The sequence below is a fragment of the Ranitomeya imitator genome, chromosome 1, assembly GCF_032444005.1.
Source record: "Ranitomeya imitator isolate aRanImi1 chromosome 1, aRanImi1.pri, whole genome shotgun sequence".
Lineage (NCBI taxonomy): Eukaryota > Metazoa > Chordata > Amphibia > Anura > Dendrobatidae > Ranitomeya > Ranitomeya imitator.
In genome coordinates this window covers 785,268,124-785,340,212 of record NC_091282.1, presented here as the reverse complement: position 1 = coordinate 785,340,212, position 72,089 = coordinate 785,268,124, and the positions used below count along the sequence as shown (strand labels likewise).

Genomic DNA, 72,089 nt, shown 5'->3' with positions numbered 1-72,089 from the left:
GAGCACTGAGGCATGATGCCGCCCCAAGCAATCAATTACTTTTTCAATTAATCTTCATTCTAAACAAATCAGAATCAATTAATTATTGAATCCCAATGCCATTACCAGCAAATGAACATGATCTGATTGTGTCATTGATCTGCATTTTGAACCATGTGATAGGTTATTACAATAATTATTTTATCTAAAATGTTTTTTTGATCATTGCTTTTCTATTTGTAGAAAATGTTCAATTAACCAACAATTTCCATTGAAATGATTGAAATTGACAGTTAAGAAGTGGTTTCTGGATGAGAGCAGTCATGTTTTCATATTTCAGTTGGTTAACTATGGGCAGTATATAGATGACATCACTTTTTTATTACACTCGGCAAAATCTGACTCAGTGAAATGTTTCTTTGTCTTGCAGAAATATGAGGGTCTTTCTGTTTTTGGGAGTGACTCTACTTTTGACATTGGCTTTGGCCGATCATGAGGGTGATTATCATGACAAGGATGACCACAATGATAACAAGGACGACCATCACAAGAAGGGAGACCACCATGGCAAAGAGCATCACCATCAGCATAACGAGTCCATGCCTTGCCATAAGATAGCTCAATACAATTCCAAATTCTCCTTTGACCTGTATAGGCAGGTGGCTCTGGAACATCCTTCTGAGAACATTGTCTTCTCCCCAGTCAGTGTTTCTACTGCACTTGCTTTCTTGTCTCTTGGTGCTAAGGCTCGGACCCACTCACAGATTATTGAAGGAATCGGTTTCAACACTTCTGAGATCCTAGAGCAGGAAATCCATGAAGGTTTCCACCATCTTTTAGTTCTCCTGAATGATGTGAACAGGGAGCTGCAGCTCAGTGGAGGGAATGCGCTCTTCATCTCCCAGGAACACAAGATTCTCCAGACATTCTTAGATGAGGCCAAGAAGCTCTACCACTCCGAGGCATTCTCTACTGACTTCAAGAACAACGAAGAAGCCAAAAATCAAATTAACAGTTACGTGGAGAAAAACACTCATGGCAAGATTGCTGAGCTGCTGGACAGTGTAGACAAGGACACCATCTTTGTCCTTATCAACTACATTTATTTTAAAGGTAATCACTAACATTTTAACACACAGTAATTTGAAGATTGTTTATCTTCACCCTCAGTAGGGCCTTAAAGACTTGCCTTAGAAATTTTCTAAAACATATAAGGGGCAGGCTACTAAAATATGACTTTTGTTAGCAGTAATGACTGACCAGAATATTTATCTTGGGTGTAGGATGTGGATTTGCAAAAAGAAAAGCCAGCTCACCTGCCATAGTTCGCGTGTGGAGCTCCTGTGTCGTCCTGACCAGATGTAGAAACTGCAGGACCCAGAAGAGGAAAGTCCAGCTCCAGGTAAAACCAATGTGTTTATTTGAAAGAATGCCAGAGACGCGTACAAAACGAATTGCATCGCCTTTTTCCTCCCTCCTTCACCTTTCTATATTTTCACGACAAGGATGTATTTTAAAAAAAATCTATTTTTCAAATAAACGCATTGGTTTTACCTGGAACTGGTCTTTCCTCCTGGTTTCTGTATGACATGGATGGCTGCACTAGCAGATGAGTATAGCTTTACAACACTCCACAGTTAGGCCATTATTGGGTGTCAATAGTATTGGCAACATAATGTCACAGTGCAGTCATTATCTCTCGAGACATAATACAATGCCATAATTTCTTTTTACTATTTATTGTATCTTTATAGCAAAATGGGAAAATCCATTTGAAAAGGAGCATACAGAGGAGGGAGATTTTCACATCAATGAGAATAAAACTGTGAAGGTGCCGTTCATGAGACGAACAGGATTTTACAAGGCGGCCATCACCGATGAGGCTACCGTGGTCTCCATACCCTACAAAGGAGATGCCGGTGCTTTACTCATTCTGCCAGAGATGGGGAAGTTGTCCGAAATGGAACAGAATTTAAACACAATTTCAATTTATAAGTTTAAGAATTCATTGCGCAGGAGGTGAGGAAGTATCGACTTATATAAAATTCCAAAAAAAAAAACATCAATGCAATAAATTGTGGGTGCCATGCCCATGTATACTACGTATTAATTTCATCTATCCATTTAACAGATCGATCATATTTATTCATTTTTCTTTTTTTGTATAACAGCTTCAGAGCTCTGTTTTCTTATCCATAACTGAGAGGAGGTTGTACTCATAGTCATCTATTATGGAGGCTATGGAGGACGGTCTTTAATCACCTGGTCACCCACTATAATAGTGTACAACGCCTCTTTTCTGCTCTCTCCTTCCTTCTGCTCTTTGTGCTTCCATCATTCTGGTATATATATACAGTGGGGCAAAAAAGTATTTAGTCAGTCAGCAATAGTGCAAGTTCCACCACTTAAAAAGATGAGAGGCGTCTGTAATTTACATCATAGGTAGACCTCAACTATGGGAGACAAACTGAGAAAAAAAAATCCAGAAAATCACATTGTCTGTTTTTTTAACATTTTATTTGCATATTATGGTGGAAAATAAGTATTTGGTCAGAAACAAAATTTCATCTCAATACTTTGTAATATATCCTTTGTTGGCAATGACAGAGGTCAAACGTTTTCTGTAAGTCTTCACAAGGTTGCCACACACTGTTGTTGGTATGTTGGCCCATTCCTCCATGCAGATCTCCTCTAGAGCAGTGATGTTTTTGGCTTTTCGCTTGGCAACACGGACTTTCAACTCCCTCCAAAGGTTTTCTATAGGGTTGAGATCTGGAGACTGGCTAGGCCACTCCAGGACCTTGAAATGCTTCTTACGAAGCCACTCCTTCGTTGCCCTGGCGGTGTGCTTTGGATCATTGTCATGTTGAAAGACCCAGCCACGTTTCATCTTCAATGCCCTTGCTGATGGAAGGAGGTTTGCACTCAAAATCTCATGATACATGGCCCCATTCATTCTTTCATGCACCCGGATCAGTCGTCCAGGTCCCTTTGCAGAGAAACAGCCCCAAAACATGATGTTTCCACCATCATGCTTTACAGTAGGTATGGTGTTTGATGGATGCAACTCAGTATTCTTTTTCCTCCAAACACGACAAGTTGTGTTTCTACCAAACAGTTCCAGTTTGGTTTCATCAGACCATAGGACATTCTCCCAAAACTCCTCTGGATCATCCAAATGCTCTCTAGCAAACTTCAGACGGGCCCGGACATGTACTGGCTTAAGCAGTGGGACACGTCTGGCACTGCAGGATCTGAGTCCATGGTGGCGTAGTGTGTTAATTATGGTAGGCCTTGTTACATTGGTCCCAGCTCTCTGCAGTTCATTCACTAGGTCCCCCCGCGTGGTTCTGGGATTTTTGCTCACCGTTCTTGTGATCATTCTGACCCCACGGGGTGGGATTTTGCGTGGAGCCCCAGATCGAGGGAGATTATCAGTGGTCTTGTATGTCTTCCATTTTCTAATTATTGCTCCCAGTGTTGATTTCTTCACTCCAAGCTGGTTGGCTATTTCAGATTCAGTCTTCCCAGCCTGGTGCAGGGCTACAATTTTGTTTCTGGTGTCCTTTGACAGCTCTTTGGTCTTCACCATAGTGGAGTTTGGAGTCAGACTGTTTGAGGGTGTGCACAGGTGTCTTTTTATACTGATAACAAGTTTAAACAGGTGCCATTACTACAGGTAATGAGTGGAGGAAAGAGAAGACTCTTAAAGAAGAAGTTACAGGTCTGTGAGAGCCAGAAATCTTGATTGTTTGTTTCTGACCAAATACTTATTTTCCACCATAATATGCAAATAAAATGTTAAAAAAACAGACAATGTGATTTTCTGGATTTTTTTTTCTCAGTTTGTCTCCCATAGTTGAGGTCTACCTATGATGTAAATTACAGACGCCTCTCATCTTTTTAAGTGGTGGAACTTGCACTATTGCTGACTGACTAAATACTTTTTTGCCCCACTGTATACCTCAATCTCAATCCTATGTCTACTTTTGCATTATGGAGTAATATGGGGACACTGCTATAATGAGGTAATGATGCTGCATTCACCTTAGGAAATAGCAAAAAAATTTCTTCAAAGTGGAACTCATCCCTGGAGAACTAAACTATACCGTACATATGACAATTTTATATATACTTCATTATCAACAGTATAAATATAACTCAATGTGTGTTCCATGCCCCTCCCCATACAAGATCCCCATTGTGGAGACATCTATGTATTGGTAGGCACGGTACTGTATAAGGTGCATGCCTCTGACTGCAGAGCCCTTAAGAGATAGCTAGATGGAAAAAACTGTGCAGTGCCCAATTCCCCCCTCCCACTACTCCCCCAGGTGATGTCATGATTGGGACGCCCAGCGGACCAACCAAGGAGAAGAGGGGAATCTAGCCACACCCTCAGGGGTTAAATTCTAGTGCCGGGACCAGTGCCTCCCTCTTTCTCCCCGGCTGACCCTTGGAAGCTGTTGTCCCACCCTCCCTCCCTTATAAACTTGTGAACGTACTGTGCTATTATTGTTAAAATGTTTTAATTTAAAAAAAAAATGTTGACGTTCTTTTTATATACATCACAGCGGTAGGTAGAGGGGGGCAAAGGTTCGTAACTTCTCATTGGCTTGCTGGCCCAGTGGTCGTCGGCTGGGGCCTTCAGCAATGAGTCCGTCCCGAAGTGTAATTGCCCTTCTCTACTTTTCAAATAATAAACTCTGACCGACCTGTTCAACCCATTCAGGCTTGTCAGTATCTTTTATTATGGAGTGGTGGGACGGGGGAAGGCACTGTTTACGACACACGGGTCTCTGCAGTCAGAGTTAAAGGTTTGGCAGGTGGAGCGACATGTATCAGAGAGGACTGGGGGTGCTTGTATTATTACAGAAGGGTCCATGCTCTATGAAGCATCTGCACATTATCACATGATGTCCACAGGTCATATATCGTCTGTACTTATGTTCTTGATTTTACTTTATTTTAGGTTTGTGAACCTTCACTTCCCCAAATTCTCCATCACTGGTACTGTCAACCTTAAAGAAATATTAAGCAAAATGGGTGTAGTAGATGTCTTCTTAGACAATGCTGATCTGTCTGGTATCACCGGAGGAGCCAACGTAAAGATTTCTAAGGTAAAATCTATCTATCTATCTAGAAAGTAAAAATGAAAAAAAAACAGGCAGCACTCCAAATACTGCAAAAGTAAAGGAAACGTTGACACGCTACATGGGCAAATAAAAGTCCACTTTTTCTTTTGCAATATTTGTAGTTCTGCATGCTTTTTTTTTTACTTTCTATTTACCTATTAAATGGACAATTGTTTGTGAGTCCTTGCTCCAGGCTTTTATTGTGTGCCTTTGTGCTGTTCTTTTTTTTATCTTTTCTTTTGAACTATAATAAGTTTCTTCTTCTCAACCTCTGCAGGCTGTCCATAAAGCTGTGCTCAATGTCAATGAGTATGGGACAGAGGCGACCGGTATCACAGCGCTTGAGGCAGTTCCCATGATGCTTCCAACTCAAGTCAAATATGACCGTCCCTTTATTTTTACATTGTATGATCTTAAAGCCAAGAGTGTTCTTTTTATTGGAAGAGTCTTAAACCCCCAGCAATAATTCTTTGAAAAAACCTTCCCTTCAATAAAAAGTTACATTTTCTCTATGTTGTCACATATTTTATAAAATTGTTATATTTATCTGACCACCTCTGGCCCGTCCACCCCAGGAGATCACCGGAAAGGCAAACACTGCATCACTGCTGATCCCAAGGAAGGGAACAGCTGACACTTGACTGTGGCTCCTCTATCTCCTGTTCTCTAATTAAGGTATAAATGTAGAAAATGGAAAGTAAAGGAGAACATGAGACTGACACCGTGAACCTCCAAGCAATAGAAGGGTAAAGCACAGGGTAAAAGACCTCCTGGACCCCAGAGTTTTGGTCAACAGTCCGCTGTAAAGTGATCCCACGGTCCTCTAGGTCAATGAGACTCACTTCCCAAGGGATTCTGTTTTCTCAAGGGTGGAACCGACCAGTCCACTCCTCCATCATCTCATCCTTTGTGTTACATATCCATCTAGGTGACCTCTTGTGCTCTCCATCTTAGGACTCCGAGTATTAGCCAAACAATGTATAAAGTGGAGCTAAGTTATATGATAATGTATATAGGGGACAGTATTATAGTAGTTATATTCTTGTACATAGGGGCAGTATTTTATTATTTAACAAAAAAACAGGGCTAATTGTGGCACTTCCTAAATTCAGTATAATCCTACAAATAATGGGAAATGTATACCAAGTATTGAAAAGAAAAAATACATCTTTATTAAATAATCATATAAATTAATAATCACAATAAATATACATGGCAAATGCTGTAAACATTGATGCTCAGATAGGCTAGTAACAAATATGTCTCTCCACGTGACAGGTTTTTTCTTTCATATATAGTGCTGCATAAGTACTTAATGTATAATTATACATAAAAAGGTGACTGCATTAGTTGGTATTACTAAAAAGTAGGGTTGAGCGAAACGGATCGGCCAATTTCAAAAGTCACCGACTTTTGGCAAAGTCGGGTTTCGTAAAACCCGACCCGATCCCACTGTGGGATCGGGTCGGCGGTCGGCGATCTTCGCTCCAAAGTCGGGTTTCGTTTTATATATATATATATATATATATATATATATATATATATATATATATATATGTCATTGAGACACATATATATATATATATTTATATTTACTTCAGCGCGATATAGCAGAAAAGCCGGTAATTCAATTGCCGGCTTTTCATTTCTCCTTCCTAAACCCGACATGATATGAGACATGGTTTACATACAGTAAACCATGTCATATCCCCATTTTTTTTTACATATTCCACACTACTAATGTTAGTAGTGTGTATGTGCAAAATTTGGGCGCTGTAGCTATTAAATTTAAGGGTTCAATCGCGGAAAAAATTGGCATGGGCTCCCGCACAATTTTCTCCGCCAGAGTGGTAAAGCCAGTGACTGAGGGCAGATATTAATAGCCTGGAGAGGGTCCATGATTATTGCCCCCCCCCCCCCCGGCTAAAAGCATCTGCCCCCAGCCACCCCAGAAAAGGCACATCTGGAAGATGCGCCTATTCTGGCACTTGGCCACTCTCTTCCCATTCCCGTGTAGCGGTGGGATACGGGGTAATGAAGGGTTAATGTCACCTTGCTATTGTAAGGAGACATTAAGCCAGATTAATAATGGAGAGGCATCAATTATGACACCTATTCTTTATTAATCCAATTGTATGAAATGGTTAAAAAACACACACACATTATTGCAAAGTCTTTAATGAAATAAAGACACAGGTTGTTGTAATATTTTATTAGACTCTTAATCCATCTGAAGACCCTCGCTCTGTAACAAAGGAAAAATAAAAAAACAACAATATCCCATACCTTCCGATGATCTGTCACGTCCCACGCTGTAAATCCATCTGAAGGGGTTAAATAATTTTACACCCAGGAGCTCTGCTAATGCAGCTGTACTCGTGGCTGTAAAACCCCAGCGAATGAATGGAAAGTAGGTCAATGACCTGTAGTTACCTTCATTTGCCTTGATGCGCCCCTTGCTGGATGTCCCTGGAGCGTGGGAAAAGTTCCCAGGCTCGAGGTCATATGAGGACATCCAGCAAGGGGCGCATCATCGCGAATGAAGGTAACTATAGGTCACTGACCTACATTACCTTCATTCGCTGGGGTTTACAGCCACAAGCACAGCTGCATTAGCAGAGCTTGTGGCTGTAAAATATTTTAACCCCTTCAGATGGATTTACAACGTGGGACGTTACAGATCTACGGAAGGTATGGATATTGTTGGTTTATTATTTTTTATTTGTTACAGAGCGAGGGTCTTCAGTGAGTGGATTGAGCGTACAATAAAATATTAAAACAACCTTTGTTTTTATTTCATTAAAATACTTTTTAATAATGTGTGTGTGTGTTTTTAACCATTTAATGCAAATGGATTAATAATGGATAGGTGTCAGAATTGACGCCTCTCCATTATTAATCTGGCTTAATGTCACCTTACAATAGCAAGGTGACATTAACCCTTCATTACCCCATATCCCACTGCTACATGGAAATGGGAATTGAGTGGCCAAGTGCCAGAATAGGCGCATCTTCCAGATGTGCCTTTTCTGAGGTGGCTGGGGGCAGATGTTTTTAGCCAGGGGGGCCAAAAACCGTGGACCCTCTCTAGGCTATTAATATCTGCTCTCAGTCACTGGCTTTACCACTCTGGCGGAGAAAATTGCGCGGGAGCCCACGCCTCATATGACCTCGAGCGTGGGAAAATATTCAGAAAAGTTCCCAGGCTCAAGTTCATATGAGGACATCCAGCAGAGGGCGCATCACCGCGAATGAAGGTAACTACAGGTCATTGACCTACTTTCCATTCATTCGCTGGGGTTTTACAGGCAGAGTAATTAAAATCAACAGATAAGATAAATACAAGTGCGTTGATACATGGCCTGTAATGCAGTCCAATGCCCCAACTCGCGTTTCACTTTTGCTTCTTCCTGGGGGATGTGTCTGTGAGGGGTATAGATGCTGGGTCTATTTATAGTCCATGTCTTAGCAGTGGTGGCAGCAGTATGATGACGCTCACATCGATGTATGGGGGAGTGACGTCAGCACGGGCGGGCCTTTCAATGTCACTTGTCCACGCCCTCCCATCCAATGCGTCAGGATAGTAGGAAGGAGTCAGCGATGCTGTGGACACGTTGCCACGGAGACACACTGTTTGACATCAAAAGGAAGTGCTCACTGCAGAAGCGGGCGGGTATGTTAAGGACCGGGTTATTGTGTAATGTGCAGAGTATTAAACATCATATGATGTTAGATGATGTTAAAGTTCTGCCTTCTAATACGTACTATAGGTACCACAAAATCCTGATTCATGGTGTGACCCTAACTAAATGTCTAGTCACTGCGTACACCTCCATAAACATCTACATGAATACATGAGAAACAGAAGGAGTTTGTTTAAAAAAGTACAAAACAGTCTTTATTAAATAACAATACAAACAATAAACATATCCCAAGACATAAAAACATATAGACAATATAGACAAATGTGAACAATAGAGACACCAAAAATATGGCTAGTGCTGCAGGAAAATATACCATAATATCCCTGCCGTATGGGTAACTAGTGGTGAGGAAATACTTACCAAGCTGCGTGTAAGCATTGCCATTGGAAAAAATAAAGTTGGATCCAAAATGGCCGACTTCAAAATGGCCGCCTTGGTCACCACCCATTTTGAAGTTTTCCCCCTCCCATATACTAATGTGCCACAAACAGGAAGTTGATATCACCAATCATTCCCATTTTATTTAGGTGTATCCATATACATGGCCCACCCTGTATATATGTGTATATAATAATAATAATTTTAGTTATATAGCACCAACATATTCTGCAGTGCTTTACAATTATAGAGGGGATTTGTACAGGCAATAGACATTACAGCATAACAATAATCACAGTTCAAAACAGATACCAGGAAGAATGAGGGCCCTGCTCGCAAGCTTACAAACTATGAGGAAAAGGGGAGACACGAGAGGTGGTTGGTAACAATTGCTTTCGTTGTCTGGAACAGCCATAGTGTAAAGGTATGTGCAGCATGTTCATTAATTTTGCGTTTTTTTTCACGTTTTTCCCGCTATTCTATGCATTGGGAAAAAACGCGTCAAAAACACGCAAAAAACTCGTCAAAAACATGAAAAAACGTGAAAAAAATGCATGCGGATTTCTGGCAGAAATGTCCGTTTTTTGCCAGGAAATTTCTGCTAGGAAATCCTGACGTGTGCACATACCCTAAGGATTGGGTGTTCATGTAAAGCTGCATGAATCAGTTAACAGCCTAAATATGTAATAATACAGACACAGAGGGATAATTAACTGTATAAAGTATGTGAGAACATGATGCGAGGAACCTGATTATGGGTTAAGTTTTTTTGAATAGGCAATACAGGGATAGTTAGGTTAATGCGTTGAGGCGGTAGGCCAGTCTGAACAAGTGAGTTTTTAGGGCGCGCTTAAAACTGTGGGGATTGAAAGTCCTCGCCTGTTGCGGGGGCAAGGAGTTATTGCTTATAAGTTAAAGTTACCGTAGTCAGTCTAGAGGGTTTACTCCCTCTAATTTTTCTTTTTTTTTTTCTTTTCTCTCTTTTATGTAAGATTTATGCAAGGTTTGTGAACGAGTGTTTTTTGTGTTACTCTTCTCGAATTGTATATTATAAGAAAAAGTACTTTGCTCATTGTCGTAGTTTTTAACTACTGTTTTTCTTGTAAAATTCTCTTAATCATATTAACCTGGGTAGTGCATTCCAAAGAATTGGTGAAGCATGTGAAAAGTCTTGGAGACGGGAGTGGGAGGTTCTGATTATTGAGGATGCTAACCTGAGGTCATTAGCAGAAAGGAGAGCATGGGTAGGGTAGTAGACTGAGACCAGGGAGGAGATGTAGGGTGGTGCTGAGCCATGTAGTGCTTTGTGGATGAGGGTAATAGTTTTGTACTGGATTCTGGAGTGGATGGGTAACCAGTGTAATGACTGGCACAGGGTACAGGCATCGGTATAACGATTGGTGAGGAATATGATCCTGGCTGCAGCATTCAGGACAGATTTTAAAGGGAAGAGTTTAGTAAGAGGAAGGCTGATTAGTAGAGAGTTGCTAGAAATGTTTTCGAGATGCAGGTAAGCAGACTGAGCCAGTGATCGGATGTGGGGGTGAATGAAAGCTCAGAATCAAGTATGACCCCAAGGCAGCAGGCATATTGCTTGGGAGTAATGGCGCAAACACACGCAGAGATGGCAATGTCAGGCAAAGGTAGGCTAGTAGAGGAAGAGAGCATGAGGAGTTCAGTTTTTGACAGATTCAGTTTCAGATAGAGGGAGGAGACAGCGGTAAGACAATCGCTGGTGTTTTCTAAAAAGGCAGGTGTGATATCAGGAGAAGTGTATCACTGGGTGTTATCAGCATAGAGATGGTACTGGAAACCAAATCTATTTGTGTGTCCAATAGGGGCAGTATACAAAGAGAAGAGGAGGGGGCCTAGGACTGATCCTTGAGGAACCCCAATAGTAAGATGAGAGGAGGAGGAACCAGCAAAAGATACAGTGAAGGATCGGTCAGAGAGATAGGAGGAGAATCAGTAGAGAATGGTGTCCTTGAGGCCAATTGGGTGTAGCATAGTGAAGAGGAGCTGATGATCCGCAGTATCGAATGCTGAGGAGAGATCGAGGAGAATTAGCATGGAGTAGTGACCATTAGATTTAGCTGTTAGTAGATCATTAGTGACATTAGTGAGGGCAGTTTCAGTAGAGTGTAAAGAGTGGAAACCAGATTAAAGAGGGTCAAGAAGAGAGTTATCTGAGAGATAGCGGATAAGACGGGAGTGGACCAGGCGTTCGAGGAGTTTAGAGATGAAGGGAAGATTAGAGACAGGTCTATAGTTAGCGGCACAGTTTTGGTCGAGGGATGGTTTTTTAAGTAATGGATGTATGATGGCATGCTTAAATGAGGAGGGAAAGATACCAGAAGAGAGAGAGGTTGAATTTTTTTGTTAGGTGAGAAGTGACAGCCGGGGAAAGGGACTGGAGGAGATGTGACGGAATGGGGTCACTGATGCAAGTGGTTGAGCGAGAAGATGCAAGGAGCCTGATTACTTCTTCTTCTGTAACTGGTTCAAAGTCAGAGAGTGAACTAGATGCAGTGGGGGTGGGAGGACAGTGCATGGTATGAAGGGATTGGCAGATAATTTCCTGTTGGATGTGGTCAATTTTTTCTAGTAATTGGCCAGATCCTCAGTGCGGAGATCCGTGGTTGGGGCCTGAACTCTTGGGTTTAGTACGGAATGAAAAGTGTCAAAGAGACGTTTAGGGTTATTGGACAGTGAGGTGATGAGGGTGTTAAAATAGGTTTGTTTGGAGAGGTGAAGGGCAGAGTTGTATGTTTAAGCATGAACTTATAATGGATGAAATCTTCGGGTAGATTAGATTTTCTTCACAGACGTTCGGCGCACCTGGAGCACCGCTGCAGGAAACGTGTTTGTAGTGTGTGCCACGGTTGTCGCCATCTGTGCCGAGTTGTGCTATGTATAGGAGGTGAAATTTCATCCAGGGCACTTTGCAGGGTTTCATTGTAATGCTTCAGAGCAGAATCAGGACATGAGATGGAGGAAATTGGGGCCAATGAGGCCAAGTTCTTCATAAGTTTCTGGGTGTTAATGGCCTGTATGTTTCTATAAGTGTAGAAAGTGGGGGTGACCTGAGTGGGATGGCAGTTCTTGATAGAGAATGAAAGAAGGTTGTGGTCAGAGAGTGGGAGAGGGGAGTTTGTGAAATTGTACTCTGAGCAAAGCAGGGAGAAGACTAAGTCAAGGGAGTTTCCATCTTTATGCGTTGGAGAGTTAGTATGCTGCGAGATGAAAAATGAAAACATGTTGAAGATGAAACAAATGTACAAATATATAATGTATTGGCCAGACTAACATCTCAACCAAGAGAATAGTAGTAATCAAGAATAAAGTATGTGTGGTGTCTTACTATCATTGAGTGACAATCAGTAGCGTAGCTACCAGGGGGGCAGAGGGTGCGGCCGCCCCGGGCCCACCGCTCACAGGGGCCCACGCGGAGCTACACTACAATTAGCTCCGTGGTAGAGCAGATCTGGGCAGGGGCTGGAGACAGGCAGTGAAGCTTTGCCCCCTCCCCCCTGTGCTGACACTAAACCTGTATCCAGCAGACACGCCCACTTTGCACGCTCAGTGAACGTGTCTGTGGCAGAGAAGTCAGGACCATGGCGCTGGGGCTTCCCTCCAGAGAGGAGCAGGACAGGGGACACAGTGCTGTAAGTAACAGCTCACACTTCTGTCCCTAGTGGCCTGAGGTGTCTGCACTGTGCAGGGAGGAGGTGACAGGACGCTGCTCCTCTCCAGATAAGACCCTTCCACATGCTGTGTCTGCACTCTCTGAGACACTGTAGATTTATGGTCACTTTGAGTGCAAATCGCCCAAGCATCACCCCATCTGTAAAAAACTTCAGAGCAGCTGATATAAATCTAATGGTTCCTCAGATAGACAAGACTGGTCAGTAATGTGCACTGATCGATGTGACCCCGGCTGCAGGACCCCACAGATGAGGATATAGGTCTCTTTCATATCTATTACTATTTGTGTGCATATGAAAGAGACCTATATCCTGCTCTGAAGTTTTTTACAGATCGGGTGAGAAAGGCTCATTCAGAGCCGAAACGTTGCATGGAGATGTGGGCTTAACCCTGCTGTTCTGTTGGTCAAAAATGACCGACTTTGAACTTCAATATTCTTTAAAATATTCAAGATGCGGCTCTGAAACCCGTGGCCGACCGACCCATCCTCATTTAAGTCAATCAACCACAAGTTTCAGAACCGCATCTTGAACACCCCAAAAAATACCAAAGTTCAAAATAGGTCTCCCCAGACCGAACAGAACAGCAGGGTTAAATAAACACCTGCACATTATCTCAAAGAATATGGAGTGCTGCCTTCTTTTGTGAAATATATGGACTGAAAACAACCGGTGGACAGGTTGTCTGGGCTTTGCACCCGAAGATAAGTAGAGGATTTGTGCTGTTCCATTTTTTTCTATTATATATATATATATATATATATATATATATATATACACACACATACGCAAGCACACACACGTCTCCTTTTTATATACAGGAAAGAAATATATATCCTCATCTGTAGTGTCCTGCAGCCGGGGTCACGTCTATCAATGCACATTACTGACCAGTCTTGTCAGTATATATACCTTTCATTTAGGCTACTTTCACACTAGCGTCGTTCGACGCACATCACAATGCGTCGTTTTGAAGAAAAAACGCATCCTGCAAAGTTGCCTGCAGGATGCGTTTTTTCTCCATAGACTTTCATTAGCGACGGATTGCCACACGCTGCATCCGTCAGCGGGTCAGTATTGGGTTTATCAGGGGCAGTAATAGGGACACATATGGCAGCAGCGGTTCATTATTGGGGTGTCAGGGGCAGTAATAGGGACACCGACGGCAGCAGCGGCTCAGTATTGGGGTATCGGGTGCAGTAATAGGGACACATACAGCAGCAGCGGCTCAGTATTGGGGTATCAGGGGCAGTAATAGGGACACATACGGCAGCAGCGGCTCAGTATTGAGGTATCAGGTGCAGTAATAGGGACACATACGGCAGCAGCGGCTCAGTATTGGGGTATCGGGCAGTAATAGGGACACATACGGCAGCAGCGGCTCAGTATTGAGGTATCAGGTGCAGTAATAGGGACACATACGGCAGCAGCGGCTCAGTATTGTGGTATCAGGTGCAGTAATAGGGACACATACGACAGCAGCGGCTCAGTATTGGGGTATCAGGTGCAGTAATAGGGACACATACGGCAGCAGCGGCTCAGTATTGGGGTATCGGGCAGTAATAGGGACACATACGTCAGCAGCGGCTCAGTATTGAGGTATCAGGTGCAGTAATAGGGACACATACGGCAGCAGCGGCTCAGTATTGTGGTATCAGGTGCAGTAATAGGGACACATACGACAGCAGCGGCTCAGTATTGGGGTATCAGGGGCAGTAATAGGGACACATACGGCAGCAGCGGCTCAGTATTGGGGAATCAGGTGCAGCAATAGGGACACATACGGCAGCAGCGGCTCAGTATTGGGGTATCAGGGGCAGTAATAGGGACACATACGGCAGCAGCGGCTCAGTATTAAGGTATCAGGTGCAGTAATATGGACACATACGGCAGCAGCGGCTCAGTATTGGGGTATCGGGCAGTAATAGGGACACATACGGCAGCAGCGGCTCAGTATTGAGGTATCAGGTGCAGTAATAGGGACACATATGGCAGCAGCGGCTCAGTATTGTGGTATCAGGTGCAGTAATAGGGACACATACGGCAGCAGCTGCTCAGTATTGGGGTATCAGGTGCAGTAATAGGGACACATACGGCAGCAGCGGCTCAGTATTGGGGTATTGGGCAGTAATAGGGACACATACGGCAGCAGCGGCTCAGTATTGAGGTATCAGGTGCAGTAATAGGGACACATACGGCAGCAGCGGCTCAGTATTGTGGTATCAGGTGCAGTAATAGGGACACATACGGCAGCAGCGGCTCAGTATTGTGGTATCAGGTGCAGTAATAGGGACACATACGACAGCAGCGGCTCAGTATTGGGGTATCAGGGGCAGTAATAGGGACACATACGGCAGCAGCGGCTCAGTATTGGGGAATCAGGTGCAGCAATAGGGACACATACGGCAGCAGCGGCTCAGTATTGGGGTATCAGGGGCAGTAATAGGGACACATACAGCAACAGCGGCTCAGTATTGGTGAATCAGGTGCAATAATAGGGACACATACGGCAGCAGCGGCTCAGTATTGGGGAATCAGGTGCAGTAATAGGGACACATATGGCAGCAGCGGCTCAGTATTGGGGTATCAGGGGCAGTAATAGGGACACATACGGCAGCAGAGGCTCAGTATTGGGGTATCAGGTGCAGTAATAGGGACACATACGGCAGCAGCGGCTCAGTATTGTGGTATCAGGTGCAGTAATAGGGACACATACGGCAGCAGCGGCTCAGTATTGTGGTATCAGGTGCAGTAATAGGGACACATACGGCAGCAGCGGCTCAGTATTGGGGTATCAGGGGCAGTAATAGGGACACATATGGCAGCAGCGGCTCAGTATTGGGGTATCAGCAGGATGAGGAGTTTGTGCAGGTTGGGAATAGATGGTGATGGGGCTGGAATATGAGAAGTGAAATGTGTCTTTGTTGTATTCTCTGCAGCCGAGTCCTTGCTGGAAGAAGTTGTCATGTTACTATGTTACTATGTCATGTCAGTCTGGGCCAGATGGAAAAGACGGGAAAAGTGATGACTCCATCAGAAAGAACGTCAGTGGTAAGTCACCATCTGTAACTGGGCAGTGATCTATGTTCTGTTGGACTGGTATCTACCACTATATGGTCACAATATGGCGGTAATATCAGTGTTGGTCTTTGTGGAGATTTTTTTTAGTTACAGGATCATTGGCTGAGGTTCTTATACACACAATTACAGTGCCACACCGTAGTTGTAATCAGGGGTTAGGGGCCCCCTCAGATGTCTCGCACCCCCTGAGCTGAACCCTTAGCTACGCCTCTGGCGACTATACAAATTTATATCATTATAGACATTGTATTTGTGTTTTTAGTAGTGAAGTATAGTGATTTCCTTAATCCAATAGTATGGTGAGGTGACAATCACAATACAAATTAAGAGTGCAAAAAAGAGTGAAAAGTGACAGTTGTGAATGATAGTTTATTATCTACTAAGAGTATGTTACATATAAATATCGTGCATTAAAAAATAATATATATACAAAAAAAATTTTTTTAATATTAAAAAATTGCACATTGGAAAATGTGATTATTACTGAAGAAGATGTCATTCAAATTCTTCCATTTCTTTTCCTTTTTTTTACATAGGTAATCTGTCATTAAATAGTTGGCAATCAAACAACATACAAAGACCGCACATGAGCACTAGCCAGCGCACCTCTCCCGTATCCAAGTCCAAGCTGCCTTCCGAACCATCCAAGAACGGTAAGAATCAATTCCAAAAGGGAATGTTACAAGATATAGGTTAAAAACAAGACATAAAAACCTAAAAATATTGATTTTAAAGGAAAGGGGTAAAACTTAAAATTTCATTCAACCTGTTAGGCTGGACAGAGCCTATCTTCAGAATCCATCTAGCCTCTAATGGCCATGTCCCACGACAATCCGAATGGTTTGGAGAGCAATCACATTAGTAATGCAACCTCTCTCCCTCCACACCAGCCAGCTCACATCAAGCAAAGTGTGAGAAGCGCTGCTTTTGAACAGCGGTGACGTCATTAAGTTTACCGCCAGTCACAAGCAGAGCTTCTCACTCTCTGCTCAGTGTGTTCTGGCCGACTTGCTGGTACCTACCTGCTCACTTAAATTGTTGGCCTACAGCCCTAGTGAAACATATTTAGTAGGATAGGTACCTATCTGTTAGCCAGCATAAGTACATGTGGGGATTCCCTTGCAATCAGGCAACCCCCACATGTACTTATGCTAGCTAACAGATGTAAATCATTCAGCTGCTGCAATAAAAACTAAATCTCCGAGGACTAAAAAATACTCGAAGGACCCCCCGAGTATGCTCGAGAAATCTCGAGTAACGAGTATATTCGCTCGTCATCACTAATGGGGACCCATCTATTTTTGATAACTAGCAAAGATGAAGCTCACAGATGAGTGTTTTGCCTGCACTGGAAGTCATAAATAGACAAACCTGCACTTTTTTTTTCTACACAGTGTGCGCTGGTCAATAACAGCCATGCCAATACTTGCCTTTCAACTGAATAGTAACATGGACTTCCTGAAGAAGTCAGTGTTTGTAGTGTGAATATAAAAATGGATATTTTAAATCCATAATGAAATATACAGAATGCATTCAGACCATTACAGAGCAGCATTGCTGATCATACATTTACAGTGACAATCTTGAGAACTGTTTACATTTTGTCTGAAAGCTTTAACCTCACAAACATTTCTATGTTTCTCTATGTATTTTGTAAAACATGAAGGCTTATTTAACCTGTGTCTGTGGTGCTTTTATCTAATCCTTGTGGGCTTTTATATTCTAAGGGTTTATGGCCCATCATTTGATATTTGTCTGGTATCTCTGTTTCATCTTATCTTGACAGCTGGCCACTGAAGGGGCAAGGTGAAACCAGAGTTACTACATAGTGTACATCACTATATACAATTTATACGGAAAATATACATTTTTCACTCTTTGTTTCATTGCTGCCATTTGGTAAATTCAAAAAAGTTCATTTTTTTCTCATTAATGTACACTCTGCACCCACCTTGACTGAAAAAACAGAAATGTAGTAATTTTTGCAAATTTATTGAAAAAGAAAAACTGAAATATCACATGGTCATAAGTATTCAGGCCCTTTGCTTAGTATTGAGTAGAAGCACCCTTTTGAGCTAGTACAGCCATGAGTCTTCTTGGGTATGATGCAACAAGTTGTTCACACCTGGATTTGGGGATCCTCTGCCATTTTTCCTTGCAGATCCTCTCCAGTTCTATCAGATTGGATGGTGAACGTTGGTGGACAGCCTTTTTCAAGTCTCTCCAGAGATGCTCAATTGGGTTTAAGTCAGGACTCTGGCTGGTCCAGTCAAAAATGGTCACAGAATTGTTCTGAAGCCTCTCCTTTGTTATTTTAGCTGTGTGCTTAGGGTCTTTGTCTTGTTAGAAGGCAAACCTTTTGGCAAGTCTGATGTCCAGAGCACTCTGGAAGAGTTTGTTATCCAGGATATCTCTGTACTTGGCAGCATTCATGTTTCTTTCAATGACAACCAGTTGCCTTGTCCCTGCAGCTGAAAAACACCCCCATAGCATGATGGTGCCACGGCCAGGTCTAGGAAGACTTCTAGTGGTCCCAAACTTCTTTCATTTAAAGATTATGGAGGTCACTGTGCTCTTAGGAACCTTGAGTACTGCAGAAATTCTGTTGTAATCTTGGACAGATCTGTGCCTTGCCACAATTCTGTCTCTGAGCTGCTTGGCCAGTTCCTTTGACCTCATGATTCTCATTTGGTCTGACATGCACTGTGAGCTGTGTTATGATAAGGTAATTCAGTACCACAATGGACATAGATGTCAGAGCACATACAGTGACCTGACAATATCCCAAAAACAAAGAACGAGCTCTGAGACGTGGGAACTCTGCTGACCGCAATCCCTAATCCTCTCCAACCACACTAGAGGCAGCCGTGGATTGCGCCTAACGCTCCCTATGCAACTCGGCACAGCCTGAGAAACTAGCTAGCCTGAAGATAGAAAATAAGCCTACCTTGCCTCAGAGAAATACCCCAAAGGAAAAGGCAGCCCCCACATATAATGACTGTGAGTTAAGATGAAAAGACAAACGTAGAGATGAAATAGATTTAGCAAAGTGAGGCCCGACTTTCTGAACAGAGCAAGGATAGGAAAGGTAACTTTGCGGTCAACACAAAACCCTACAAAAACCACGCAAAGGGGGCAAAAAGACCCTCCGTACCGAACTAACGGCATGGAGGTACACCCTCTGCGTCCCAGAGCTTCCAGCAAGCAGGAAAAACAAATATACAAGCTGGACAGAAAAAAACAGCAAACAAAATAGCAAAGCAAAACTTAGCTATGCAGAGCAGCAGGCCACAGGAACGATCCAGGAGGAAACAGGTCCAATACTAGAACATTGACTGGAGGCCAGGATCAAAGCACTAGGTGGAGTTAAATAGAGCAGCACCTAACGACTTCACCACATCACATGAGGAAGGAAACTCAGAAGCCGCAGTACCACTTTCCTCCACCAACGGAAGCTCACAGAGAGAATCAGCCGAAGTACCACTTGTGACCACAGGAGGGAGCTCTGCCACAGAATTCACAACAGTACCCCCCCTTGAGGAGGGGTCACCGAACCCTCACCAGAGCCCTCAGGACGACCAGGATGAGCCACATGAAAGGCACGAACAAGATCAGGGGCATGGACATCAGAGGCAAAGACCCAGGAATTATCTTCCTGAGCATAACCCTTCCACTTAACCAGATACTGGAGTTTCCGTCTTGAAACACGAGAATCCAAAATCTTCTCCACAATATACTCCAACTCCCCCTCCACCAAAACCGGGGCAGGAGGATCAACAGATGGAGCCATAGGTGCCACGTATCTCCGCAACAATGACCTATGGAATACGTTATGTATGGAAAAAGAATCTGGAAGGGTCAGACGAAAAGACACAGGATTAAGAACCTCAGAAATCCTATACGGACCAATGAAACGAGGTTTAAACTTAGGAGAGGAAACCTTCATAGGAAGATAACCAAACCAAATCCCCAACACGAAGTCGGGGACCCACACAGCGTCTGCGATTAGCGAAACGTTGAGCCTTCTCCTGGGACAAGGTCAAATTGTCCACTACATGAGTCCAAATCTGCTGCAACCTGTCCACCACAGTATCCACACCAGGACAGTCCGAATACTCAACCTGCCCTGAAGAGAAACGAGGATGGAACCCAGAGTTGCAGAAAAACGGCGAAACCAATGTAGCCGAGCTGGCCCGATTATTAAGGGCGAACTCAGCCAAAGGCAAAAAGGACACCCAGTCATCCTGATCAGCAGAAACAAAGCATCTCAGATATGTTTCCAAGGTCTGATTGGTTCGTTCGGTCTGGCCATTAGTCTGAGGATGGAAAGCCGAGGAAAAAGACAAGTCAATGCCCATCCTACCACAAAAGGCTCGCCAAAACCTCGAAACAAACTGGGAACCTCTGTCAGAAACGATATTCTCTGGAATGCCATGTAAACGAACCACATGCTGGAAGAACAATGGCACCAAATCAGAGGAGGAAGGTAATTTAGACAAGGGTACCAAATGGACCATCTTAGAGAAGCGATCACAGACCACCCAAATGACTGACATCTTTTGAGAGACGGGAAGATCTGAAATAAAATCCATAGAGATATGTGTCCAAGGCCTCTTCGGGACCGGCAAGGGCAAAAGCAACCCACTGGCACGAGAACAGCAGGGCTTAGCCCGAGCACAAATCCCACAGGACTGCACAAAAGAACGCACATCCCGCGACAGAGATGGCCACCAAAAGGATCTAGCCACTAACTCTCTGGTACCAAAGATTCCAGGATGACCAGCCAACACCGAACAATGAACCTCAGAGATAACTTTATTCGTCCACCTATCAGGGACAAACAGTTTCTCCGCTGGGCAACGATCAGGTTTATTAGCCTGAAATTTTTGCAGCACCCGCCGCAAATCAGGGGAGATGGCAGACACAATTACTCCCTCTTTGAGGATACCCGCCGGCTCAGATAAACCCGGAGAGTCGGGCACAAAACTCCTAGACAGAGCATCCGCCTTCACATTTTTAGAGCCCGGAAGGTACGAAATCACAAAGTCAAAACGGGCAAAAAACAGCGACCAACGAGCCTGTCTAGGATTTAACCGCTTGGCAGACTCGAGATAAGTCAAGTTCTTATGATCAGTCAAGACCACCACGCGATGCTTAGCTCCTTCAAGCCAATGACGCCACTCCTCGAATGCCCACTTCATGGCCAGCAATTCTCGATTGCTCACATCATAATTTCGCTCAGCAGGCGAAAACTTCCTGGAAAAGAAGGCGCATGGCTTCATCACCGAGCAATCAGAACTTCTCTGCGACAAAACAGCCCCTGCTCCAATCTCAGAAGCATCAACCTCGACCTGGAATGGAAGCGAAACATCTGGTTGACACAACACAGGGGCAGAAGAAAAACGACGCTTCAACTCTTGAAAAGCTTCCACAGCAGCAGAAGACCAATTGACCACATCAGCACCCTTCTTGGTCAAATCGGTCAATGGTTTAGCAATACTAGAAAAATTGCAGATGAAGCGACGATAAAAATTAGCAAAGCCCAGGAACTTTTGCAGACTTTTCAGAGATGTCGGCTGAGTCCAATCATGGATGGCTTGGACCTTAACAGGGTCCATCTCGATAGTAGAAGGGGAAAAGATGAACCCCAAAAATGAAACCTTCTGAACACCAAAGAGACACTTTGATCCCTTCACAAACAAAGAATTAGCACGCAGGACCTGAAACACCGTTCTGACCTGCTTCACATGAGACTCCCAATCATCCGAGAAGATCAAAATGTCATCCAAGTACACAATCAGGAATTTATCCAGGTACTCTCGGAAGATGTCATGCATAAAGGACTGAAACACTGATGGAGCATTGGCAAGTCCGAATGGCATTACTAGATACTAAAAATGGCCCTCGGGCGTATTAAATGCAGTTTTCCATTCATCGCCTCGCTTAATACGCACAAGATTATACGCACCACGAAGATCTATCTTGGTGAACCAACTAGCCCCCTTAATCCGAGCAAACAAATCAGATAACAACGGCAAGGGGTACTGAAATTTAACCGTGATCTTATTTAGAAGGCGGTAATCTATACAAGGTCTCAGCGAACCATCCTTCTTGGCTACAAAAAAGAACCCTGCTCCCAATGGCGACGATGACGGGCGAATATGCCCCTTCTCCAAGGACTCCTTCACATAACTCCGCATAGCGGCGTGCTCAGGCACAGACAAATTAAACAGTCGACCTTTTGGGAATTTACTACCAGGAATCAAATCGATAGCACAATCACAATCCCTATGCGGAGGTAGGGTATCGGACTTGGGCTCATCAAATACATCCCGGGAATCAGACAAGAACTCTGGAACCTCAGAAGGGGTGGATGACAAAATAGTCAGAAATGGGACATCACCATGTACCCCCTGACAACCCCAGCTGGACACAGACATGGATTTCCAATCTAATACTGGATTATGGACTTGTAGCCATGGCAACCCCAACACGACCACATCATGCAGATTATGCAACACCAGAAAGCGAATAACCTCCTGATGTGCAGGAGCCATGCACATGGTCAGCTGGGTCCAGTACTGAGGCTTATTCTTGGCCAAAGGCGTAGCATCAATTCCTCTCAATGGAATAGGACACTGCAAGGGCTCCAAGAAAAACCCACAACGCCTAGCATACTCCAAGTCCATCAAATTCAGGGCAGCGCCTGAATCCACAAATGCCATGACAGAATACGATGACAAAGAGCAGATCAAGGTAACGGACAGAAGAAATTTTGACTGTACCGTACCAATGGTGGCAGACCTAGCGAACCGCTTAGTGCGCTTAGGACAATCAGAGATAGCATGAGTGGAATCACCACAGTAGAAACACAGCCCATTCAGACGTCTGTGTTCTTGCCATTCAACTCTGGTCAAAGTCCTATTGCACTGCATAGGCTCAGGTTTAAGCTCAGGTAATACCGCCAAATGGTGCACAGATTTACGCTCACGCAAGCGTCGACCGATCTGAATGGCCAAAGACATAGACTCATTCAGACCAGCAGGCATAGGAAATCCCACCATGACATCCTTAAGGGCTTCAGAGAGACCCTTTCTGAAAATAGCTGCGAGCGCACCTTCATTCCATTGAGTGAGTACGGACCACTTTCTAAATTTCTGACAATATACCTCTATCTCATCCTGACCCTGACACAGAGTCAGCAAATTTTTCTCTGCCTGATCCACTGAATTAGGTTCATCGTACAGCAATCCGAGAGCCAGGAAAAACGCATCGATATTACTTAATGCAGGATCTCCTGACGCAAGAGAAAATGCCCAGTCCTGAGGGTCGCCACGTAAAAAAGAAATAATGATCCTAACTTGTTGAACTGGGTCACCAGAGGAGCGAGGTTTCAAAGCTAGAAATAGTTTACAATTATTTTTGAAACTCAGAAATTTAGTTCTATCTCCAAAAAACAGATCAGGAATAGGAATTCTCGGTTCTAACATAGAATTCTGAACCACAAAGTCTTGAATATTTTGTACTCTTGCCGTGAGCTGATCCACACATGAAGACAGACCTTTAATGTCCATCGCTACACCTGTGTCCTGAACCACCCAAATGTCTAGGGGAAAAAAAAGGCAAAACACAGTGCAGAGAAAAAAAAATGGTCTCAGAACTTCTTTTTTCCCTCTATTGAGAACCATTAGTACTTTGGGCCTCCAGTACTGTTATGATAAGGTAATTCAGTACCACAATGGACATAGATGTCAGAGCACATACAGTGACCTGACAATAACGCAAAAACAAAGAACGAGCTCTGAGACGTGGGAACTCTGCTGACCGCAATCCCTAATCCTCTCCAACCACACTAGAGGCAGCCGTGGATTGCGCCTAATGCTCCCTATGCAACTCGACACAGCCTGAGAAACTAGCTAGCCTGAAGATAGAAAATAAGCCTACCTTGCCTCAGAGAAATACCCCAAAGGAAAAGGCAGCCCCCACATATAATGACTGTGAGTTAAGATGAAAAGACAAATGTAGAGATGAAATAGATTTAGCAAAGTGAGGCCCGACTTTCTGAACAGAGCGAGGATAGGAAAGGTAACTTTGCGGTCAACACAAAACCCTACAAAAACCACGCAAAGGGGGCAAAAAGACCCTCCGTACCGAACTAACGGCATGGAGGTACACCCTCTGCGTCCCAGAGCTTCCAGCAAGCAGGAAAAACAAATATACAAACTGGACAGAAAAAAACAGCAAACAAAATAGCAAAGCAAAACTTAGCTATGCAGAGCAGCAGGCCACAGGAACGATCCAGGAGGAAACAGGTCCAATACTAGAACATTGACTGGAGGCCAGGATCAAAGCACTAGGTGGAGTTAAATAGAGCAGCACCTAACGACTTCACCACATCACCTGAGGAAGGAAACTCAGAAGCCGCAGTACCACTTTCCTCCACCAACGGAAGCTCACAGAGAGAATCAGCCGAAGTACCACTTGTGACCACAGGAGGGAGCTCTGCCACAGAATTCACAACAGAGCTGTGACCTGGCTATTTATTGCTTGCGTTGAGAAACACGTGATGGTGTCTCTGCGGCTTTTCTGCATGCATTTGCATATTTCCCATAAGGGATGGGGGCAGTGTTCTGGATCACTGCGTTGAGAAACACGTGATGGTCTCTCCGCGGTGTTGGATGTTTTGATCTCCCTGAGGTCATTCATCCTTATGTTTATAGTCCTTTTACCAGGCACTGCTCCTAATAGCCAGTTTCCTACTCCACACTGATGAGGGGCAAATACCCCGAAACAGCTGTCTGTGGATGGATACCATGTTTTGGCATAGGTGGTTTTCCTTTTGGATGCTGTCCTTCCCGTGGTTGTTCCTTCCTGGTGAAAGACCTGGCTATTTATTGCTTGCATTGAGATACACGTGATGGTGTCTCCGCGGCTTTTCTACATGCATTTGCATATTTCCCATAAGGGATGGAGGCAGTGTTCTGGATCACTGCGTTGAGAAACACGTGATGGTGTCTCCGCGGTGTTGGATGTTTTGATCTCCCCGAGGTCATTCATCCTTATGTTTATAATACTGTGAGCTGTGAGGTCTTATATAGACAGGTGTGTGACTTTCCAAATCAAGTCCTATCAGTTTAATTAAACACAGCTGGACTCCAATTAAGGAGTAAAACCATCTCAAGGAGTGTCACAAGAAAATGGGCAGCATGTGACTTAAATATGAGTGTCTATACAAAGGGTCTGAATACTTATGACCATGTGATATTTCAGTTTTTCTTTTTTATTAAATTTGCAAAAATTTCTACATTTCAGTCAAGATGGGGTGCAGAGTATGCATTAATGTGAAAAAAAAATAACTTTTTTGAATTTACGAAATAGTTGCAATGAAACAAAGAGTGAAAAATTTAAAGGGGTATGAAAACTTTCCATACCCAATGTAGTCACATTTTTTGCTTTTGGAGCCCAGTATGTGAAATCTCTGCTTCCAGTGCAACTGGAATTTTTTCTAAAGTCCTCTCCTCCCTCGAAGATGGTGCCAATCACAGCTAGGTAGCATCTGAGACAGTTAGATTTGTAATTAGCAGAAGAGTGAAAATTTTAAAGGGGTCTGAATACTTTCCGTACCCACTGTAAGGCCAGAGAAACATGACTAAGATAGAAGCAGAAATTTGGGTACCTATACTTATATGTGTACAGTGTTGTGATACCTGCATAATTGGGGACGCCTGGGCAGGGTTGTGAATTTCCCAGGAGTTCTCTGTCTTGGTGTTGCTTCTCTTATATTCCAGACGGATGATGTTTAAAAGCTCCTTGGTGATGATGTGAGTATACAGTTAGGGCCAGAAATATTTGGACAGTGACACAATTTTCGCGAGTTGGGCTCTGCATGCCACCACATTGGATTTGAAATGAAACCTCTACAACAGAATTCAAGTGCAGATTGTAACGTTTAATTTGAAGGGTTGAACAAAAATATCTGATAGAAAATGTAGGAATTGTACACATTTCTTTACAAACACTCCACATTTTAGGAGGTCAAAAGTAATTGGACAAATAAACATAACCCAAACAAAATATTTTTATTTTCAATATTTTGTTGCAAATCCTTTGGAGGCAATCACTGCCTTAAGTCTGGAACCCATGGACATCACCAAACGCTGGGTTTCCTCCTTCTTAATGCTTTGCCAGGCCTTTACAGCCGCAGCCTTCAGGTCTTGCTTGTTTGTGGGTCTTTCCGTCTTAAGTCTGGATTTGAGCAAGTGAAATGCATGCTCAATTGGGTTTAGATCTGGAGATTGACTTGGCCATTGCAGAATGTTCCACTTTTTGGCACTCATGAACTCCTGGGTAGCTTTGGATGTATGCTTGGGGTCATTGTCCATCTGTACTATGAAGCGCCATCCAATCAACTTTGCAGCATTTGGCTGAATCTGGGCTGAAAGTATATCCCGGTACACTTCAGAATTCATCCGGCTACTCTTGTCTGCTCTTATGTCATCAATAAACACAAGTGACCCAGTGCCATTGAAAGCCATGCATGCCCATGCCATCACGTTGCCTCCACCATGTTTTACAGAGGATGTGGTGTGCCTTGGATCATGTGCCGTTCCCTTTCTTCTCCAAACTTTTTTCTTCCCATCATTCTGGTACAGGTTGATCTTTGTCTCATCTGTCCATAGAATACTTTTCCAGAACTGAGCTGGCTTCTTGAGGTGTTTTTCTGCAAATTTAACTCTGGCCTGTCTATTTTTGGTATTGATGAATGGTTTGCATCTAGATGTGAACCCTTTGTATTTACTGTCATGGAGTCTTCTCTTTACTGTTGACTTAGAGACAGATACACCTACTTCACTGAGAGTGTTCTGGACTTCAGTTGATGTTGTGAACGGGTTCTTCTTCACCAAATTAAGTATGCGGCGATCATCCACCACTGTTGTCATCCGTGGACGCCCAGGCCTTTTTGAGTTCCCAAGCTCACCAGTCAATTCCTTTTTTCTCAGAATGTACCCAACTGTTGATTTTGCTACTCCAAGCATGTCTGCTATCTCTCTGATGGATTTTTTCTTTTTTTTCAGCCTGAGGATGTTCTGCTTCACCTCAATTGAGAGTTCCTTTGACCGCATGTTGTCTGCTCACAGCAACAGCTTCCAAATGCAAAACCACACACCTGGAATCCACCCCTGACCTTTTAACTACTTCATTGATTACAGGTTAACGAGGGAGACGCCTTCAGAGTTAATTGCAGCCCTTAGAGTCCATTGTCCAATTACTTTTGGTCCCTTGAAAAAAAGGACGCTATGCATTACAGAGCTATGATTCCTAAACCCTTTCTCCGATTTGGATGTGGAAACTATCATATTGCAGCTGGGAGTGTGCACTTTCAGCCCATATTATATATATAATTGTATTTCTGAACATGTTTTTGTAAACAGCTAAAATAACAAAACTTGTGTCACTGTCCAAATATTTCTGGCCCTAACTGTATGTAGGTAATCATTATACAGTGGGGCAAAAAAGTATTTAGTCAGTCAGCAATAGTGCAAGTTCCACCACTTAAAAAGATGAGAGGCGTCTGTAATTTACATCATAGGTAGACCTCAACTATGGGAGACAAACTGAGAAAAAAAAATCCAGAAAATCACATTGTCTGTTTTTTTTATCATTTTATTTGCATATTATGGTGGAAAATAAGTATTTGGTCAGAAACAAGCAATCAGGATTTCTGGCTCTCACAGACCTGTAACTTCTTCTTTAAGAGTCTCCTCTTTCCTCCACTCATTACGTGTAGTAATGGCACCTGTTTAAACTTGTTATCAGTATAAAAAGACACCTGTGCACACCCTCAAACAGTCTTACTCCAAACTCCACTATGGTGAAGACCAAAGAGCTGTCAAAGGACACCAGAAACAAAATTGTAGCAGCACTTCCAACAAAGTAGACACTCCAGCTCCAGCAAGATGGATAAAAAGTTGCAAATTTTATTAATCCAAAGAGGCAATAAAAGCAGAAAAATTCCTTACAAAAAGTGGACCAGACAGGTGATTGTAAGAATACGGCTACGCGTTTCGCCCTATAGCGGTCTTACTCATGCCCATGCAGCTCCAGGAATGAGCGCGCTATATCTCCCATACAGGCTTAAGACACGCCCCCCATATCACATGACAGGTTCGTAAGGTCCTAGAGCTACAAATGTCTGAACATATTAAAAATAGACTATAACATACACAACATACTAAAACACTAACAATAGTGATACATAATTTCACTTTTCTTGTTCATGCCTGCAGGATAACGAGTATTTAGATTGTAGATCCAAAAAGCCTCTCTAGTGAGCAGGCGTCTCCTTGAATCTCCTCCGCGATGTGACATATACACTTTCTCAATACCCTGCACCCTTAGAGCGGTGATATCCCCATTATGTTGTAAATTAAAATGTCCCCATTATGTTGTAAATTTAATTGTTCTTGTGTAAGAATGTGGGAGGATAGATTCACCACATTACTTTTTTCTGCTGCTACTTCTGTCTCCTCTTGTATCGGGTCATAATTTCTGGCAGACTTTTTGTGCTTCCTTCCTCCCCGTCTTTTACGTTTTTTGACGACTTTCTGAGTTTCTTTTTATTTCCTGAGATATTGCTTGTCATTGAGATGTCTGACGTACTCGCATTTGTATCCGAGGAATCAAAGTCTGTAGATGAAAAATTCACTTGTGGTCTGTTGGTTGGATTTTTTCTAGCTCGGCTGTTTTTCAGAATGGATTTCCGTGATTTATAAGATTTTTCCCATTTCCCCCATTCATATACGTAAAACGCATACAAAACCCATTAGTGGGAACACATTGCTGCACGCGGAGAGTAGCCATCCAGCCCACACAATTAGATCCATACCTGTGGGAGAATTTATTAGGTCCAAACGCAATTGCAGTGGGGAGGAGGATAAACAGAAGGAATTTAATAAATTAAACAACAAATTTAAAAACCGTAAATACCCTAGTTGTACTTTAAGAAGAGCCGCAAACGTAGTCAATAGAAAACGGAGGGAGGATTTATTAGTTCCAAATAGTGATAATCTATTAAGAAAGAAGAAGTATGACAAAAAACCTTATGTGTGTTTGCAATTTTCCTCCCAATTCAATCAAATCAAAGGTATTATCAACAGGAGATTATCTATCCTATATGAGGATGAAATATTGTCGGATATTTTGAAGGATGGAATAAATGTGGTAGCAAGAAGGGCACGTACTATTGGTGATTCAATTGCCCCAAATTCTTCCTCTGTTTCCAATAAACCCAGATCCAGTACATGGCTGGAATGTAAGGGTTTTTTTAGATGTGGGACCTCTGCATGTAGCACCTGTGCACATATACAAGTAGGTAACATTTTCCAGAATTCGGATAATACCAAAGAGTATAAAATAAATAGTTTTATAAATTGCCATACGAAAAATGTGGTATATAAGGTAGATTGCATATTATGCCAGATCTCTTATATAGGGTGTACGTCACGTAAATTAAAAACTCGAATAACTGAACACATTAGAGACGCTATTAACCCCAATATAAGAAATACAAATAAAAATATCTCTATGGTATCGAGACATTTTAATTTACAACATAATGGGGATATCACCGCTCTAAGGGTGCAGGGTATTGAGAAAGTGTATATGTCACATCGCGGAGGAGATTCAAGGAGACGCCTGCTCACTAGAGAGGCTTTTTGGATCTACAATCTAAATACTCGTTATCCTGCAGGCATGAACAAGAAAAGTGAAATTATGTATCACTATTGTTAGTGTTTTAGTATGTTGTGTATGTTATAGTCTATTTTTAATATGTTCAGACATTTGTAGCTCTAGGACCTTACGAACCTGTCATGTGATATGGGGGGCGTGTCTTAAGCCTGTATGGGAGATATAGCGCGCTCATTCCTGGAGCTGCATGGGCATGAGTAAGACCGCTATAGGTCGAAACGCGTAACCGTATTCTTACAATCACCTGTCTGGTCCACTTTTTGTAAGGAATTTTTCTGCTTTTATTGCCACTTTGGATTAATAAAATTTGCAACTTTTTATCCATCTTGCTGGAGCTGGAGTGTCTACTTTGTTGGAAGTGCTGCTGCTGGACGTCTGGATCAGGACGGGCTCCTGTGCTCCGCTGTCGATGGTCTGGTTGGTGAGCTGGCTGCGACTTTTTTAGTCATTTTTTTTTCTTGTTTTTGTATAAACAAAATTGTAGCCCTGCACCAGGCTGGGAAGACTGAATCTGCAATAGCCAACCAGCTTGGAGTGAAGAAATGAACAGTGGGAGCAATAATTAGAAAATGGAAGACATACAAGACTACTGATAATCTCCCTCGATCTGGGGCTCCACGCAAAATCCCACCCCGTGGGGTCAGAATGATCACAAGAACGGTGAGCAAAAATCCCAGAACCACGCGGGGGGACCTAGTGAATGAACTGCAGAGAGCTGGGACCAATGTAACAAGGCCTACCATAAGTAACACACTACGCCACCATGGACTCAGATCCTGCAGTGCCAGACGTGTCCCACTGCTTAAGCCAGTACATGTCCGGGCCCGTCTGAAGTTTGCTAGAGAGCATTTGGATGATCCAGAGGAGTTTTGGGAGAATGTCCTATGGTCTGATGAAACCAAACTGGAACTGTTTGGTAGAAACACAACTTGTCGTGTTTGGAGGAAAAAGAATACTGAGTTGCATCCATCAAACACCATACCTACTGTAAAGCATGGTGGTGGAAACATCATGCTTTGGGGCTGTTTCTCTGCAAAGGGGCCAGGACGACTGATCCGGGTACATGAAAGAATGAATGGGGCCATGTATCGTGAGATTTTGAGTGCAAACCTCCTTCCATCAGCAAGGGCATTGAAGATGAAACGTGGCTGGGTCTTTCAACATGGCAATGATCCAAAGCACACCGCCAGGGCAACGAAGGAGTGGCTTCGTAAGAAGCATTTCAAGGTCCTGGAGTGGCCTAGCCAGTCTCCAGATCTCAACCCTATAGAAAACCTTTGGAGGGAGTTGAAAGTCCGTGTTGCCAAGCGAAAAGCCAAAAACATCACTGCTCTAGAGGAGATCTGCATGGAGGAATGGGCCAACATACCAACAACAGTGTGTGGCAACCTTGTGAAGACTTACAGAAAACGTTTGACCTCTGTCATTGCCAACAAAGATATATTACAAAGTATTGAGATGAAATTTTGTTTCTGACCAAATACTTATTTTCCACCATAATATGCAAATAAAATGTAAAAAAAACAGACAATGTGATTTTCTGGAATTTTTTTTCTCAGTTTGTCTCCCATAGTTGAGGTCTACCTATGATGTAAATTACAGACGCCTCTCATTTTTTTAAGTGGTGGAACTTGCACTATTGCTGACTGACTAAATACTTTTTTGCCCCACTGTTCGTACTTAATCTTTATATGTACTTAATCATTATATGTATTTAATCTTTATATGTACTTAACCTTTGTATGTTAAAATATACAAAAGTGTACGCAATCATACTATTCCTTTAATTTTGTACTTAGAAATAAAATTGCATCATATCGCAAGTAGTAGCCTTCTTTAAAACCTTATCCGAACCTTACTGTTAAAAACTTGACAATACACAAGGACACTAGTTGTCTGGTACAGACCCCAAACTTTACCATTCAACTTTGCCCATCCCTACAATGGAGCAGTCAGCAGAGTGACTACTCCTGTATACGTAGAAGTTGGGAGAGATACTTGCCGACCAAACCAACATTCTTCTGTTTGCTATCTAATGTGTATTGATCAAAGAATATAGCAAATAAGGGCAGCACAGAGTTTGTTGAACGCGGAGACATCTCGAAAACAAATTATTTTAATTGACTTTGGCAAAGATGATCTCGCAGCGCGCAGGATACACGGTTAATGATTGAGAACAAAACTTTCACAATAGGATGAAGCTGTTGTCCTATATAAAGTCATCTGTCACACTTATGCCACCTCGAAAGTCTTTTAGGATCCACAAACCGTGAGTACAAAGATGGTTTATATAATGGATGTTTTTCCCATTTGCAACATTGTCGACTTTGAAGAATCTTCTCATGTTTTTCTTCTCTTTTTTTGCCTCTATAATAAGAATCATTGAATCCAGTGGTTTTCTGATGTCCCAGATCTGCCTACTCTACCTTGGTGTCAGGTGCAGATATAGCAGAGCTTGATATACCTTTAAAGGGACCCTGTCACCCCGAAAATCGCGGGTGAGGTAAGCCCACCGTCATCAGGGGCTTATCTACAGCATTCTGTAATGCTGTAGCTAAGCCGCTGATGTTACCTGAAAGAGGAGAAAAATAGGTTAGATTATACTCACCCAGGGGCGGTCCTGCTCCGATGGGTGTCTCAGGTTTGGAACAGTGCCTCCCATCATCATTCCATGACGTCCTCTTCTGGTCTTCACGCCGCGGCTCCGGCGCAGGCATACTTTGTCTGCCCTGTTGAGGGCAGAGCAAAGTACTGCAGTGCGCAGGTGCCGGAAAGGTTAGAGAGCACTACAGTACTTTGCTCTGCCCTCAACAGGGCAGACAAAGTACGCCTGCACCGGAGCCGTAGCGTGAAGACAAGAAGAGGACGTCATGGATTGAAGATAGGAGGCGCCGGAGCGGACCTGAGACACCCATTTGACTGGACCGCAGCGGGACCGCCCCTGGGTGAGTATAATCTAACCTCTTTTTCTCCTCTTTCAGGTTACATTGGGGGCTTATCTACAGCATTACAGAATGCTGTGGATAAGCCCCTGATGACGGTGAGCTTACCTCACCATCGATTTTGGGGGTGACAGGTTCCCTTTAATCTGCATTTGGAACTAGGTGATATGTATTTCCTGATGTTCACAATATTTAAAGGGTATTTCTTCTTTGAAAGAAGCATTTTGTTAGAAGGATGAAACAATGGGGGACATAAGGTATTATATTGGGGTCTATGGAAACTTTTAGGCTGTCCTAAAAACGCACTGATGGCCAAAGTAATTAAAGCACCCAAATCCACATGTCTCATCTTGCAATTAAAGGGGATATCTGTGACTTTAAAACAATGTCCATAGTCACTAAGAGGCATGTAGTTATTAACAGAGGCAACAACTTGCAATGTTGTACCCGATGCCAGTCTTTCTTTGCTCCTGCCAGAGATTCAGCTGGCTCCCCGTCAACAGAGCAGCGGTTTCTCTTTCTGTTGACATGACAGGACTACTGTTGTCATGCTGATTGACATCTGGCTTCCCATAATTAGGCAGCAGGAAGCAAGCTGTCAATTAGCATGATACCAGTAGTCCCATCATGTCAACAGGAAAAGAAACTGCAGCTATGTTGACTTGGCGCCAGATGAAGTCTGTGACGGTGGAGAACGGTCCAGGGCACAACAGGCAAGTGAATAGCAACTAGAAATCAGTGAACCTAAACAGTAAAGTTCGGGGTCCATACCGAACACCTACTGATTGGACACAGACACTGAACACGGACTTCACCAGGAAGTCCATGTTACTATTCGTGTTCGGTCTCCCAAACATCAGGTGACTTTATTATTTACAATTTAAGTATTTTATTTTATACAAAAACAAAACACACTTTTACTTTTATATTTAAAAATAACAAACACAGTTATGCTCACCTAATGCCCATTCCATTGAAGCCATGATCTCTTGTAAAAAAAAAAAACAAAATAGAAAGAAGCATATCCCTCACCTGTTCATCGTTCTTTCCCATGCCATAATCCATGTCTGGGGGATAAACAGTTTTCAAACTTGGTGGTTCCAAGATGCGACCATCCAGGCTGAGAACCACTGATGAATGAGCTGCTGAGAGCGCATCATCGCGGTTGCTGCACATCACTGAGGTTCCCAGCCAGGCAAATGAACTGTGGTGACCTCGGTGAGTTCACCGCTAGCATACTGCTGCAGCCGTGAGTTTACCACAGTTTTTCTCACCAGGAACTGAGGTCAACTCACTGCTGCACTGTGAGATTTTTTTCTCACTGTACTATAGGTAATCTCACCGAGGTCACCAGAGTACAGGGGCCCGGCTGGGAATGCACAGTCCATTTTGAAAACTTTTTATTCCCAAACATGGATTATGGCATGGGAAAAAAACGATGGACAGGTGAGGAATATGGTTGCTTTTATTTTTGTTTTCTTACAGGAGACATTGGATTCAGTGGAATTAGGCGTTAAATGAGTATAACTGTATTAATTTTAAATAAAAAAGGAAAAGTGTTCTTTTATTTCAAAACGGACTTTATACTTGCTGTCTGTTTCTTTAGAATACAACTATAGGATTAGTAATGGATAAGTGTCTTATAGACGCCTCTCCATTACTCATCCATGGACTTTATGTCACTTGACAATACAAAGATGACATCAACTACAGAAATATGAACCCCACTTGCTGCTGCAACAGAGCAAGTGGGATTAGCCGGGCAAAGTGACAGAATTGGCGCATCTAATAGGGCTGCTATTTTTAGGCTGAGGGGGGTCCAATATCCATGGCCCCTTACCAGCCTGAGAATACCAGCCACTAGCTGCCTGCTTTAGCTTGGCAAATTGTCAAAAATGAAGGGGATCCATCGCTGTTTTTTAAAAATCATTTATTTAAATAATTAAAAAAAAACATCATGGAGACCCCTTTATTCTTGATGGCCAACCTTGATAATGCTGACAGTTGAGGGTTGCAGCCCCCAGCTGTCAGTTTTACCTGGCTGATTATCAAAAATACAGGGGAACACATGCTGTGTTTTTTTTTATTTATCTGTTTTTAGCACAGGCGCCAGCTGATGAATACTCCCATCAATCGCCCCCTGCTTTCGCTGTTTTTAGCGGCAGTAGGCACTGGCAGTAGACCCATCAGCCGATGCCATTGACTGGGAGTAAACTTTTAACCTCCGATCATTTGACTGCGTGGGAACTGCGGCTCCTTGACCAGCGCTAATGATTTTACTGTTGATCAGAGGCATTGTTTGCTATGCTGTCATGCACATGACAGAGTGGCAATCACTGGATGTTCGGGCCCTACATTTAAATAACCAGCATTTGGGTACTGTTTTGATATCTGAACCAAATTTTTTTTAACTGTTTGGCCAAACCCATACATCCAGGGGTTTGTCCATTTCTAGCAGGAACTACTTGCCTGTTAGTGCTTAAGCACATTTTTTGTTTTTCTCAAGTCCTGGATATATCCTTTACTTTTTTGTACAAGGAAATGTTTGTTGGTTATATATGGAGATGGCTTCTCTAAGTAAGCACCTGTTCACACCTGTTTTCTGTTTCAGTGTGCTGGTCAGTCTTTTTGATATTTGTATACATTGGCTCTCTGACTGAGCACTCCACCCCTCAGCCTCAGGCGTTTTTAATTACAGCAGGATCCTACCTTCACATAGAAATGCAGACTTTAGTCTAAGAGAGGATTCACATTAAATGAGTTACCAGCAAGGAGAATCGCTTTATCATGGCTGTCAGGTACACATGAATTGGCCAATTTATTTGCTCATTTAAATCTTTTTTTTATTTCTTCATTTGTTTTTCTTTTGTTCGTTATCCTGGGTGTGATTTGGGGTTTACAGCTTTAAAAAACAAAATCACTAAACTTTTAAGCAATCATGTTGCAGCCCCATCCCCCTCCAGTAATATTATGCACATCAGAATTTTTTTTTAGCAAATTTGTTATATTTTAGTAGAACGTGCAACTTTTGAGCTTAAAAGTTGGAAAAAAGTTTACAGTCAAATATGTAGCACTTTTTTTTTTTATTCTTCAAAAGATTCATAAACCGCATACCCCATTTTGAAAAATTTGACTAAAAAAGGTCAAGAAATACCAGTAGACAAGCGGAAAAAAAGTTTAAATAAAAAAGTGCAAATGATGAATCAGGCTCAAAGTGTTCCAACAGCCAAACAAAAATACCTAAATGATACAATAAAAGACCCCATTGCTAATTGATTAATGCAAGGTGATAATGGACGGTATATAGATAACATTTTTTATATTCAGTATAATCTGACTCATAGTGAAATGTTCTTTTTTCAGAAACATGAGGTTCTTGCTGGTTTTGGGAGTGGCTCTCCTTTTTACACTGGCTTTTGCTGATCATCATGAGGGCGATCATAAACATAGCAATGACCACCATGATCACAAAGATGGCCATATCAAGAACGGGGAAAATCAAAGCAAGGAGCACCATCAACACTATAACAAATCCATGCTTAGCCACAAGGTAGCTCAATACAATTCAAAATTTTACTTTGACCTGTATCGGCAGGTGGCTCTAGATCATCCTTCTGAGAACATTGTCTGCTCCCCAGTCAGTGTTTCTATTGCATTTGCTGTCCTGTCTCTTGGCGCTAAGGCTCAGACCCACTCACAGATCATTGATGGACTCAATTTCAATATTTCGGAGACCTCAGAACAAGAAATCCATGAAGGTTTCCACCATCTTCTGTATCTCCTTAATAATGCACACAGTGAGCTGCAGCTCAGTGGTGGGAACGCGCTCTTCATCTCCAAGGAACACAAGATTCTCCAGACATTCTTAGATGAGGCCAAGAAATTCTACTACTCTGAGGCGTTCTCTACTGACTTCAAAAATGAAGGAGAAGCAAAAAATCAGATCAACAGTTACGTGGAGAAGAACACCCATGGCAAGATCGCCGAGCTGCTGGACAGTGTAGACCAGGACACCATTATAGTCCTCATCAACTACATTTATTTCAGAGGTAATTATAATTTAACACATCGGCCACCACACATGGTCATATTAATGCTGCTTTCACCCTCCATCCACACTCAGTAGGACCCTTGTTGGAGACTTCCTCTAAGAGGGAAATGTTGAAACAAGAACCTTTTCCGCACTAGTAAACCATCCTGCACTATCACCGGGTCCTTACACTAACATTTCGGTAAAGTTTTATTATAAGTTCCACCGGTATTCACAGTGGAAAATGAAATGCTAGGTGAAATCCCAAGAAACAATGAAAACCCTATATTAAGAGTCACCAATCTAACCCAAGAAGAGGTGCGAAACCGGCTAAATAAGATTAAAATAGATAAATCTCCAGGTCCGGATGGCATACACCCACGAGTACTAAGAGAACTAAGTAATGTAATACATAAACCATTATTTCTTATTTTTAGTGACTCTATAGCGACAGGGTCTGTTCCGCAGGACTGGCGCATAGCAAATGTGGTGCCAATATTCAAAAAGGGCTCTAAAAGTGAACCTGGAAATTATAGGCCAGTAAGTCTAACCTCTATTGTTGGTAAAATATTTGAAGGGTTTCTGAGGGATGTTATTCTGGATTATCTCAATGAGAATAACTGTTTAACTCCATATCAGCATGGGTTTATGAGAAATCGCTCCTGTCAAACCAATCTAATCAGTTTTTATGAAGAGGTAAGCTATAGACTGGACCACGGTGAGTCATTGGACGTGGTATATCTCGATTTTTCCAAAGCGTTTGATACCGTGCCGCACAAGAGGTTGGTACACAAAATGAGAATGCTTGGTCTGGGGGAAAATGTGTGTAAATGGGTTAGTAACTGGCTTAGTGATAGAAAGCAGAGGGTGGTTATAAATGGTATAGTCTCTAACTGGGTCGCTGTGACCAGTGGGGTACCGCAGGGGTCAGTATTGGGACCTGTTCTCTTCAACATATTCATTAATGATCTGGTAGAAGGTTTACACAGTAAAATATCGATATTTGCAGATGATACAAAACTATGTAAAGCAGTTAATACAAGAGAAGATAGTATTCTGCTACAGATGGATCTGGATAAGTTGGAAACTTGGGCTGAAAGGTGGCAGATGAGGTTTAACAATGATAAATGTAAGGTTATACACATGGGAAGAGGGAATCAATATCACCATTACACACTGAACGGGAAACCACTGGGTAAATCTGACAGGGAGAAGGACTTGGGGATCCTAGTTAATGATAAACTTACCTGGAGCAGCCAGTGCCAGGCAGCAGCTGCCAAGGCAAACAGGATCATGGGGTGCATTAAAAGAGGTCTGGATACACATGATGAGAGCATTATACTGCCTCTGTACAAATCCCTAGTTAGACCGCACATGGAGTACTGTGTCCAGTTTTGGGCACCGGTGCTCAGGAAGGATATAATGGAACTAGAGAGAGTACAAAGGAGGGCAACAAAATTAATAAAGGGGATGGGAGAACTACAATACCCAGATAGATTAGCGAAATTAGGATTATTTAGTCTAGAAAAAAGACGACTGAGGGGCGATCTAATAACCATGTATAAGTATATAAGGGGACAATACAAATATCTAGCTGAGGATCTGTTTATACCAAGGAAGGTGACGGGCACAAGGGGGCATTCTTTGCGTCTGGAGGAGAGAAGGTTTTTCCACCAACATAGAAGAGGATTCTTTACTGTTAGGGCAGTGAGAATCTGGAATTGCTTGCCTGAGGAGGTGGTGATGGCGAACTCAGTCGAGGGGTTCAAGAGAGGCCTGGATGTCTTCCTGGAGCAGAACAATATTGTATCATACAATTATTAGGTTCTGTAGAAGGACGTAGATCTGGGGATTTATTATGATGGAATATAGGCTGAACTGGATGGACAAATGTCTTTTTTCGGCCTTACTAACTATGTTACTATGTTACTATGTAAGTCAGTCAGACATTTCTTTGATTTTAGGTAATACCTGCCACATAATATCACAACCACCATCATCCCATTCAGTAATATAATCAGTTATCTTTTTATATCTTCATAGGGAAATGGAAACAACCATTTGAGGAAGACTGGACAGAAGAGGGAGATTTTCATGTCAGTGAAAATACAACTGTGAAGGTGCCGTTTATGACCAGAATAGGAGCTTACGATGTGGCTTTTACTGATGAGGCCACAGTGGTCTCCATACCTTATGAAGGAGATGTCAATGCCTTATTCATCTTGCCGAAGACGGGAAAGTTACCTGAAACAGAACAGAAGTTTAATAAAGAAACAATTCTAAAGTGGAAGAAATCGATGAATAGGCGGTAGGGAAAAGAGTATCCACCTGTCTTTCATCTCATATGTATCTACAGTGTTTACCTATTTCTCTGTCACATACTGAGTTTTGCCCATTTTAAGATAGCATTAGTATGTAATAATGCTGTTTTTCTTGCCCTAACTAAAAAGGGAGTTGTTGCCGTACTCAGCCATTAGGGAAGTTATGACGGACAGTCTATAGTCATCCGGTCACCCACTATAAATGTGTACACTGCCTCTTCCTTACTCTCCCTTTTTTCTCTATTCTTTGAGCTTCTGTCTCTCTTGTATATTCATCTCTTATAATAAAAACCTTATGCATACTTTTTTCAATCTTAGAGTAATTTGGGGTAACTGCTATAGTGAGGTAGTGATCCCCATATGTCAGAATCAAGAAATGAAATCCCTCTCATGGCATTTCCATTTCTTCAAGGCAAGACGCAGCCTGAAACGACAGGATGATACATTATATATACAGTATGACAATTTACAGATTGTCCGCCCTTCTCATATAAGAACCCTATTATGGATACATTATACAGTATATACCTGTAGGGAGGTGGGTTGTTTTATTACAGATCTGTCCTGGTTTGGATGTTTATGAAGCATCTGCACATTATCTTATCTATGATTCTGTTCCTTTTTATTGTTCACAGTGTGGTGGACTTATTCCTCCCGAGATTCAAGATCTCTGGCACTATCAACCTCAAGGAAACATTAAGAAAGATGGGAGTAATAGATGTCTTCTCCAACAATGCTGATCTGTCTGGTATCACCGGAGACGCCAATGTAAAGATTTCTAAGGTGAGATTGATCGAACTAACTATTATTTACTATCTATCTATCTATCTATCTATCTATCTATCTATCTATCTATCTATCTATCTATCTATCTATCATCTATCTAAACTATAGATATATATTATCTATCTATCTATCTATCTATCTATCTATCTATCTATCTATCTATCTATCTATCTACTGTATCTATCTATCTGTCTACCTATTATCTATCTATTATCTATCATGTATTACACTGGGGAACACAATTTTTTAAGAGTTAGGTCAGACAACTGTTCTTAACTAATTTTTGGATGCTGAATCCAGAAATGATCTCAGTTTTTCTCTATCACGTCAAGTTTTTGAACTATAAGATTTTTGTCTTCTCAAAACTATGTAAACTACTGTACCTAAAAAGTGTTTTTTTTAAATAGTACAAATATGAACAAAAAATAAAATATATAAGAAATAGGCATGACAAAGTTGTGACTACTCTTACAAGTTGCCACATAGCTCTATATGAGTCGAATTGTAATCAGATAACAAGTCTTATTACAGATATCAGTGCAATTGTGCTTCTCTGGCAGGTAAGTTGTGTAGGAAAAACTTGACGTGCTAGAAAAAACCTGACTACATTTTTGGAATCAGCATGCCAATTTTAGTATAAATCAGCTCAAAAACCTAACTCAACAGAAATTTTTTTTCAAATTGTTCCCCTGTGTTATCTATCTATCTATCTATCTATCTATCTATCTATCTATCTATCTATCTATCTATCTATCTATCTATCTATCTATCTATCATCTATCTATTATCTATATATCTGTTATAGTCCGAGAGAGGCATATATAGTAGAACAGGGACCCATCAGAGGAAGGTCACCTTGCCGTGGTTGATGGGCATACATGAATTGGCCAATATATGCGCTAAAGAACCTTCATTTTCATTAATTTCCATAAGTTTAAAAAAAATATATTTTTTTGTAGGAAAATCTAGATTGAATGTTTTTAATGTTTTTCTGTGTTTTCAAATGGCCTAAACTTATGCATAGTGCTGCTGTGCTTTCTTCTTTTTTCTATGTATTATCTATTATCTATCATCTATTGCCTATTATCTATCTACTATCTATCTATCTATCTACAGTGAGGAAAAAAAAGTATTTAGTCAGCCACCAATTGTGCAAGCTCTCCCACTTAAAAGATGAGGCCTGTAATTGACATCATAGGTAGACCACAACTATGAGAGTCAAAATGAGAAAACAAATCCAGAAAATCACCTTGTCTGATTTGGCAATATTTAGTTTGCAAATTATGGTGGCAAATAAGTATTTGGTTACCTAAAAACATGCAAGATTTCTGGCTCTCACAGACCTGTAACTTCTTCTTTAAGAGACTCCTCTGTCCTCCATTCATTACCTGTAGTAATGGCACCTGTTTGAACTTATCAGTATAAAAGACAACTGTCCACAACCTCAAACAGTCACACTCCAAACTCCACTATGGTGAAGACCAAAGAGCTGTAGAAGGACACCAGAAACAAAATTGTAGCCCTGCACCAGGCTGGGAAGACTGAATCTGTAATAGGCAAGCAGCTTGGTGTGATGAAATCAACTGTGGCAGCAATAATAAATTAATGGAAGACATACAAGACCACTCATAATCTCCTTCAATCTGGGGCTCAACGCAAGATCTCACCCCGTGGGGTCAAAATTATCACAAGAACGGTGAGCAAAAATCCCAGAACCACACGGGGGGGACCTAGTAAATGACCTGCATAGAGCTGCGACCACCACAACAAAGGCTACCATCAGTAGCACAATACACCACCAGGGACTCAGATCCGGCAGTGCCAGACATGTCCCCGTGCTTAAGCCAGTGTATGTCTGGGTCCATCTGAAGTTTGCTAGAGAGCATTTGGGTTATCCAGAAGAGTATTGGCAGAATGTCTTATGGTCTGCTGAAAACAATGTAGAACTGTTTGGTAGAAACAAAACTCGTCGTGTTTGGAGAAGACAGAATGTTGAGTTGTTTTCAAAGAGCACCATACCTACTGTGAAGCATGGGGGTGGCAACATCATGCTTTGGGGCTGTTTCTCTGCAAAGGGACCAGGATGACTGATCCGTGTACATGAAAGAATGAATGGTGCCATGTATCATGAGATTTTGAGTTCAAACCTCCTTCCATCAGCAAGGGCATTAAAGATGAAACATGGATGGGTCTTTCAGCATGATAATGATCCCAAGCACACCACCAGGCCAATGAAAGAGAGGCTTCCTAAGAAGCATATGAAGGTCCTGGAGTGGCCTAGTCAGTCTACAGATCTCAACCCCATAGAAAACCTTTGGCGGGAGTTGAAAGTCTATGTTGCCCAGCCACAGGCCCAAAGCATCACTGCTCTTGATCTGCTCTAGATCTGCATGGAGGAATGGGCCAACATACCATCAACAGTGTGTGCCAACCTTATGAAGACTTACAGAAAACGTTTGACCTCTGTCACTGCCAACAAAGGATATATAACAAAATATTGAGATGAACTTTTGTTAATGACCAAATACTTATTTTTCCACCATAATTTGCAAAATAAATCTTGCTAAATCAGACAAGGTGATTTTCTGGATTTGTTTTCTCATTTTGACTCTCATAGTGGTGGTCTACCGATGATGTCAATTACAGGCCTCTCTCATCTTTTTAAGTGGGAGAACTTGCACAATTGGTGGCTGGCTAAATACTTTGTTTCTCCACTGTAACTGTCTATCTATCTATCTATCTATCTATCTATCTATCTATCTTTAAAAAAGCACAATAGCACTCTGTGAATGCCAAGACATATAGTGTCAATGGTAATAACTTCCAACCATTGTCCCTCAGCAAGGTGTACTTACAAAAAAGTGAAGGTTCTTAGCACATAAACTGGCCAATTCACGTGTGCCCATCAACCACGGCAAGTAGACACTTCTCTGATGGGTCCTATAAAAACCTTTCCCTATCCAACTGTACATGGTACATGCCACTTTCGAGCTAGAAAGCATACAATAATAAACAAACATGTCTCTCCTAGGCTGTAAGCCTACAATTTGAATAGGCAAGTAGAATTGGTTAAGAACACCTGCAGGTCAATGGGAGGAGTGCAGTGTCAGAGCAGAGGGAGTCACACCTTCCAAATTAGCTATACAAAAAAACCTGACCAGCACCTCCTACATGTGAATAGTGCAAGCTGTAGTGACATCATCAGAGAAGTGTCACCTTGCAATGGTTGATGGGCAAACATGAATTGGCCAATTTATGCGTGAAGAACCTTCACTTTTTTTGTAAGTACATCTTGCTGAGGGACATTGCGGTTGGAAGTTGTTATTTCCATTGACACTATATGTCTTGGCATTCACAGAGTGCTGCTGTGCTTTTTTATATATATATTTTGTAGTCACTACAGGTTGCACCTATTCACAATTGGGAGGTGCTGATGATTTTTTTGTATATCTATCATCTATCTCTCATATCTATTATCTATCTATTATCAATCATCGATCTGTCTATTATTATTATTGTTCTATCTATTCATCTATCTATTATCTTTCCATCATCTATCTATCATCTATATATCAACTATTATATATCTATCATCTATCTAATATCTATCTATTATCTATCTATAATCTATCTCTCTATTGTCTATCTATTATCTATCTACAACCCAAGGCAAAAATTATGGAATCACCGACCTTGGAGGATGTTCATTCAGTTGTTTAATTTTGTAGAAAAAAGGCAGATCACAGACATGGCAGAAAACAAAAATAATTTCGAATGGCAACTTTCTGGCTTTAAGAAACACTAAAAAAAATCAAGAACAAAAAATATGGTAGTCAGTAATGGTTACTTTTTTTTAACTAAGTATACAGTAGGGGACAAATTATGGAATCACTCAATTCTGAGGAAAAATATTATGGAATCACCCTGTAAGTTTTCATACCCAAATATAACACCTGCATCAAATTAGATCTGCTCATAAGTCTGCATCTAAAAAGGAGTGATCACACCTTGGAGAGTTGTAGCACCAAGTGGACTGACATGAATCATGGCTCCAACATGAGAGATCTCAATTGAAACAAAGGAGAGAATCATCAAGCAATGCTGCAAAAGATGTTGGTTGTTCAGTCAGCTGTGTCTAAAATCTGGACCAAATTCAAACAACATGGGAAGGTTGTTAAAGGCAAACATACTAGTAGACCAAATATACTTTAAACCAAAAACCAAGGAGAAGAATCTACCCCAATAATAATATGGGTTTTGAAGTAGATACAAAGACCTAAACAAAAAAACTACTTGAAAAAATATTCAAAAACACCAATCATATAAAAACTAGGGTTGAGCGAAACGGGTCGTTCATTTTCAAAAGTCGCCGACTTTTGGCAAAGTCGGGTTTCATGAAACCCGATCCGACCCCTGTGCGGGGTCGGCCATGCGGTACGCGACTTTCGCGCCAAAGTCGCGTTTCAATGACGCGAAAAGCGCCATTTCTCAGCCAATGAAGGTAAACGCAGAGTGTGGGCAGCGTGATGACATAGGTCCTGGTCCCCACCATCTTAGAGAAGGGCATTGCAGTGATTGGCTTGCTGTCTGCGGCGTCACAGGGGCTATAAAGGGGCGTTCCCGCCGACCGCCATGTTACTGCTGCTGATCTGAGCTTAGGGAGAGGTTGCTGCCGCTTCGTCAGAAGCAGGGATAGCGTTAGGCAGGGTCCATTAACCACCAAACCGCTTGTGCTGTAGCGATTTCCACTGCCCAACACCACCTTCGGTGTGCAGGGACAGTGGAAGCTACATTTTTTTTTTTTTTCCCCTCAGCGCTGTAGCTCATTGGGCTGCCCTAGAAGGCTCCCTGATAGCTGCATTGCTGTGTGTACGCCGCTGTGCAAACCAACTGCTTTTTTCAAAGCACAAATCCTCTTGTTCCTTCCTTTCTGCACAGCTATCTTGTTTGTTTGTCCACACTTTTTATTTAATTTGTGCATCAGTCCACTCCTTATTGCTGCCTGCCATACCTGGCTGAGATTACTGCAGGGAGATAGTAATTGAAGGACAGTTCCTTTTTTTTTTTTTTGTGGGAGATTAAGATTGGCATTTCTGCTAGAGTGCCATCCCTGTCTGTGCCATCTCTCACTCAGTGGGCCATAGAAAGCCTATTTATTTTTTTGCTTGATTTGGGTTCTAAAATCTACCTGAAGAAATCACTACATCAATCAGTGGGAGAAAAATATTGGCCTCAGGGCTTGTGTGCCACTCCTGACTCCTGTGTGTGCCATCTCTCACTCAGTGGGCCATAGAAAGCCTATTTATTTTTGTTGCTTGATTTAGGTTCCAAACTCTACCTGAAAAAATCACTACATCAATCAGTGGGAGAAAAATATTGGCCTCGGGGCTTGTGTGCCACTCCTGACTCCTGTGTGCATCATCACTCACTCAGTGGGCCATAGAAAGCCTTTTTTTTTTTTTTTGCTTTATTTGGGTTCTAAATTCTACCTGAAAAAATCAATAAATCAATCAGTGGGAGATTAATATTGGCCTTTGGGCTTGTGTGCCAGTCCTAAGCGTGCCATCTCTCTCTCTCAGATAGTGGGCCATAGAAAGCCTATTTATTTTTTTTATTGGGTTTATAAATTTTCCCTGAAAAAAAAAAAAAAAAAGTGGGAGATTAATATTGGCCTCTGGGCTTGTGTGCCAGTCCTGAGCGTGCCATCTCTCTCACAAATAGTGGGCCATAGAAAGCCTATTTATTTTTTTTTTTTTGGTTTTATAAATTCTCCCTGAAAAAAAAAAGGGAGATTAATATTGGCCTTTGGGCTTGTGTGCCAGTCCTAAGCGTGCCATCTCTCTCTCTCAGATAGTGGGCCATAGAAAGCCTATTTATTTTTTTTATTGGGTTTATAAATTTTCCCTGAAAAAAAAAAAAAAAAAGTGGGAGATTAATATTGGCCTCTGGGCTTGTGTGCCAGTCCTGAGCGTGCCATCTCTCTCACAAATAGTGGGCCATAGAAAGCCTATTTATTTTTTTGGTTGATTTGGGTTCTAAATTCTACCTGAAAAAATCAATAAATCAATCAGTGGGAGATAAATATTGGCCTCTGGGCTTGTGTGCCACTCCTGACTCCTGTGTGCGTCATCTCTCACTCAGTGGGCCATAGAAAGCCTATTTTTTGTTTTATTTGTTTTCTAAATTCTCCCTGAAAAAATCGTTTTATTTTATTTGGTTTCTAAATTCTTCCTGAAAAAATCATTTTTTTTTATTATTTTTTTTTTCTAAAGTCTCCCTGAAAAAAAAAAAAAATCAAATCAGTGGGAGATTAATATTGCCCTTTCTGCTTGTGTGCCAGTCTTGACTCCTGGGTGTGCCATCTCTCTCTCTCTCTCTCCAATTGTGGGCCATAGAAAGCCTATTATTTTTTTAGCTTGATTTGGGTTCCAAAATCTACCTGAAAAAATCACTACATCAATCATTGGGAGAACAATATTGGCCTCTGGGCTTGTGTGCCACTCCTGACTCCTGTGTGCGTCATCTCTCACTCAGTGGGCCATAGAAAGCCTATTTTTTGCTTTATTTGTTTTCTAAATTCTCCCTGAAAAAATCATTTTATTTTATTTGGTTTCTAAATTCTTCCTGAAAAAATCATTTTTTTTTATTATTTTTTTTTTCTAAAGTCTCCCTGAAAAAAAAAAAAAAAAAAAATCAGTGGGAGATTAATATTGCCCTTTCTGCTTGTGTGCCAGTCTTGACTCCTGGGTGTGCCATCATTCTCTCTCTCTCCAGTTGTGGGCCATAGAAAGCCTATTATTTTTTTTGCTTGATTTGGGTTCCAAAATCTACCTGAAAAAATCACTAAATCAATCAGTGGGAGATAAATATTGGCCTCTGGGCTTGTGTGCCACTCCTGACTCCTGTGTGCGTCATCTCTCACTCAGTGGGCCATAGAAAGCCTATTTTTTGTTTTATTTGTTTTCTAAATTCTCCCTGAAAAAATCGTTTTATTTTATTTGGTTTCTAAATTCTTCCTGAAAAAATCATTTTTTTTTATTATTTTTTTTTTTCTAAAGTCTCCCTGAAAAAAAAAAAAAATCAAATCAGTGGGAGATTAATATTGCCCTTTCTGCTTGTGTGCCAGTCTTGACTCCTGGGTGTGCCATCTCTCTCTCTCTCTCTCCAATTGTGGGCCATAGAAAGCCTATTTTTTTTTTAGCTTGATTTGGGTTCCAAAATCTACCTGAAAAAATCACTACATCAATCATTGGGAGAACAATATTGGCCTCTGGGCTTGTGTGCCACTCCTGACTCCTGTGTGCGTCATCTCTCACTCAGTGGGCCATTGGAAGCCTATTTTTTGCTTTATTTGTTTTCTAAATTCTCCCTGAAAAAATCGTTTTATTTTATTTGGTTTCTAAATTCTTCCTGAAAAAATCATTTTTTTTTATTATTTTTTTTTTCTAAAGTCTCCCTGAAAAAAAACAAAAACAAAACAAATCAGTGGGAGATTAATATTTACATTTGTGCTTCAGTGACAGTCCTGCGTGTGTGGCATCTCTCTCATTTGTTGCCACCAAAAACAGAGTGTGTAACATTGTGCCTGATTTTCTTTGCGGTCTCACCCACCTGTAAAGGGGTAGCTAAATCATACTGAAGTTATAGCTCACCGTGTAAGTTGTGTGACAGCAACAAATACCGTTAGTTTGGTTACGTTTTTAAAACAATGAGGAAGTCTGGTGGAAGAGGTCGTGGCCGGGGGCGTTCATTGTCAGCTGGTAATGAGGGTAGTGGTAGTGATGGAGCATCAGGTGGTCGTGGGAAAAAAAAGATTGCACCTATGTCTGGAGCTGTGGAGCCAGGTTCGTCGTCTGGCTACACAAGGCCTCGAACGCTCCCTTTTCTGGGAGTAGGAAAACCGCTTTTAAAGCCGGAGCAGCAAGAGCAAGTTTTGGCTTATCTTGCTGACTCAGCCTCTAGCTCTTTTGCCTCCTCTCGTGAAACTGGTAAATGTAAAAGCAGCGCGTCGTTAGTGGATGTTCACGGTCAGGGACAAGTCGCTTCCTTGTCCTCTTCAGCAAAAACAACAACAGAGAAGAATGCAGCAGGCGACACAATGGGTTACTCCATGGAGCTCTTTACACATACCATCCCTGGCTTAGAAAGTGAAGCAGTTAACAGTCCATGCCCATTACAAGTTGAATCTGACATGGAGTGCACTGATGCACAGCCACAGCCAGACTACTATGCTGGTCCTTTGACTCAGACCACAACATTGCCCTCGCAGGGTAATGATCAAGAATCAGACCCTGATGAGACTATGTTGCCCCATCACGAACGCTATACCACCGACCGACACGGTGACACAGACGAAGTTGCACACGAGCTACAAGAAGAGGTAATAGATAACCCAGTTCTTGACCCCGATTTGCAGCCATTGGGGGAACAGGGTGCAGGCGGCAGCAGTTCTGAAGCGGAGGAGGGGCCGCAGCAGGCATCAACATCGCAACAGGTTCCATCTGCCGGGTCCGTATCTTGCCCAAAACGCGTGGCAAAGCCAAAACCTGTTGGAGGACAGCGTGGCCATCCGGTTAAAGCTCAGTCTGCAATGCCTGAAAAGGTATCCGATGCTAGAAAGAGTGCAGTCTGGCATTTTTTTAAACAACATCCAATTGATCAGCGCAAAGTCATCTGTCAAAAATGTTCAACTACCTTAAGCAGAGGGCAGAATCTGAAAAGTCTCAATACAAGTTGCATGCATAGACATTTAACCACCATGCATTTGCAAGCTTGGACTAACTACCAAACGTCCCTTAAGGTTGTAGCACCCTCGGCCAATGAAGCTAGTCATCAACGCAACATCCCTTCCGGCAGTGTAGGGCCACCATTTTCCGCACCACCTGCAGTATCTGTGCAGGTTTTTTTGCCAGGCCAAAGCAGTCAGGGTCAGGGAATCACCAGTTTCGTAGTAGGAAACACTGCATCTAGGGCACCGGCGGCAACAATACCATCTCCCACCGTCTCTCAGTCTGCCATGTCCACCGGCACCCCCGCTAGTTCCACGATCTCCAGCTCTCCAGTCCAGCTCACCATACATGAGACTATGGTTAGAAAAAGGAAGTACTTAGCCTCGCATCCGCGTACACAGGGTTTGAACGCCCACATAGCTAGACTAATCTCGTTAGAGATGATGCCCTACCGGTTAGTTGAAAGCGAAGCTTTCAAAGCCCTGATGGACTACGCTGTACCACGCTACGAGCTACCCAGTCGACACTTTTTTTCCAGAAAAGCCATCCCAGCCCTCCACCAGCATGTTAAAGAGCGCATCGTCCATGCACTCAGGCAATCTGTGAGCACAAAGGTGCACCTGACAACAGATGCATGGACCAGTAGGCATGGCCAGGGACGTTACGTGTCCATCACGGCACACTGGGTGAATGTTGTGGATGCAGGGTCCACAGGGGACAGCAATTTTGGGACAGTTCTGCCTAGCCCACGGTCTAGGAAACAGTTGGCTGTAGCCGTTCGCACCCCATCCTCCTCCTCCTCGTCCTCCTGGAGAAGCGAGAGCTCGTCCACAGACCGCAGTCGCACAACCACTCCATCCGCAGCTGCCACTGTTGCACACCAGGTCTCCCATTATGGGGCAGCTACTGGCAAACGTCAGCAGGCTGTATTGGCTATGAAGTGTTTGGGCGACAACAGACACACCGCGGAAGTTCTGTCCGAGTTCTTGCAGAAAGAAACGCAGTCGTGGCTGGGCACTGTAGATCTTGAGGCAGGCAAGGTAGTGAGTGATAACGGAAGGAATTTCATGGCTGCCATCTCCCTTTCCCAACTGAAACACATTCCTTGCCTGGCTCACACCTTAAACCTGGTGGTGCAGTGCTTCCTGAGAAGTTATCCGGGGTTATCCGACCTGCTCCTCAAAGTGCGTGGACTTTGCTCACATATCCGCCGTTCGCCTGTACACTCCAGCCGTATGCAGACCTATCAGCGTTCTTTGAACCTTCCCCAGCATCGCCTAATCATAGACGTTGCAACAAGGTGGAACTCAACACTGCACATGCTTCAGAGACTGTGCGAACAGAGGCGGGCTGTTATGTTTTTGTGGGAGGATACACATACACGGGCAGGCAGTAGGATGGCAGACATGGAGTTGTCAGGTGTGCAGTGGTCGAAGATTCAAGACATGTGTCAAGTCCTTCAGTGTTTTGAGGAATGCACACGGCTGGTTAGTGCAGACAATGCCATAATAAGCATGAGCATCCCCCTAATGCGTCTGCTGATGCAAAGTTTGACGCACATAAAGGATCAGGCGTCTGCAGTTGAGGAAGAGGAAAGCCTTGATGACAGTCAGCCATTGTCTGGCCAGGGCAGTGTACAGGACGAGGTAGCGGGCGAAGAGGAGGAGGAGGACGAGGAGGATGATGGGGATGATTATATTTTTAATGAGGAAGCTTTTCCGGGGCCACTGGAAATTGTTGGCGCGGCAAGGCCGGGTTCTGGTTTTTGGAGGGACACAAGTGACGTGGATTTGCCTGAAACTGCCCCTCAACCAAGCACAACCGCAGATTTCAGAACTGGAACTTTGACCCACATGGCGGATTATGCCTTACGTATCCTCAAAAGGGACACACGCATTACTAAAATGATGAACGATGACGATTACTGGTTGGCCTGCCTCCTTGATCCTCGCTATAAAGGCAAATTGCAAAATATAATGCCACATGACAACTTGGAAATAATATTAGCAACCAAACAATCAACTCTTGTTGACCGTTTGCTTCTGGCATTCCCTGCACACAGCGCCCGTGATCGTTCTCACACGAGCTGCAGGGGCCAGCAGACCAGTGGTGTTAGAGGGGCAGAAATCAGAAGTGGCGTTGGCCAGAGGGGTTTTCTGACCAGGTTGTGGAGTGATTTTGCTATGACCGCAGACTGGACAGGTACTGCAGCATCAATTCAAAGTGACAGGAGACAACATTTGTCCAGTATGGTTACAAACTATTTTTCATCCCTTATCGACGTTTTCCCTCAACCGTCATTCCCATTTGATTACTGGGCATCCAAATTAGACACCTGGCCAGAATTGGCAGAATATGCATTGCAGGAGCTTGCTTGCCCGGCAGCTAGTGTCCTATCAGAAAGAGTATTCAGTGCTGCAGGTTCAATACTAACAGAAAAAAGGACTCGTCTGGCTACCCAAAATGTAGATCATCTAACCTTCATTAAAATGAACCACAACTGGATTTCGAAATCTTTTGCCCCACCTTGCCCGGCTGACACCTAGCTTTCCTATGAAAAGGTCTTGCCTGTGGACTATTCTGAATGACTTTTCCAATCTCGTAATTTTCTGCACCTGATTGTCCAGCATACGACATGTTTACACCTCACTAAATGGCCAAACTCCCAACACGGGGCCGTGGTATCGCCACTTGGCGCCAGCACCCGTGAGAGTGCTGTTTGTCTGAAGAGGTGGGTCTGCCCGCTTTTGGTCGACGGCACTGCCACTGGGTCCCTCATAGTACAATAAAGTGTCTCTGGCGGTGGTGGTGCGCACCCAACATCAGACACACCGTTGTAATATGAGGGGCCCTGGGCCTGTACCGCCGGCCACAAGACAGTTCCCCTCCCCCCAGCTCAAACAGTGCTCTACCACTTGCAAAATTATCTCTCACAGCTCCACCAATGTTTAGTCTATGCGCTGACATCCTTCAATGCCTGGCACTGACAATACCATTGTATTGACATTTTTGTTATGTTAGGCCTTCGAAGCCTGTCTGCGGTCCCTCCTTCCACAAGGCCTCCACTGACCATTGTACTGCTGCCCGTGTACCCCTGGAACCAATTTTAAATTGCCAACAGCCCTATTTTTTTATGTTAGGCCTTCGAAGCCTGTCTGCGGTCCCTCCTTCCACTAGGCCTCCACTGACCATTGTACTGCTGCCCTTGTACCACTGGAACCAATTTTAAATTGCCAACAGCCCTATTTTTTTATGTTAGGCCTTCGAAGCCTGTCTGCGGTCCCTCCTTCCACTAGGCCTCCACTGACCATTGTACTGCTGCCCGTGTACCCCTGGAACCAATTTTAAATTGCCAACAGCCCTATTTTTTTATGTTAGGCCTTCGAAGCCTGTCTGCGGTCCCTCCTTCCACTAGGCCTCCACTGACCATTGTACTGCTGCCCTTGTACCACTGGAACCAATTTTAAATTGCCAACAGCCCTATTTTTTTATGTTAGGCCTTCGAAGCCTGTCTGCGGTCCCTCCTTCCACTAGGCCTCCACTGACCATTGTACTGCTGCCCTTGTACCCCTGGAACCAATTTTAAATTGCCAACAGCCCTATTTTGTTATGTTAGGCCTTCGAAGCCTGTCTGCGGTCCCTCCTTCCACTAAGCCTCCACTGACCACACCACTGCTGCCCGTGTACCCCTGGAACCAATTTAAAATTGCCTACAGCCATCTGTTATTATGTTAGGCCTTCGATGCCTGTCTGCGGTCCCTCCTTCCACTAGGCCTCCACTGACCACACCACTGCTGCCCGTGTACCCCTGGAACCAATTTAAAATTGCCTACAGCCAGCCCAATTTTTTTATTTTAGGCCTTCGATGCCTGTTTGCGGTCACTCCTTCCACTAGGCCTCCACTGACCACACCACTGCTGCCCGTGTACCCACGGAACCAATTTAAAATTGCCTACAGCCATGTGTTATTATGTTAGGCCTTCGATGCCTGTCTGCGGTCACTCCTTCCACTAGGCCTCCACTGACCACACCACTGCTGCCCGTGTACCCACGGAACCAATTTAAAATTGCCTACAGCCATGTGTTATTATGTTAGGCCTTCGATGCCTGTCTGCGGTCACTCCTTCCACTAGGCCTCCACTGACCACACCACTGCTGCCCGTGTACCCACGGAACCAATTTAAAATTGCCTACAGCCAGCCCAATTTTTTTATTTTAGGCCTTCGATGCCTGTTTGCGGTCACTCCTTCCACTAGGCCTCCACTGAGCACACCACTGCTGCCCGTGTACCCATGGAACCAATTTAAAATTGCCTACAGCCATGTGCTATTATGTTAGGCCTTCGATGCCTGTCTGCGGTCACTCCTTCCACTAGGCCTCCACTGACCACACCACTGCTGCCCGTGTACCCACGGAACCAATTTAAAATTGCCTACAGCCATGTGTTATTATGTTAGGCCTTCGATGCCTGTCTGCGGTCACTCCTTCCACTAGGCCTCCACTGACCACACCACTGCTGCCCGTGTACCCACGGAACCAATTTAAAATTGCCTACAGCCAGCCCAATTTTTTTATTTTAGGCCTTCGATGCCTGTCTGCGGTCCGTTCTTTCTACTACTACTACACTGACCAGGCCACTGCTGCCCGTGTTCCCCTGGAACCAATTTAAAATTGCCAACAGCAATGTGTTATTATGTTAGCCCTTCGATGCCTGTCTGCGGTCCCTCCTTCCACTAGGCCTCCACTGACCACTCCACTGCTGCCCGTGTACCCCTGGAACCAATTTAAAATTGCCTACAGCCATCTGTTATTATGTTAGGCCTTCGAAGCGTGTCTGCGGTCCTTCCTTCCAATAGTTCTCCACTGACCAGACCAATGCTGGCCGTGTACCCCTGGAACCCAGCTGAAAGTGCATGTAGCCTCCTTTTTTTCTTAGTTTTATATTTAGAAAGCCCAGATGAACTACGCTGTGCAACGGTTCAAGCTACCCAGTCGACATTTCTTTTGCGAGAAAAGCCATCGCAGCCCTCCACCGGCATGAAAAAGTCTGCATTGTCATAGCACTCAGGCAATCAAACAGTAGAAAGGTGCACCTGACAAGAGACGCATGGACCAGTAGGCATGTCCACAAAAAGTTACGTGTCCATTACGGCGCCCTGGGTTAATGTGTTGGATGCATGGTCCACAGGGGACAGCCTACAAAGTCTGTCTGCAGTCCCTAATTCCAATTTTCCTCCGCTGACCACACCACTGCTGCCCGTGTACCCCTGGAACCAATTTTACAGTGTCTACAGCCTAATTTTGTTATGTTAGGCCTACTACGCCTGTCTGCGGTCCCTCCTTCCAATACTCGTCCACTGACCACACCACTGCTGCCCGTGGACCCCTGGAACCTATTTTTAATTGCATAGAGCATCGTTTTTTTAATAGTAGGCGTACAAAGTCTGTCTGCGGTCCACTATTGAAATTGTCCTCCACTGCCCAGAGCACTGCTGCTTGTGTACCCCTGTAACTTTTTTAAGCTGCAGTGAGCCACATTTTTGGTTTAAGTCCTACTACCTGTGTCTGTCTGCGCCACTCAATTCAGCTGTGTTCCTTTGAAAAAAGCTGAGCGTCAATAGTCTTGTTTTCAGCCTCTAGGAATTTTAAAACTGCATTGGGGGTACAACTTTGGTAGGGCCTACTAACGGTGTCTGCCTACCCAAGGTGTGCCCCAGGTTTCCTCGCCATTGCTTCGATCTTAATGCTCTCGTTTAGTAGTTGTTGGAAACTACACTGCATTAGGCCTACAAATTGGGTATGGGGTGTAGAGAGATGGTGTGTTCCACTCCAAGGTGTTCTCCAGGTTGCCTTTCCTGAGCTTCGATTTTCCGACTCTCGTTTAGTAGTTGTTGGAAACTACACTGCATTAGGCCTACAAATTGGGTATGGGGTGTAGAGAGATGGTGTGTTCCACTCCAAGGTGTTCCCCAGGTTTCCTCTCCATTGCTTCGATCTTCATGCTCTCGTTTAGTAGTTGTTGGAAACTACGCTGCATTAGACCTACAAATTGGGTATGGGGTGTAGAGAGATGGTGTGTTCCACTCCCAGGTGTTCCCCAGGTTTCCTCGCCAATGCTTCGATCTTCATGCTCTCGTTTAGTAGTTGTTGGAAACTACACTGCATTAGGCCTACAAATTGGGTATGGGGTGTACAGAGATGGTGTGTTCCACTCCAAGGTGTTCTCCAGGATGCCTTTCCTGAGCTTCGATCTTCATGCTCTCGTTTAGTAGTTGTTGGAAACTACACTGCATTAGGCCTACAAATTGGGTATGGGGTGTAGAGAGATGGTGTGTTCCACTCCAAGGTGTTCCCCAGGTTTCCTCTCCATTGCTTCGATCTTCATGCTCTCGTTTAGTAGTTGTTGGAAACTACGCTGCATTAGACCTACAAATTGGGTATGGGGTGTAGAGAGATGGTGTGTTCCACTCCAAGGTGTTCTCCAGGTTGCCTTTCCTGAGCTTCGATCTTCCGGCTCTCGTTTAGTAGTTGTTGGAAACTACGCTGCATTAGGCCTACAAATTGGGTATGGGGTGTAGAGAGATGGTGTGTTCCACTCCAAGGTGTTCCCCAGGTTTCGTCCACATTGCTTCGGTCTTCCAACTCTCGTTTAGTAGTTGTAGAAAACTACACTGCATTAGGCCTACAAATTGGGTATGGGGTGTAGAGAGATGGTGTGTTCCACTCCAAGGTGTTCCCCAGGTTTCCTCTCCATTGCTTCGATCTTCATGCTCTCGTTTAGTAGTTGGAAACTACGCTGCATTAGACCTACAAATTGGGTATGGGGTGTAGAGAGATGGTGTGTTCCACTCCCAGGTGTTCCCCAGGTTTCCTCGCCAATGCTTCGATCTTCCGGCTCTCGTTTAGTAGTTCTTGGAACCTACACTGCATTAGGCCTACAAATTGGGTATGGGGTGTAGAGAGATGGTGTGTTCCACTCCAAGGTGTTCTCCAGGTTGCCTTTCCTGAGCTTCAATCTTCTGGCTCTCGTTTAGTAGTTGTTGGAAACTACGCTGCATTAGGCCTACAAATTAGGTATGGGGTGTAGAGAGATGGTGTGTTCCACTCCAAGGTGTTCCCCAGGTTTCCTCGCCAATGCTTCGATCTTCATGCTCTCGTTTAGTAGTTGTTGGAAACTACACTGCATTAGGCCTACAAATTGGGTATGGGGTGTAGAGAGATGGTGTGTTCCACTCCAAGGTGTTCCCCGGGTTTCCTCGCCAATGCTTCGATCTTCATTCTCTCGTTTAGTAGTTGTTGGAAACTACACTGCATTAGGCCTACAAATTGGGTATGGGGTGTAGAGAGATGGTGTGTTCCACTCCAAGGTGTTCTCCAGGTTGCCTTTCCTGAGCTTCGATCTTCCGGCTCTCGTTTAGTAGTTGTTGGAAACTACGCTGCATTAGGCCTACAAATTGGGTATGGGGTGTAGAGAGATGGTGTGTTACACTCCAAGGTGTTCTCCAGGTTGCCTTTCCTGAACTTCTATCTTCAGGCTCTCATTAAATTGTGGTTAAATGGATCAACTGCATTTGGCGTACTAGTTGGTTTGGGGCCTACTATCGGTGTCTGCCACTCTTTGCTGTTCTCCTGGTTTCCTGTCCTGAAATTCCATTTTCAGGCTCTCGTTAAGTAGTTGTTAATGTTAGACTGCATTTGGCCAACTAGTTGGGTTGGGGCCTACTATCGGTGTCTGCCACTCCTTGCTGTTCTCCTCCACTGAACAAAGCTGTGCCGCCTGTTTACTACGGTTGCCAATTTTGAACTGCATTTCGACTACTTACTGATTTGGGCCTACTCTCTGTGTCAGCCTCTCATTCCAGTTGTCCTCCACTGCAATGCCCCCTGGTTAGTCCTGTGTTACCAATTTTGAACTGCATTTAGCCAACTTTATTCTTTGGGCCTATATCTGTGTTTCCTCCTCATCCTGCCCATTGCCCAGCCAGTGATAGATGAGTCTGCTGGTACATTGACCCATAACGCAAAATTCCCCGTGCACGCTACACAGCAAGATTGTGACCCTGCTGAAAGTCAGGTTCCTCTTCCCGCATACCATACCACCTTACACGGGGACAAAGAGGAAGGTGCAGATGAAAGTGCAGGTTCCTTCATCAGGTGGGGGGAGGAATACTAGTTGGCGACGTCACTGGCACAGGGCCTCTCATAGTACGCAAAAATGTTGCTGCCGGTGGGAGGCACCCCCGCCGTGCAAACACACCGCTGTACTTTGAGGGGCCCTGTGCCAGTGCCAATGCCAACGAGTGGGCCCCCCCTGCTTGCTCAGGATCACAGCACTTGCAAAGTTGAAATACTTACCTCTCCCTGCTCCACTGCCGTGACGTGGTCCAGATTTACTGGGCCCACTAATTACTTGAACCAGCCCTACCCCCCACAACTTTAGCAAAATGACCCCCAATTTCAAATGCCTTCCAATTATTATAAGCTAAATTACGATTGACAAGCTTCTGTAACAAGAATGGATGTTTTTGCCATTAAAATGGGCAGTGTAGGTGTTTTCCTGGCCTCCACTCACTGCCGACTATGCTCCCCCATTGACTTGCATTGGGTTTCGTGTTTCGGGCGATACCCGACTTTTCGCCATAATCGGCCGATTCCACTCGACTCGACTTCTAAGATAGTCGGGTTTCGCGAAACACGACTCGACTCTAAAAAGGTCAAGGTCGCTCAACCCTAATAAAAACCAAATATTTTATTGTTATAAGACACTAGACAAAACTAAACACAGAAGCTTGGAGGAGGCACATGATTCAAATATCAGAAGCAATATACAAGGGCAATGGGTAAATGAAATAAATCAGTATATAACAATAATCATACCCTTGCTTCTTATTTGATTAATAATATATGCATGAGCAACCATGAGGAAAGAACAAGGGCATAATAAATACTATTAGTTTATCCTAGTGGATAAATATATATGAGCCCTTATAAGCATTCCAAAGGTACAAAGTGCAAAGTGCATATAGCAATCACTACCAATATTTAAGCAGTACAAAGTCCAAAGTGCATTTAATAATCCTTACCAGTGCTCATGCTGGCGTACTGTGCCTCAACCCCACACTCCAATGCGCGTTTCACACATTGCTTCGTCAGGGAGTGATATATAGGGAGGGTCATGCCTGCCATTTATGTTATGGACCTGGTGGTTAGGAGCACCCAGAATGACCTGATGGTTAAACTAACACAGGACAAGCTCTGGAAAGTGGGAGCTCTGCTGACCGCAACCCCTAATCCTATCACACACACTAGAAATAGCCGTGGAGCGTACCTAACTCTGCCTAGATGCCTCTTCACAGCCTAAGAGCTAACTACCCCTAGAGATAGGAAATAAAGCCTACCTTGCCTCAGAGAAATTCCCCAAAGAAAAAGGCAGCCCCCCACAAATATTGACTGTGAGTTAAGATGAAAGTCACAAACACAGGAATGAAACAAGTTTCAGTAAAGGGAGGCCAGACTTACTAAACAGACTGAGGATAGAAAAGGTAACTTTGCGGTCAGCACAAAAAACTACAAAAAGACCACGCAGAGTGTGCAAAAAGACCCCCGCACCGACTCACGATGCGGAGGTGCCACTCTACATCCCAGAGCTTCCAGCTAGCAAGGCAAAATCATGATAGCAAGCTGGACAAGAAAACAAAGAACAAAAAATAAACTAGCAGGGACTTAGCTTCTGCTGGAGTAGACAGGTCACCAGAAAGATCCAAGAGCGAACTGAACCAGTACTAGAACATTGACAGCTGGCATGGAGTAACGATCTGAGTGGAGTTAAATAGAGCAGCCAGCCAAAGAATAAACTAGGTCACCTGTGGAAGGAACCTCAGAACCAGCAGCTCCACTCACAGCCACCAGAGGGAGTCCATGGACAGAACTCGCCGAAGTACCATTCATGACCACAGGAGGGAGTTCGATAACAGAATTCACAACAGTACCCCCCCCTTGAGGAGGGGTCACCCAACCCTCACCAGAGCCCCCAGGCCGATCAGGACGAGCCAAATGAAAGGCACGAACCAGATCGGCAGCATGAACATCAGAGGCAACAACCCAGGAATTATCTTCCTGACCATAACCCTTCCACTTGACCAGGTACTGGAGTTTCCGTCTCGAAATACGAGAATCTAAAATCTTCACCACATACTCCAACTCCCCCTCGACCAACACCGGGGTAGGAGGGTCAACGGAGGGAACCATAGGCGCCACGTATCTCCGCAATAACAACCTATGGAACATATTATGGATGACAAAAGAAGCTGGAAGGGCCAAACGATATGACACAGGATTGAGAACTTCAGAAATCTTATAAGGACCAATGAAACGAGGCTTAAACTTAGGAGAGGAAACCTTCATAGGAACATAACGAGACGACAACCAAACCAAATCCCCAACACGAAGTCGGGGACCAACACAGCGACGGCGGTTAGCGAAACGTTGAGCCTTCTCCTGGGACAATGTCAAATTGTCCACTACGTGAGTCCAAATTTGCTGCAATCTGTCCACCACAGAATCCACACCAGGACAGTCCGAAGGCTCAACCTGCCCTGAAGAAAAATGAGGATGGAAACCAGAATTACAGAAAAAAGGCAAAACCAAAGTAGCCGAGCTGGCCCGATTATTAAGGGCGAACTCAGCCAAAGGCAAGAAGGACACCCAATCATCCTGATCAGCAGAAACAAAGCATCTCAGATATGTCTCCAAAGTCTGATTGGTTCGTTCGGTTTGGCCATTTGTCTGAGGATGGAAAGCCGAAGAAAAAGACAAATCAATGCCCATCTTAGCACAAAAGGACCGCCAAAACCTCGAAACAAACTGGGAACCTCTGTCCGAGACAATGTTCTCCGGAATGCCATGCAAACGAACCACATGCTGGAAAAACAATGGCACCAAATCAGAGGAGGAAGGCAATTTAGACAAGGGTACCAAATGGACCATCTTAGAGAAGCGATCACACACCACCCAAATGACCGACATCCTTTGAGAGACGGGGAGATCTGAAATAAATTCCATGGAAATATGCGTCCAGGGCCTCTTCGGGACCGGCAAGGGCAAAAGCAACCCACTGGCATGAGAACAGCAGGGCTTTGCCCGAGCACAAGTCCCACAGGACTGCACAAAAGAACGCACATCCCGTGACAAGGAAGGCCACCAAAAGGATCTAGCCACCAAATCTCTGGTACCAAAGATTCCAGGATGACCAGCTAACACCGAACAATGAACCTCAGAGATAACTTTACTAGTCCATCTATCAGGGACAAACAGTTTCTCCGCTGGACAACGGTCAGGTCTATCAGCCTGAAATTTCTGCAGCACCCGCCGCAAATCAGGGGAGATGTCACATGCAACTCGACACACAAAAAGTTGCTACACGCATGTTGCCACACAAAACTCATCTCACAAAAGTCGCTACATGCATTTTGCCACACGCAACTCAACACACACAACTTGACAAATGAAACTCACCCTAAAACACACACAAGTCTGGTATTATCCTTCAAAAATAACAAATGTACCATATAGGAAATACCGCAGCTGTCAGTCACATGACCTGTCGATTATGTGTATGTGTGAGCTAATATATACTGCCAGGGGGGAGGGCTTCCTGTTGGCTGGGGATTTATCAGGCTGCCAATTTAGCTTACAAATACTGAGGTAAAAATACTGAGCAAATAACGTGTGAACGAGGTCTAATACAGGAGGAGATGACACACAGGTATATACTATATACAGGGGAGATGACACACAGATATATACTATATACAGGAGAGATGACACACAGGTATATACTATATAGAGGAGGAGATGACATACAGGTACAGATATATACAGGAGGAGATGACATACAGGTATATACTATATACAGGAGGAGATGACACACAGGTATATACTATATACAGGAGCAGATGACCTACAGGTATATACTATATACAGGAGGAGATGACATACAGGTATATGCTATATATAGAAGATGACATGCAGGTATATACTATATACAGGAGGAGATGACACACAGATATATACTATATACAGGGGAGATGACACACAGGTATATACTATATACAGGAGGAGATGACACACAGGCATATACTATATACAGGGGAGATGACACACAGGTATATACTATATACAGGAGGAGATGACATACAGGTATATACTATATATAGAATGAGATGACATTCAGGTATATACTATATATAGGGGAGATGACACACAGCAGGTATATACTATATACAGGGGAGATGACATACAGGTATATACTATATACAGGAGATGACATACAGATGTATACTATATATAAGGGAGATGACAAACATGTATATACTGAGGTGATGAGGTGAAAATGAGAGGTGTGAGGTGAAAATGAAAAGGTGTGAGTGCAAAATGAGAGGAGTGAGGAAAAATAGTGGAGTGATCAGAAAATGACAGATGTGAGGTTGAAATGACAAGTGTTAGGGGGGAATGAGAGGTGTGAGGGGGAAAATGAAAGATGTGATTGGGAAAATGAGAGGCGTGATGGGAAAATAAGACAAGTGAGGTGCTATAACTAACCACAGATATTTACTATGCCCAGGCAACGCCGGGCTCTTCAGCTAGTTGAATATAAAGTTTGATTTAGGTGCAACATAGTGGCTGTGTGTAATGGTTTCACCAATAGTTTTACTTCTTGCTTCGATTAATGGTTTATCCTCAATAAATTTTGCAAGCCCAGGGTCCTGTTTCAATATTGGCCAGAAATGATTAAATATACTATTCATATCTTTCCATCTTCCATGATAATTTGTGATGATTCGTAACCGTGAGTCCTCCTTTTTTGTAAATTTACTCTGCAAAAGTGAGTTCCGATCCATTTCCTTCACTTGTTGGTACCCCCGATTGATATCATTATATTTATAACCTCGATCCAAAAATCTGCTAGTCATATCGCGGGCCTGGATTTCAAATTCCTCATTAGTATCACAAATTCTCCTTGCATGGATAAATTCTCTCTTAGGGATTGCCCTGATGGTGTGTCTCGGATGTGCTGATTTTGCATGTAGTACAGAGTTGGCACTAGTTTCCTTACGGAAAATAGTGCTGTGAATGTTACCAAGACGATCCACCATTAATTGGAGATCCAAAAAGTCAATCTTCTTTGTAGTAATTCTAAAGGTGAGTTTCACATTCCAAAGAGAAGATCATCAATGAAGCGCATCCAACTCACCACGGATGGATCTTGAACATTACCAAGGTACGGTAACATATGTTCCCGTTCCCATTGACCCATAAAGAGGTTGACATATGAGGGTGCAAAAGACGCCCCCATAGCCACTCCTCGTTGCTGTACATAATATCTGTCTTTAAATGTGAAGTAATTATGGGTCAATTCATGTTCAAGTAAATCCAGGAAAAGTTGTAATAAGTCCCCATCCATGCTTTTATTTGAAAGATAAAATCTTGCTGCTGAAATCCCTTGTTCATGACTAATACAAGTATAAAGGGATTCCACATCCCCAGTAATGAGGAACATATCAAATTCCAGCGTAATCCCCTGTAATCTCTGCAAGACCTCCCCAGAGTCTTTTACATACGAGGGCAACTCTTCAACATACTAGTAGACCAAGAAAGACATCAAAGCGTCAAGACAACAAAACAGATGAGGAACGAATGGGTGGAAACTGGAATCAACGTCTGTGACCGAACTGTAAGAAACCGCCTAAAGGAAATGGGATTTACATGCAGAAAAGCTAAACGAAAGCCATCAATAACACCTAAACAGAAAAAAAACAAGGTTACAATGGGCTAATGAAAAGCAATTGTGGACTGTTGATGACTGGATGAAAGTCATATTCAGTGATGAATCGCGAATCTGTATTGGGCAAGGTGATTATGCTGGAACTTTTGTTTGGTGCCGTTCCAATGAGATTTATAAAGATGACTGCCTGAAGAGAACATGCAAATTTCCACAGTCATTGATATGGGGCTGCATGTCAGGTAAAGGCACTGGGGAGATGGCTGTCATTACATCTTCAATAAATGCACAAGTTTATGTTGATATTTTGGACACTTTTCTTATCCCATCAATTGAAAGGATGTTTGGGGATGATGAAATAATTTTTCAAGATGATAATGCATCCTGCCATAGCGCAAAAGCTGTGAAAACATTCCTTGAAAAAAGACACATAAGGTCAATGTCATGGACTGAAAATAGTTCGGATCTCAATCCAATTGAAAATCTTTGGTGGAAGTTTAAGAAAATGGTCGATGACAAGGCTTGATGAAGAGTCCTGTTTGACACTCAATAAATCTATGCCTCAGAGACTGGAAGCTGTTATAAAAGCCAGAGGTGGTGCAACAAAATACTAGTGATGTTTTGGAGTGTTTTTTTGTTTGTTTGTTTTTCATGATTCCATAATTTTTTCCTCAGAATTTAGTGATACCATAATTTTCCCCCTATGCTTGGTTAAAAAAGGAACCATTACTGACTACCACATTTTTGCTCTTGATTTCTTTTAGTGTTTCTTAACCCCTTCATGACCCAGCCTATTTTGACCTTAAAGACCTTGCTGTTTTTTGCAATTCTGACCAGTGTCCCTTTATGAGGTAATAACTCAGGAACGCTTCAACGGATCCTAGCGGTTCTGAGATTGTTTTTTCGTGACATATTGGGCTTCATGTTAGTGGTAAATTTAGGTCAATAAATTCTGCGTTTATTTGTGATAAAAACGGAAATTTGGCGAAAATTTTGAAAATTTCGCAATTTTCACATTTTGAATTTTTATTCTGTTAAACCAGAGAGATATGTGACACAAAATAGTTAATAAATAACATTTCCCACATGTTTACTTTACATCAGCACAATTTTGGAAACAAAATTTTTTTTTGTTAGGAAGTTATAAGGGTTAAAATTTGACCAGCGATTTGTCATTTTTACAACGAAATTTACAAAACCATTTTTTTTAGGGACCACCTCACATTTGAAGTCAGTTTGAGGGGTCTATATGGCTGAAAATACCCAAAAGTGACACCATTCTAAAAACTGCACCCCTCAAGGTACTCAAAACCACATTCAAGAAGTTTATTAACCCTTCAGGTGCTTCACAGCAGCAGAAGCAACATGGAAGGAAAAAAATGAACATTTAACTTTTTAGTCACAAAAATTATCTTTTAGCAACAATTTTTTTATTTTCCCAATGGTAAAAGGAGAAACTGAACCACGAAAGTTGTTGTCCAATTTGTCCTGAGTACGCTGATACCTCATATGTGGGGGTAAACCACTGTTTGGGCGCACGGCAGGGCTTGGAAGGGAAGGAGCGCCATTTGACTTTTTGAATCAAAAATTGGCTCCACTCTTTAGCGGACACCATGTGCCGTTTGGAGAGCCCCCATGTGCCTAAAAATTGGAGCTCCCCCACAAGTGACCCCATTTTGGAAACTAGACGCCCTAAGGAACTTATCTAGATGCATAGTGAGCACTTTGAACCCCCAGGTGCTTCACAAATTGATCCGTAAAAATGAAAAAGTACTTTTTTTTCACAAAAAAATTCTTTTAGCCTCAATTTTTTCATTTTCACATGGGCAGTAGGATAAAATGGATCATAAAATTTGTTGGGCAATTTCTCCCGAGTACGTCGATACCTCACATGTGGGGGTAAACCACTGTTTGGGCACTCGGCAGGGCTCGGAAGGGAAGGCGCGCCATTTGACTTTTTGAATGGAAAATTAGCTCCAATTGTTAGCGGACACCTTGTCGCGTTTGGAGAGCCCCTGTGTGCCTAAACATTGGAGCTCCCACACAAGTGACCCCATTTTGGAAACTAGACCCCCCAAGGAACTTATCTAGATGCATATTGAGCACTTTAATCCCCCAGGTGCTTCACAGAAGTTTATAACGCAGAGCCATGAAAATAAAAAATAATTTTTCTTTCCTCAAAAATGATTTTTTAGCCTGGAATTTCCTATTTTGCCAAGGATAATAGGAGAAATTGGACCCCAAATATTGTTGTCCAGTTTGTCCTGAGTACGCTGATACCCCATATGTGGGGGTAAACCACTGTTTGGGCGCACGGCAGGGCTCGGAAGGGATGGCACGCCATTTGGCTTTTTAAATGGAAAATTAGCTCCAATCATTAGCGGACACCATGTCACGTTTGGAGAGCCCCTGTGTGCCTAAACATTGGAGATCCCCCAGAAATGACACCATTTTGGAAACTAGACCCCCAAAGGAACTAATCTAGATGTGTGGTGAGGACTTTGAACCCCCAAGTGCTTCACAGAAGTTTATAACGCAGAGCCATGAAAAAAAAAAAAATTATTTTCTCAAAAATGATCTTTTAGCCTGCAATTTTTTATTTTCCCAAGGGTAACAGGAGAAATTTGACCCCAAAAGTTGTTGTCCAGTTTCTCCTGAGTACGATGATACCCCATATGTGGGGGTAAATCACTGTTTGGGCACATGCCAGGGCTTGGAAGTGAAGTAGTGACGTTTTGAAATGCAGACTTTGATGGACTGCTCTGTGGGCGTCACGTTGCGTTTGCAGAGCCCCTGATGTGGCTTAACAGTAGAAACCCCCCACAAGTGACCCCATTTTGGAAACTAGACCCCCAAAGGAACTTATCTAGATGTGTGGTGAGCACTTTGAACCCCCAAGTGCTTCATAGAAGTTTATAATGCAGAGCCGTGAAAATAATAAATACGTTTTCTTTCCTCAAAAATAATTATTTAGCCCAGAATTTTTTATTTTCCCAAGGGTTACAGAAGAAATTGGACCCCAAAAGTTGTTGTCCAGTTTCTCCTGAGTACGCTGATACCCCATATGTGGGGGTAAACCACTGTTTGGGCACATGCCGAGGCTCGGAAGTGAAGTAGTGACGTTTTGAAATGCAGACTTTGATGGAATGCTCTGTGGGCGTCACGTTGCGTTTGCAGAGCCCCTGATGTGGCTTAACAGTAGAAACCCCCCACAAGTGACCCCATTTTGGAAACTAGACCCCGAAAGGAACTTATCTAGATGTGTGGTGAGCACTTTGAACCCCCAAGCGCTTCATAGAAGTTTATAATGCAGAGCCGTGAAAATAATAAATACGTTTTCTTTCCTCAAAAATAATTATTTAGCCCAGAATTTTTTAATTTTCCCAAGGGTAACAGGAGAAATTTGACCCCAATATTTGTTGTCCAGTTTCTCCTGAGTACGGTGATACCCCATATGTGGGGGTAAACTACTGTTTGGGCACATGCCGGGGCTTGGAATTGAAGTAGTGACGTTTTGAAATGCAGACTTTGATGGAATGCTCTGCGGGCGTCACGTTGCGTTTGCAGAGCCCCTGATGTGCCTAAACAGTAGAAACCCCCCACAAGTGACCCCTTTTTGGAAACTAGACCCCGAAAGGAACTTATCTAGATGTGTGGTGAGCACTTTGAACCCCCAAGTGCTTCATAGAAGTTTATAATGCAGAGCCGTGAAAATAATAAATACGTTTTCTTTCCTCAAAAATAATTATTTAGCCCAGAATTTTTTATTTTCCCAAGGGTTACAAGAGAAATTGGACCCCAAAAGTTATTGTCCAGTTTCTCCTGAATACGCTGATACCCCATGAGTGGGGGTAAACCACTGTTTGGGCACACGTCGGGGCTCAGAAGGGAAGTAGTGACTTTTGAAATGCAGACTTTGATGGAATGGTCTGCGGGTGTCACGTTGCGTTTGCAGAGCCCCTGGTGTGCCTAAACAGTAGAAACCCCCACAAGTGACCCCATTTTAGAAACTAGACCCCCCAAGGAACTTATCTAGATATGTGGTGAGCACTTTGAACCCCCAAGTGCTTCACAGACGTTTACAACGCAGAGCCGTGAAAATAAAAAATCATTTTTCTTTCCTCAAAAATTATGTTTTAGCAAGCATTTTTTTAGATTCACAAGGGTAACAGGAGAAATTGGACCCCAGTAATTGTTGCGCAGTTTGTCCTGAGTATGCTGGTACCCCATATGTGTGGGTAAACCACTGTTTGGGCACACGTCAGGGCTCGGAAGTGAGGGAGCACCATTTGACTTTTTGAATACGAGATTGGCTGGAATCAATGGTGGCGCCATGTTGCGTTTGGAGACCCCTGATGTGCCTAAACAGTGGTAACCCCTCAATTCTACCTCCAACACTAACCCCAACACACCCCTAACCCTAATCCCAACTGTAGCCATAACCCTAATCACAACCCTAACCACAACCCTAATTCCAACCCTAACCCTAAGGCTATGTGCCCACGTTGCGGATTCGTGTGAGATATTTCCGCACCATTTTTGAAAAATCCGCGGGTAAAAGGCACTGCGTTTTACCTGCGGATTTTCCACGGATTTCCAGTGTTTTTTGTGCGGATTTCACCTGCGGATTCCTATTGAGGAACAGGTGTAAAACGCTGCGGAATCCGCACAAAGAATTGACATGCTGCCGAAAATACAACGCAGCGTTTCCGCTCGGTATTTTCCGCACCATAGGCACAGCGGATTTGGTTTTTCATATGTTTACATGGTACTGTAAACCTGATGGAACACTGCTGCGAATCCGCAGCGGCCAATCCGCAGTGTGGGCACATAGCCTAATTCTAAAGGTATGTGCACACGCTGCGGAAAACGCTGCGGATCCGCAGCAGTTTCCCATGAGTTTACAGTTCAATGTAAACCTACGGGAAACAAAAATCGCTGTACACATGCTGCGGAAAAACTGCACGGAAACGCAGCGGTTTACATTCCGCAGCATGTCACTTCTTTGTGCGGATTCCGCAGCGGTTTTACAACTGCTCCAATAGAAAATCGCAGTTGTAAAACCGCAGTGAAATGCGCAGAAAAAAACGCGGTAAATCCGCCATAAATCCGCAGCGGTTTAGCACTGCGGATTTATCAAATCCGCAGTGGAAAAATCCGCAGAGAACCAGAATACGTGTGCACATACCGAAACCCTAACCCTAGCCCTAACCCTAACCCTACCCCTAACCCTAGCCCTAACCCTAGCCCTAACCCTAACCCTAACCCTACCCCTAACCCTACCCCTAACCCTAACCCTAACCCTACCCCTAACCCTACCCCTAACCCTAACCCTACCCCTAACCCTAACCCTATTCTAACATTAGTGGAAAAAAAAAAATTTCTTTATTTTTTTATTGTCCCTACCTATGGGGGTGACAAAGGGGGGGGGGTCATTTATTATTTTTTTTTATTTTGATCACTGAGATATAATCTATCTCAGTGATCAAAATGCACTTTGGAACGAATCTGCCGGCCGGCAGATTCGGCGGGCGCACTGCGCATGCGCCCGCCATTTTGGAAGATGGCGGCGCCCAGGGAGAAGACGGACGGGACCCCGGCTGGATCGGTAAGTATGATGGGGTGGGGGGGGACCACGGGGGGGGATCGGAGCACGGGGGGGGGAATCGGAGCGCGGGAGGGGTGGAACGGAGCACGGGGGGCGTGGAACTGAGCATGGGGGGGCTGGAATGGAGCACGGGGGTGGTGGAACGGAGCACCGGGGGGGGTGGATCGGAGTGCAGGGGGGGTGATTGGAGCACGGGGGGGTGATTGGAGCACGGGGGGAGCGGACAAGAGCACGGGGGGGAGCGGAGCACTGGACGGAGGGGAGCCGGAGCAGTGTACCGGCCAGATCGGGGGGCTGGGGGGGCGATCGGTGGGGTGGGGGCACATTAGTATTTCCAGCCATGGCCGATGATATTGCAGCATCGGCCATGGCTGGATTGTAATATTTCACCAGTTATAATAGGTGAAATATTACAAATCGCTCTGATTGGCAGTTTCACTTTCAACAGCCAATCAGAGCGATCGTAGCCACGAGGGGGTGAAGCCACCCCCCCTGGGCTAAACTACCACTCCCCCTGTCCCTGCAGATCGGGTGCAATGGGAGTTAACCCTTTCACCCGATCTGCAGGGACGCGATTTTTCCATGACGCCGCATAGGCGTCATGGGTCGGATTGGCACCGACTTTCATGACGCCTACGTGGCGTCATGGGTCGGGAAGGGGTTAAAGCCAGAAATTTGCCATTTTAAATGACTTTAGTTTTTGTGCTATGTCTGCGTTCTGCTTTTTTTTTCTACAAAATTAAACAACTGAATGAACATTCTCCAAGGCCGGTGATTCCATAATTTTTGCCAGGGGTTGTATTAATACAACTATCTCTTTTCATTCTATAGTCTAAATATATTAATAACCCTCATTTTCTCCACCTCCGCAGGCCATCCATAAAGCTGTGCTCAGTGTTGATGAGAAAGGGACTGAGGCGGCCGCCACAACAGTGGTTGAGGTGGTCCCTGTGAGTCTGACCATTCATCCTGTTGTTAAGTTTGACCAACCTTTCATGTTTTCATTGTATGACTATAAATCCAAAAGTATTCTCTTCGCTGGAAGAGTCCTCAACCCCTAGAAATGACTCTCTGCGAAGATACAATGCAATAAAATGTTACATTTCGTCAGTGATGTAATTTATTTTCTGCAGTATTCTCTCTCTATGTGGTTGTGGAGCGCCTCGCCCGGGCCATGGGGTAGCGGGTCCTGCGTTCACAGAGGGGATGTCACGGTGGCGACCCGGTCGGTGGCCCTGGGCGCCCATGTAAAAGGGAAAGGTCTTTAACCCCTTCACCCCGAAGCCTGTTTTCAACTTCCTGACCAGGCCATTTTTTTCAATTCTGACCACTGTCACTTTATGAGGTCATAACTCTGAAACGCTTCAACGTATCCTGGTGATTCTAAGATTGTTTTCTCGTGACATATTGTACTTTATGATAGTGGTAAAATTTCTTCGATTTGACTTGCGTTTATTTGTGAAAAAAAGGAAATCTGGCGAAAATTTTGAAAATTTAGCAATTTTTAAACTTTTAGTTTTTATGCCCTTAGAGAGTCATATACAAAATAGTTAATAAATAACATTACCCACATGTCTGCTTTACATTAGCACAATTTTGGAAACATAATTTTTTTGTTAGGAAGTTATTAGGGTTAAAAGTTGACCAGTGATTTCTCATTTTTACAGCAAAATTTGCAAAACCATTTTTTTAGGGACCACCTAACACTTGAAGTCACTTTGAGGGGTCTATATGAGAGAAAATGCCCAAAAGTGACACCATTCTAAAATCTGCACCCATCAAGGTACTCAAAACCACATTCAAAAAGTTTATTCACCCTTCAGGTGCTTCACAGGAATTTTTGGAATGTTTAAAAAAAAAAATGAACATTTAACTTTTTTTTCACAAAATTTTTACTTCAGATCCAATTTGTTTTATTTTACTAAGGGTAACAGGAGAAATTGGACCACATAAGTCGTTGTACAATTTGTCCTGAGTATGCTGATACCTCATATGTGGGGGTAAACCACTGTTTGGGCACATGGCAGAGCTCGGAAGGGAAGGATCGCTATTTGACGTTTCAATGCAAAATTTGCTGGAATTGAGATCGGACACCATGTCGCGTTTGGAGAGCCCCTGATGTGCCTAAACAGTGGAAACCCCTCACAATTGACACCATTTTGGAAAGTAGACCCCCTAAGGAACTAATCTAGATGTGTGGTGAGCACTTTAAAGCCCCAAGTGTTTCACTGAAGTTTATAATGTAGAGCCATAAATAAAAATCTATTTTTTTCACAAGAAATGATATTTTCACCTCCAATTTTTAATTTTCCCAAGGGTAACAGGACAAATTGGACCCCAAAAGTTGTTGTGCAATTTGTTTAGAGTACGCTGATACCCCGTGTGTGGGGCTAAACCACTGTTTGGGCGCATGGAAGAACTCGAAAGGGAAGGAGCGCCATTTGACTTTTCAATGGAAAATTGGATGGAATTGAGATCGCGTTTGCCTAAACAGTGGAAACCCCCACAAGTGACCCCATTTTGGAAAGAAGACCCCCTAAGGAACTTATCTAGATGTGTGTTGAGCACTTTGAGCCCCCAATTGTTTCACTAAAGTTTAGAATGTAGAGCCGTGAAAATTAACAAAATCCTTTTTTTCCACAAAATTATATTTTAGCCCACAATTTTTTATTTTCTCCAAGGTAACAGGAGAATTTGGACTGCAAAAGTTGTTGTTCAATTTGTCCTGAGTACGCTGATACCCCATATATGGGGGGAACCACCGTTTGGGCGCATGGCAGAGCTCGGAAGGGAAGGAGCGCTGTTTTGGAATGCAGACTTTTATGTAATGGTCTGCGGGTGTCACGTTGCGTTTGCAGAACCCTGATCTACCTAAACAGTAGAAACTCCCATAAATGACCCCATATTGGAAACTAGACCCCCCAAGGAACTTATCTAGATTAGTTGTGAGAACTTTGAACCCCTAAGTGTTTCACTAAAGTTTATAACGCAGAGCCGTGAAAATAAAAAATCTTTTTTTTTCCACAAAAATTATTTTTTAGCCCCCGGTTTTGTATTTTCCCAAGGGTAACAGGAGAAATTGGACCCCAAAAGTTGTTGTCCAATTTGTCCTGAGTACGCTGATACCCCATATGTTGGGGTAAACCGCTGTGTGGGTGCACAGGTGAGCTCGGAAGGGAAGGAGCACAGTTTACTTTTTCAATGCAGAATTGGCTGGAATTGAGATCGGATGCCATGTCACGTTTGGAGAGCCCCTGATGTGCCTAAACAGAGGAAACTCCCCAATTCTAACTGAAACCCTAACCCAAACACACCTCTAACCCTAATCCCAACCATAACCCTAACCACCCCCCTAACCCTAATCCCAACCCTAATCCCAACCGTAAATGTAATCCAAACCCTAACTTTAGCCCTAACCCTAACTTTTGCCCCAAACCTAATCCTAACTTTAGCCCCAACTAGTGTTGAGCATTCCGATACCGCAAGTATCGGGTATCGGCCGATATTTGCGGTATCGGAATTCCGATACCGAATTCCGATACTTCCCGCGTATCGGATACCGGAATCGGAAGTTCCCAGAATTCAAACTGCACGCAGCAGCCAATGAGGAATGAATGGAAGTGTGGGCACATTCTGTTTAGCATGGTGGGCATGTAAGTACTGGCAAGGCTGTGATTGGCTGCTAAAATGATGTCACTCTGCACTATAAAAAATGCTGCCGCCATTTTGCGTTCACTCTGCTGTGATTTCAGTTAGGGACAGGACGCTGTGTTCTAACTGAGGGCCAGTTGAGATAGCTAATTGCTTTATTTTGCTTTCCCAAGGCTAATTTAGCAAAACGCTGTGTGTTGTTCACTGTTCACCTTGCTCTTGCCTTGCAGCGCTGTTTTAACAGCGTTCTGCAAGGTCTCTGTGTGTGTGTGCAGCTCTCTCTGTAGTCTGTGTGCAGCCATATACCCGGTTGTAGGGTTGAGCGAAACGGGTCGTTCATTTTCAAAAGTCACCGACTTTTGGCAAAGTCGGGTTTCATGAAACCCGATCCGACCCTTGTGCGGGGTCGGCCATGCGGTACGCGACTTTCGCGCCAAAGTCGCGTTTCAATGACGCGAAAAGCGCCATTTCTCAGCCAATGAAGGTGAACGCAGAGTGTGGGCAGCGTGATG

At 43.4% G+C, this 72,089-nt stretch overlaps 2 protein-coding genes across 4 annotated transcripts in view; both read left to right on the top strand.

Moving 5' to 3' along the window:
- Positions 1-5,628, top strand: part of LOC138658123 (alpha-1-antiproteinase-like) — a 6,160-nt gene extending 532 nt beyond the window's left edge. Inside the window, exons 2-5 of the mRNA XM_069745664.1 lie at positions 410-1,092; positions 1,734-1,998; positions 4,952-5,099; positions 5,392-5,628. Of these exons, the coding sequence (XP_069601765.1) occupies positions 414-1,092; positions 1,734-1,998; positions 4,952-5,099; positions 5,392-5,580 (1,281 nt within the window). The 5' untranslated portion in view covers positions 410-413 and the 3' untranslated portion in view covers positions 5,581-5,628. The remainder of the gene's footprint in view (positions 1-409; positions 1,093-1,733; positions 1,999-4,951; positions 5,100-5,391) is intronic.
- Positions 5,629-16,548: 10,920 nt separating this feature from the next.
- On the top strand, positions 16,549-69,497 carry LOC138658122 (alpha-1-antitrypsin-like). 3 transcript variants are annotated; one of them, XM_069745662.1, is made up of 5 exons: positions 16,549-16,634; positions 36,036-36,721; positions 38,746-39,010; positions 39,659-39,806; positions 68,799-69,047. In XM_069745662.1, exons 2-5 carry the CDS (start codon positions 36,040-36,042, stop codon positions 68,985-68,987), a joined length of 1,284 nt encoding a protein of 427 aa, XP_069601763.1. In that variant the 5' UTR covers positions 16,549-16,634; positions 36,036-36,039; the 3' UTR covers positions 68,988-69,047. The 3 variants fall into 3 exon arrangements, with proteins under 3 accessions (XP_069601763.1, XP_069601762.1, XP_069601764.1); XM_069745661.1 differs by lacking the exon at positions 16,549-16,634 and adding an exon at positions 31,976-31,999 and having other exon boundaries at positions 68,799-69,497; XM_069745663.1 differs by lacking the exon at positions 16,549-16,634 and adding an exon at positions 32,418-32,675.
- Positions 69,498-72,089: the final 2,592 nt, after the last annotated feature.

Coding starts and splice junctions, on each gene's coding strand:
- LOC138658122 (XM_069745661.1), top strand. CDS start 36,040: ATGAGGTTCTTGCTGGTTTTGGGAGTGGCTCTCCTTTTTACACTGGCT. Junction 36,722..38,745: donor CAACTACATTTATTTCAGAG/GTAATTATAATT, acceptor ATATCTTCATAG/GGAAATGGAAACAACCATTT. Junction 39,807..68,798: donor CCAATGTAAAGATTTCTAAG/GTGAGATTGATC, acceptor CCACCTCCGCAG/GCCATCCATAAAGCTGTGCT.